The sequence below is a fragment of the Erinaceus europaeus genome, chromosome 9, assembly GCF_950295315.1.
Source record: "Erinaceus europaeus chromosome 9, mEriEur2.1, whole genome shotgun sequence".
NCBI classification, from domain to species: Eukaryota; Metazoa; Chordata; class Mammalia; order Eulipotyphla; family Erinaceidae; genus Erinaceus; species Erinaceus europaeus.
The window spans coordinates 120,700,515-120,770,753 of NC_080170.1; the positions used below are offsets into that span (position 1 = coordinate 120,700,515).

At 49.1% G+C, this 70,239-nt stretch overlaps 2 protein-coding genes and 1 long non-coding RNA gene across 3 annotated transcripts; 2 read left to right on the forward strand and 1 right to left on the reverse strand.

Moving 5' to 3' along the window:
* Nucleotides 1-4,558: 4,558 nt before the first annotated feature.
* On the forward strand, nt 4,559-60,233 carry MRPS6 (mitochondrial ribosomal protein S6). Its single transcript, XM_060198661.1, has 3 exons — nt 4,559-4,756; nt 49,892-50,031; nt 59,586-60,233. Exons 1-3 carry the CDS (start codon nt 4,712-4,714, stop codon nt 59,773-59,775), a joined length of 375 nt encoding a protein of 124 aa, XP_060054644.1. The 5' UTR covers nt 4,559-4,711; the 3' UTR covers nt 59,776-60,233.
* On the reverse strand, nt 12,542-19,938 carry LOC132540496 (uncharacterized). Its single transcript, XR_009551703.1, has 2 exons — nt 19,745-19,938; nt 12,542-12,841 (listed from the first exon to the last, which is right to left on the reverse strand). It is a non-coding gene; the product is annotated as an uncharacterized LOC132540496 (long non-coding RNA).
* Nucleotides 29,994-34,595, forward strand: SLC5A3 (solute carrier family 5 member 3). Its single transcript, XM_007519717.3, has one exon. It carries the CDS (start codon nt 31,074-31,076, stop codon nt 33,222-33,224), a length of 2,151 nt encoding a protein of 716 aa, XP_007519779.1. The 5' UTR covers nt 29,994-31,073; the 3' UTR covers nt 33,225-34,595.
* Nucleotides 60,234-70,239: the final 10,006 nt, after the last annotated feature.

A 70,239-nucleotide genomic window follows, 5' to 3' on the forward strand; every position in this document is an offset into this window, starting at 1 on the left:
GGTTAATGTGCTGCTTGGCTATGCGTCCAGTCTCCGGGGAAGGAAGCTTCCTTTCTCTTTCTCCACCTAAATAAATACAGGAACAAATACTTTGGGAATTGGTGGGTGGAAAGGGACGGGGGTGTTTAAGGGCTCTCCAAATGCTCATGGAGTGTTACATTCTGCAGCACCCACAACCCACCAGCTGAAAAACTAGCCCAAGTGTTTCCTACAGGCTTCCCGAGAAGCTCAGCGAGAGTTAAAGGCAAAGCGAAGGACCAAAAAAAAAAAAAAAAATCATAAAAATGGTGGGTGAGAATGTGTGGAGGGGTCTAGGAAATGCCATGGGTTCCTGAGCAAAACATTTAGACACAAAATACATTTGAAATGTTGTGGCTTGGGAGTGAGCCATCTACACTGGGGTGTCCACACAGAGAGGATGTTTTTAGGTCCAGGAACTGGGAGTGATGGGCTGTGGAAGGATCCCAGGTCTCTGTGGAGAGAGGGTATAGGGCAGATGCCTCTCCCCAACAGCAAAGGCTGGAAGGAGATTCACTTGAGGCAAATCACTGTTGTGAAAGAAGACTGACAATTTGAGAAGACCAAAAAGCAAAGAAAAGGGGGCCGGGCAGTGCTGCACCCGATTAAGCACACATGCTATGAAGCACAAGGACCCACATGAGGATCCTGGTTTGAGCCCCTGGCTCCCCACCTGCAGGGGTGTCACTTCACAAGTGGTGAAGCAGGTCTGCAGGTTGTCTCTCTTTCTTCTATTTCCTCCTCCTCTCTCAATTTTTTTGTCCTATTCAATAAAATGGGGGGGGGGGGGAAGGCCACGGGAGCAGTGGATTCCTAGTGCAGGCACCCAGCTTCAGCAATAACCCTGAAGGCACCAAAAACCAAACCAAACCAAACCAAACCAAACAAAAAGCTAAGGAAAAAGTTTTTCCCCAACTCAGACGAAGGAAGAAGGGTACAATGGGATGGTCTGGGTATCCAAAGAAAGACTGGGTTTGGGCGGCTGAGAGTGGCAAACTGTACGTAAAAGGGGGGGGCACAGTAGGGTTTCAACAGGAGCTTGCTGCCGGACTATTATCACTCAGTTTGCATTGGTTGGTAGTTTGTATTCACACCTGCCTGGTTTCTCTTTGGAAGGACATGGATTCTAAAGTTCAGGAAGTGGACTTGCCAATGCATAGATATCACAGACAAGGCTGTGTCCAAAACATCCAGATCTTTTTGTGGAGGAAGGGAAGAATTGACAAATTAAGTTCTCTGGACACAGTAACAAAGGTTCTTTATTCTTGCTTCACGTGTTAAATCCACTGGGTAATACCAGCTCCTTACTGTGTGTGATAGAAGCAGAGGCCTCACTGAGCATATGAGCTCAGTCTTTCTATTGCTTGGATCCAAATGACTTTAAAAAAAAAAAAATTTCTTATTAGTGATTTAATAATGACTGACAAGATTGTGGTATAAGAGGGGTACAATTTTCATACAATTCCCACCACCAGAGTTCCATATCCCCTCCCCTTCATTGAAGTTTCCCTATTCTTTATCCCCGTGGGAGTCAGGACCAAAGATCTTTATGGGGAGCAGAAGGTGGAAGGTTTGGCTTCTGTAATTGCTTCTCCACTGGACATGGGCATTGACAGGTCTATCCATTCCCCCAGCCTGTTTCTTTCTTTTTTTTATTATTATTATTTAAGAAATTTAAAAAAATATATTTATTTATTCACTTTTTGTTGCCCTTGTTGTTTTATTGTTGTAGTTATTATTGTTGTCGTTGTTGTTGGCTAGGACAGAGAGAAATGGAGAGAGGAGGGGAAGACAGAGAGGGGGAGAGAAAGACAGACACCTGCAGACCTGCTTCACCGCCTGTGAAGCGACTCCACTGCAGGTGGGGAGCCAGGGGCTTGAACTGGAATCCTTACGCCGGTCCTTGTGCTTTGTACCACCTGCGCTTAACCCGCTGTGCTACTGCCTGATCCCCCTCCACCGTCCGGCCAGCCTGTTTCTATCTTTCCCTAGTGGGGCAGGGTTCTGGGGAGAGGAGGTTCCAGGACACACTGGTGAGGGTGTCTGCCCAGGAAAGTCAGGTTGGTCTCATGGTAACAACTGCAACTTGGTGGCTAAAAACATTAAGACTTAAAGCAGAACAATTTGTTTAATGATCGGGGACCTAAAGGTAAAAGTGCAACAGATAAAACTTGGGGCCTTTATGCTGGAAGGAGCTAGGAAGTCTATTTGAGGGATATTCCAAGGGACCCATGACTTTACTGATTTTTGACTGAGCTCAACAGCTAATATGCAGATGGGCTAAAGGTATTGTCTGGGGAGATGGTGTCAGAGTTGGGAATAGGACCAGAAAGCTGGATCAGGGCAGAGAGAAGATTCTAAACATGGGAAAGAATATAAACACCATTAACTGTACATCTCATTGATCTGACTTAGAGCCCATGTCTATTCCTGTTTAGCACAGGAGCCTATGTAACCTCTGCATCCCTGATGGTCTGAACTTGCAGTCCACGGTCACAGCTGGGAACATTCTAAGCTGCACTCACTTCAGGACCCGGCAGGCAGAGTATTTTGACCCAGCCGCCCCCTGGAGAGTAGGGAAGTTTCTACCACTGTGGCTCTACATTGAGGGCAAGGTCCTGGAGAGGCCCACAAGAGGGTCCACTATGTTCTTCCTGATGGAGATGACCAGTGGAAAAGAGGGTTCTGTTACAGGCCTACGGCCAATCTGTCTGTGTGGGAACCCCAGGATTCCCTGACTAGAGCCCCAGATGATGGGGAGGCCAGTCTCTTGCCCTTACCTAGCTTTTGTAGTCTTCACTGTATCTGACACAGTTGGACTTAGAGTGGTTGAGTGAAGTGAAATACGGAATAAGTGAGGAGGGTATCTAGGTCTAAGTCGAAAATACCAAATGACTGTTTTGCCTGGTGCTGGCTACACACTCTTTGCCTATTATGCTGGCAGCGCTGTTGTGAGAATTTTACAGAACACATCTACAAAGCCTCAGCGTGGTGCCGGGTGAGCACACAGTATGCTCAGTAAACATGCCTACCATCATGAAAGCACTTAGCCTTTTCTTTGGCTACAGGATGAGAGACAGAGAGGGAAAGAGAGAGGACAGTCACCGATTACTCCACTACGTGAAGTATCCTCCTCTGTAAGTGTGGACAGGGGGCTTGAACCCAGGTCTTGGGGCTTGTGGACTCTACTGAGTGAGGCACTACCTAAACCCTCCATTGAAGCGCTTTTTTTTTTTTTTTAAGGTTTCAAAAATTATTATTATTTACCAAAGCACTGCTCAGCTTTAACTTATGGTGGTGTGGGGTGTGAGGTGGGATTGAACCTGGGTCTTTGGAGCCTCAGGCATGAGAATCTCTCTGCATAACCACTATACTATTTACACCCCCCCTCCTCCCCAACACTTTAAAAGTTGACAAACATCTCACTTACAGATGACTTTTCTGGGGCAGGCAGGAAGAGGAGTGGTGACAATGGTGGCCTCTAGGTATTCCAGCTGGAGAGAGAACTGAAGGCAAGGGCACAGCTAGGGGGTGGTAGCGGGAGAGGATAGCCCCAGACATGTGCTTGGCAAGGGTTCAGAGATGTGTTTTGGGGGCTCAGGGGTGTGCAGGAAGGCACAGTCCCTCTCCCTTCATGGTCAGGCTCCCAGAGGGTACTAAAATGCTCTGTAAGCACTCTGCTTGTCTTTGTTTTTTTAAATTTTAGTTTAATGAGGGAGATACAGAGAGACCAGAGTATGGGGGACTGAATCTGAGAGCTGGGAGCCTCCGGTATGAGAGTTTCTTTGCATAGGCATTATACTATCTTCCCAGCCCAGTTTCCAAATTCTTGCAACTGGGGGAAAAGGTTCAACAACAGGTAGAGCTCTGGAGGTCCCGAGTTCCAACCCAGACATTACAGTGCAGACTTGATGCTCTGCCTCTGTTAGCAAATGCACCTTTGGAGGAGCCGCAGGCAGAGGCCAAGGGCGGCAGCCTAGGACGGCCCGTCTCGGGCGACAGCACCCTGGGGTGGGCGGTGGGGGTGCTCAGATTTGCCCCGGGAAGCAAATGCCCTTGACATGCTGCTCAAGGTCACCGCCTAGACTCCACAGCCTGGAGCTGGAACTTTCTGGAACCTCGCAGTCCACCCACTGGGTGAAAACTGGGGGAGACCCCTCACCCCTACCCCCCAGCAGAGTGGTCGCCCCCAGTCCCGCCGCACCGGGGCGCACGCGCACTCAGGGGGGGTCGCCCAGGTGGAGACGGAAGCATGGAAAGTTCCAGCGGGCTGCAGAAGCGCAGGTAGCAGGAGCGCGACGGTGACGGCGACTCCGAGGGGCGTCCGAGAGTGGCTGGCCGCTCCCGGCCGAGACCCCCTCCAGGGCCCCCTCCCCGCGGCCATTGCGGGGGCCCGGGTCTCGGTGCCGGGGGGTCACGAGCAGCACAGTCAGCGATCGCCAGGAGGGGGCGTGGCCCACCACGAGGGGCGTGGCCACGCAAAGGGGGCGTGTCCACGCAAAGGGGCGTGGCGCGCTTGTGCGCAGCTGCGGACGGTTTTAAGCCCGGGCTGGAGCGGCCGGAGCGTGTGTCTGCGCCGGGAGCCTTCCGGTTCTGTTGCCGCCGGTCCCACGCCGCGCTCTCGCCGCGCCTGCCGCCCCCCGAGCCCCGAGCCCCGAGCCCCGAGCCCTGAGCCGCGCGTCCTCCGCCGGGCATGCCCCGCTACGAGCTGGCTTTGATCCTGAAAGCCATGCAGCGGGTGAGTGACCTTTCCCTCCGAGCCCGCCGGGTGCTAGGCCGCCGCCGCCCCAGCCTCCGCGCGCGGCCGGGAGGGAGTGGGAAGCCCGGGAGGATCCGGGGGCACCGGGGGGCCAGGCGGGGGGGCGCCGCGTGCGCTGGGGGCGGGGTGTGCGGGCTCGAGCGAGCGCGGCTGGAGGGTGTGCACAGCACGCGGCCGGAGGGCGGGCGGGCTGCCGGGCGGGCGGGCGGGGCCCCGGTTCCCCGGGAGGGACGAGCATGTGGACGGTTCAGCACCCCTGCCCTGCCCCTGTCCACCTGCTCCTGCTCCTGCTCCAGGACCCCTGCCCACCTGTTTCTGCTCCAGCACCTCTGCCCTGAGCCTGTCCACCGGCTCCAGCACCCCTGCCCTGCACCGTCGACCTGCTCCAGCACCCCTGCCCTGCACCGTCGACCTGCTCCAGCACCCCTGCCCTGCACCGTCCACCTCCTCCTGCTTCAGCACCCTTGCCCTGCTCCTGTCCACCTCCTTCTGCTCCAGCACCCCTGCCTTGCCCCTGTCCACCTGCTCCAGCACCCCTGCCCTGCACTGTCCACTTGCTCCTGCTCCAGCACCCCTGCCCTGCCCCTGTTCACCTCCTGCTACAGCACCCCTGTCCTGCACTGTCCACCTCCTGCTCCAGCACCCCTGCCCTGCCCCTGTTCACCTCCTGCTCCAGCACCCCTGCCCTGCCCCTGTTCACCTCCTGCTCCAGCACCCCTGCCCTGCCCCTGTTCACCTCCTGCTTCAGCACCCCTGCTCTGCTCCTGCCCACCTCCTGCTCCAGCACCCCTGCCCTGCCCCTGTTCACCTCCTGCTCCAGCACCCCTGCCCTGCCCCTGTTCACCTCCTGCTTCAGCACCCCTGCCCTGCTCCTGCCCACCTCATGCTCTAGCACCCCTGCCCTGCCCCTGTTCACTTCCTGCTCCAGCAACCCTGCCCTGCTCCTGCCCACCTGCTCCCGTCCCAACACCCCTGCCCTGCCCTGTCCACCTGCTCCTGTCCCAGCACCCCTGCCCTACTCCTGCCCACCTGCTCCCGTCCCAACACCCCTGCCCTGCACTGCCCACCTCCTCCCGTCCCAGCACCCCTGCCTTGCTCCTGACCACCTGCTCCCGTCCCAGCACCCCTACCCTATTCCAGCATCTCTGAACCTCTTTCTGTTCCTAGTCCGCCTCATCCTGCTCCTGGGCCCCTTCTGCTCCTGCACCCCTTCTTGCTCCTTCAGTTCCAGCACCCCTTCCTGGTCCCCTGCCTCTTGCTCCAGCACCTCCCACCCCACCTCCTCCAGTTGCAGCATCAATTGCTCCACCTCGGAACCTGCCCCATCCCTCTTCCCTCCATCACCTCTGGCTCCCGCTCCATCATCTGCTCAAGCTCCCTGCTCCACCACCATCTGCTCCCACTCTAGCCCATGGAGGGAGGGCCGGTGTGTGTGTGGGGGGAATAGGGAGAGAGGAAGAATTTCCATAAAACTTCTTGTCCAGCATGTGGGTGTAGTTCTCCAGATCACCCTCCAATCAGAGAGGAAGCCAAACCTCCCCAGGTCTATACCTCCTTTCTTCAGAGACCCAACTCCGCCTCCCAGGACACACCCCTAAAAACTCGCTCTCCCTCATCCAACCGGTAGCCTCTCTTGTGCCTCCTCCTGGAAGAAACTTTGCCCCCCCCCCCTCCCCGCTTCCTGGACTCCCAAGTGCTGCTGGAGGTCAGGGGGTTCAGGACCCGAGGAAGCGGAGCTTTGGGCATGTACAGCCCCAGAGGCCCCGGGTATGTGCTGGAATCGTGTTTTGGGGTTGATTTGGTAGTCTGTTTGAGTTGAAGCCTAGGGCCTTGGTGTCCAGGCTCTTCTGAACAACTGAGCAGCCCAGGAGCACTGGGATTATTCCATCCTTGCCAGACTGGAAGGTGACATCCCTGCCTCGTGACCCAGGGGCCATTGAGTCCCCAGGCTTGTTTTCCCTGAAGTCAGGAGATCACACTTCATTCTCAGTCTCTTGAGTAGTTCCAGCTACTAACTGCTTAGAGAGAATGAGGATAGTAAGATTTAAAAGCACAAAACAAAACAAACAAAAACTTCCTGCACTGTTGAAAAGGAAAACACTTGTCATTACACAATGATTCTTTAAGTCCTGTCTCTAATCTGTGCTGCTTTGGCGATAACCACAGGACCTGGAAGTGTGGTGGTGGGAATTCTTCAGGCTTTACTTTGGAAGCAGGTGACTGAGTCAGCTTCTGGGATGCTCCTTGTCTCTGGGGTAACTGCCGAGTTGGGTAGCATGTGGGTTAACATACCTGTTTACATTCCGATAGATTCATTTATATCCCCTAACAACCAGGATTTACCAGCTTTGGTTATAGTACATGCGCATATATATGTTTTTTGCCTTAGTTAACTCATGTAGTGCCATTTGCTTTTTTTAAACAAAAAGTTCAATGCCTTTCTTAAAATTTTGGCAGAAGGGTGGATAATTAATCAAAGTGAACTCCCTGGAGGAGGGGGACAACCCGGCTGGGGAAGGGAGGATGTAATAATAGCAAAGAGATCCTTGACCTACATGAAGTTTCCATCAGACAAGAGAGTCTTCTCTTTGTTGTTTAAAAAGTTTCCAGTAGTTTGTAAATGTGTGAGGAACCCTCCTTTTGAACTGTTTCACTCCTGTTCAAGTTGGTTTCTAAGTAGGATGGAGACTTGGGTTTCTTAGACTAAGAGAGCCTTCACACAGGGCAAAACCCCACTGTGAGCTGGAAGGCCTTCAAGCCGGCTCTGCAGGCCCCGGGTGCCCCTTGCTCTCCTCTCCGGCTCCAGAAGTTGGCGCTCTTGCAGGAAAGCCCGTTTCAGCTCCTCAACTCCAAGTTGTCCGCTAGTCATGTTGTTAGGTTGTTAGGTTCTGAACCAGTGTGGCTCCTTCTCTCCTACATCCCTTCGCTCGCTGTCATGGCTTGAGCTCTGCTGTGGCTTGTCTTCTAGCAGACACTGGAGGGGAGGGGATAGCTAGCTGTCCCAGCCTGTGTGTGGATGCCCAGAGATGCCAACCTTTCTCCTAAGTTTCTTTTTCTGGTGCCTCTGTGGAGCCAAAGCCCTCGCCCAGTCTCCCCGGAGGGACTTGGTTGCATTTCACACTCCCCCATGCCCAGCATCATTGCTTCAATTCTCCTGACCCCCGTCTCTGCAGGTAGGAGACCTATAGGGCACAGAGACTCTCAGGGTATCTGTGGACTGGGAGACACCCTAGAGACACCATTGGGAGACCCCACTGAAGGGCTGGAGGCTGCGTGCACAGGAGCTGTGGCTGAGCTAAACCATTCTGTGCTCGCCTGCTCTGAGAGGTTTTTGCTTCTGCTAGGTGCTCGTTTGCAAGTGGGAGTGGATTCTAATGGACCTCTGTTCCATTCCCCTACCCCACCCCACCCCACCCCACCCCACCCCACCCCACCCCACCCCACCCCACCCCTGTGCATTTTCTGCTGCGGATGCCTGTCCTCCCTAGAAGTGATCCACACACCCAGGCGTCCTTTAGCTTGAGTGTTGATGTGTACTTCCAGGAAGGCCGCCCTATTCCTGTTTCTCCCTTTTCATGGAGCATGGACACAAGGAGGCAGAAGCGGTCAGGTTCGGAAGTCTAACGGTGATGGATGTGGTGAGACCGGGTGCAGGCAACAGCCACCTGCTGAGGTGGTTGACCGGCTAGTCTGAGGCCGCTTGGCGAGGAAAAGCCAAAGCCGTCACGTCTTGTCTTGCTGTGGCTCTGTGAGCACCAGGAGGTTCACCCACCTCTGGAAAGCAGTGTCCACAGCCTCAGGAGAGGGCCCTGGCTGCGGGCTCCCTGCAGGAGGAGGAAGATCTCTTTTCAAGAAGCAAACCAGAGCCAAATGGCTTGTCCTCTTTGCGGAGGAGCTTACCCCGGGCAGAGGTGGGGGCAGGACTGGCAGCAACGGGCGAGTGAGAGCTTGACGCTGATTTTCGAGAGGCAGAGACTAGTGGCTGCTGTCCACTGACTGCGTCCTGAAAATTAGATCCTGAAGATGGGCACTTAATTTCAGCTTACCTGAAAACACTGAATTGACAGCGAATGAGGGGTAAGAATAAGGGAGTCCTGGAAAGTTCTGTGAGCCTGGCAGACACTCCTCCCTGGGGTGGGTTCAGGAAAAGTGATTTCAAGGTGGAGACTACAGAACATTTGTATTCTTCTCTGCCTTTGTGCAGAAAACAGCTTAATTGTCCTGTCTTAATATGTGCTGCTCAGAGAATAAACACAGTTGACATAGAGTTAAGAAAGACTTGGGGGAAGGGACTGTGTGTTTGTGTGTGTGTGTGTGTATTATATGTGTATATATAATATATAATATATATATATATATATATTTTTTTTTTTTTTTTAACTGCCACCGGGATATTTCTTGTGGCATGGTGTGGGTGCTGTGAGTCTTTGGCTCCTGGTGGGCACATTTTTTTCCTTTCTATTTTTTGATAGGATAGAGAGAGACTGGGGAAGAGGATGGGTGGATACAGAGGGAAAGAGAAAGACAGACACCTGCAGACTTACTGCTCATGAAGTGTTTCCCCTGCAGCTCGGGAGCAGGGACTCGAACCCAGGTCCTTGCACATGTGATATGTGCCCTTAGCTGGGTATGATACACATACATACATACATACGTACATACACACACATATATATATTTTTAATTTAATTTTTTAAAAATTTACTTCATTTGTTACTTTGGTCCCTGTAAACCCTGTGCGACTCCAGCTTCCAGAGTTACCTCCCTCAAGACATTTCCTCAGCTGACTTCAGGTGTGGCTCCACTGTCCGTGGCCCCCTGGGTGTGGACAAAGGCAGCTCTTCCTGTTCTGCAGTCTCAGTCCCTCAGAGTGTCCTCTCTTCGCCAGTTGAAATACTCACCGTTTCTGGCTTGCGTTCCTGCATTTCCTGTGCCTGGTGTTACTGACACACTGCTGCAGGGAGCTAGTTAATGTGTGTGGGCACGCTTCAGAGGGCACACAGGTAGAATTTCCCGAGGAACCGTGCAAGAATCTGGCGGAGATGCACTTTTAACCGGGAAACAGAGCCGGTGTTGCATACTTAGCAGGGCTTTCAGGTTACTCTTGGTTTCTCCTGGGTCCTGCGTGTGGGCGCTGTTGCCAGATTCCAGCACACTTCTCCAGACTCGAGTAAAGTGTGGTATGCAAGGCCACCTCTGATAGGACTTTTTAAAAAAAATATTTATTTATTCCCTTTTGTTGTTCTTGTTGTTATTGATGTCGTCGTTGGATAGGACAGAGAGAAATGGAGAGAGGAGGGGAAGACAGAGAAGGAGAGAAAGACAGACACCTGCAGACCTGCTTCACCGCCTGTGAAGCGACTCCCCTGCAGGTGGGGAGCCAGGGGCTCGAACCGGGATCCTTATGCCGGTCCTCGTGCTTTGTGCCACGTGCGCTTAACCCACTGCGCTACCGCCCCACTCCCGGACTTTTTTTTTAAAGCACTTCTCAGCCTCTTTCTCTGTTCTGTAAATCTAAAAGGCCGAGTTGCCACAGGCCCCTGTAAATACCGCTGTTCCTTTTGAACATTGTGTCTGGTGCCCACCCACCCCTGGCCACATTGTCCTGAGCTCTCCATGAAGATGGGCCTCGGGTCCATGTCGACCCACTCGGTCCGTTAGACCCGGACTGAGCACCTGCGCTGTGGGGCGTGTGGCTGAGAGAGTCTCTCCTTTGCAGTTCCTGGTGTCTTTCTGTGTCAGCACACAGGGCCGCCCGCCACACTGTCTACTGGGTAGTGTTTCTTCTTCCAGTTGCCAGATCGCAGACTCAATCTTGAGAGTCAAATCTGTTGCATTTCTGTCCTCTGCTGTCCTTCGGAGGCAAGGTAGGTGCCCACTTACCTGCCGTATGACTCCTTTCTTCCCTGAAGCAGTTCTGGTGGGGCTGGCACGCTGGCCTCTGGCGCCGGCTGGCCAGCCGCTCCTCGCTCCTGTACTTTGAAGGGTATCTGCCGCCTGGAAGCCAGGCCATTTTCGGAGACTCACTGTGTGCGGCAGGTCATTTTGTGTCAACAACGATTTCAGTACCATGTCAACTGCTTGATTACACACTCGGGAACTGTTATTCTCCCCACTGCAAAACCTAGTTGGAGTATTTGGAAAAACTTAATAGAGCAGAATCACTTAAAAAAAAAAAATGATGGTAGAATTAGTTATAGCTGCAGTAGCGACACTGGGAGGAAGACTCACAGTAGCCCTGGGGATTCTGGACATGTCAGCTGTGAGGACTTGGGAATTTCTCAGCATTCCGCCTGAATGAAAGGGAAGGTGGCAGTTCTGGATGTGTCATTTGTTTGTTTATTTATTTATTTTTACCAAAGCACTCCTAAGCTCTGGCTTACGGTGGGGCCAGGGATTGAACCTGGGACTTCAGAGCCTCAGGCATGAAGGTCTCTTTGTTATATAACCATTATACTATCTCCCCTACCCGGTAGATGGGTTTTAGATCAAGGAGAACAGACTTCTATTGGAACTTCTATACCCAAGTTAAAATGGGCAGGCCAGTGTGTATGTTTTCTTTTCTTTTTTTTTTTTTTTTCTACTTTAACTGCATTTTTGACATGCTTATTTTGGGTAGAAAGGCTTCTGCTATGGTCAGTGCTCTGGTCTTTGTCTTCTAAGTGCCCAGGAGACACAAGACCCCAAAGGAAGTCACTGGTTTGGTTGGAACTGGCACCAGGAGACCAAAAAGAACTTGAGAGAGGGAGAGGGAGAGGGAGAGGGAGAGGGAGAGGGAGAGGGAGAGGGAGAGGGAGAGGGAGATCAACCTGGTTTGGGTCCCTGGGACCTGCCTTCTAGAGCTTGTCACCACTTCAGACTCTTGACTCCTCACCCGGGAAAGAGGTGTGGTCCCGGCAGTTGGAGAGTCTTTGAAGATGGATCAAGCGGTGAGGCGGCCTTGGAGAAGGCGGTAGTACCCTAGAACACCCTAGAATGCTGTGGCGAAGGCAGCTTTGTGACCTCAGGCAAGTTAGAATGCTGCTGTCTAGCTTCCCAGTGTCTTTCCCCAGGAGACTCCAGAGGATCTGAAAAGAAACATTGATTTTACTTTATTTATTTTGCTAGGACAGAGAGAAGTTGAGAGGGAGGGAGAGACAGATACCTGCAGCCCTGCGTCACACTGTTCATGAAGCTTCCCTGCTGCCGGTGGAAGGGAGCCAGGGGACTGAACCTGGGTCCTTGCACAAGGCAGCATGTGCGTTCACATGTCACCATGTCGTGCACCTGGCCTCCCTACTCCAGAGGATTAATGTATTATATCCAGGTTACTTTATCAGAACCCAAGGCTGAGTGAAGCTTACAGTTCCTCCCCCATGAGTATTTGAATAAGTGAACCGTAACAGACATAACATAATACACCACGATAGTGTGTACAATGTGTATATGTTTATATTCTAAGTATTTGAGTTTGTGAGTGTGTGTCCACGAGGCACAGAACAGAATGGCTTACATGCTAATTAAGCAATGTTAAGCTTTTGCATCTTTGAGCAGTCGTGTGTGTGTGTGTGTGTGTCTCTGTCTGTCTGTCTGTCTGTCTGTCTGTACATCCCACTGGCTTAAACAAACCTTTTTGTCAGACAGACAGATGCCAATCATTTCTTCCACAGCTCTTGGCCTTGTCCAGACTCCTTGGTCCCAGGAACTCCTTATCAAGCATCTGAGTTCTTTGTCCACTTCCCCGAGAGCCCTTCTGCAACTAGTATTCAGTGAGACACAATGTCCTTTTTTTTTTTAATGTATTTATTTATTTTTCCTTTTGTTGCCTTTGTTGTTTATTATTGTTGTTATTGCTGTCATCGCTGTTGAGTAGGACAGAGAGACATGGAGAGAGGAGGGGGAGAGAAAGACAGACACCCGAAGACCTGCTTCACTGCTCATGAAGCGACTCTCTTGCAGGTGGGGAACCGGGGGCTCGAACCGGGATCCTTACGCCGGTCCTTGCGCCACGTGCGCTTAACCCGCTGCGTTACCGCCCGACTCCCTCCAATGTGCTTTTGAGGTGACGTGGAGACCAGGGGGAACCTGAAAGACGAGAATGACTTCTTCGGACAGGTTGTTGAGCAGAGCTGGGAGAGCCTGGTGTCCGCTCCTCAGTCATCACCTGAGTTCTCGCCTCCCTGTGACTGGGGTTTAAGGGCAGCACCTTCTCAGCAGGTCCCCGCTGGCTTTCTCTCACTACTTGGTATCTCGGCTGCTTTTCCTTTTCAGGTTTGATTCAGCAGTGTGTTAGGAAACTACATCTGTCCTCTCATTTTGTGATTTTTTTCTTTTTCTTTAGAGCGATTCCATTCCTATTGATACAGTTTTTATTTTTGTATAGCCCTTAGAGATAAAACCGTATTTGACATCATGCCACATGGCAGAATGTATGTATTTCATTAACATGCTGGATTGATTTCTGAGTAATTTCAGTGTAAACCAGGAGTCTCTGGTCCAACACATTGAAAAGAAGACCTTTTTACAAGGAGATGTGCATTTTTTATGTGTATTTAACTGCATGTTTTTTTTTTTAAACTCAATTCGATTTCAGACTTTATTTGGAACTCCTTTGTGTTCTGATTTTTTTTTTTTTTTGTATTTATTTCTTGGATAGAGAAAGCCAGAAATCAAGAGCAAAAGGGGGGATAGAGAGGGAGAGAGACAGAGAGACTCCTGCAGCCCTGCTTCACCGCTCATGAAGCTTCCTCCCTGCAGGTGGGGATTGGGGGCTCAAACCTGGGTCCTTGTGCATTGTAACATGTGCACCCAACCAGGTGTGCTACCACCTGGCTCCTTACTGATACTTACTTACTTACTTTCTCTCTCTCTCTTTTAGTTATAGTGTATATTAACACCATTCCCACCACCGAGGGTCTGTGTCTCTCCGAGCCCTTCCCTACCCCCCCTGTACTGAAGCTGAAAATCTACCTTCCTTTTCCCCTCAGAGTTTTTTTACTTTGGTGCAGTATTCCAAACTCAGTCAGTTTCTGCTTTGCGTTTCCTTTCTGTTCTTCTTTCTCAACTTCTGTTTATGAATGGGATCATGCCATGCTCGTCTTTCTCTTTCTGACTTAGCTCACTTAACGTAATTCCTTCTAGCTCCATCCAGGATAGGTCGGAGAAGGTGGGCTCATTATTCTTAATAGCTGAGTAGTATTCCAGTGTGTGTGTGTGTGTGTGTGTGTGTGTGTGTGTGTGTGTGAGTGTGTGTGTGTACACTTTAACTTAAGCTATATAATGGGAGGTTGAATGCTATAGAGTCTGGGCACCATGTGACCCAAGTTTGAAAACAGATGCAGGAAAGGAGCCAAGGACAACAGTGACGCTGGTCACTTAAAAATCCTTTTTCCTTCTGTCAGGGAATGACACTGGGGAGTGTAAATGTTCTCACAAGGAATAAAGGCTGTTTAACACTGTAGCCTCTGGAATACACAGGCTGTGACTTGTTTTCTTTTTCTTTTTTTTTTTTGCAAATGCTTGGAAACTTGGTAAGTACGACTGGCTATCTGGCTGACTTTAGCCTTCGACTGCTTTGCTGTCTTCATCCAACACTGAAAGGCATTGGTTGGGGCTGTGGGAGGATGAGAGAGAGAGAGAGAGATAGAGCTCGAGCTCGAGCTCGAGGGTGAGCAAGTGTGTGCTGGGGGGTGCAGTATCCTCCCGACCTCCTCCTCCAGTCTCTGATGGCCATGAGGCAGGGAGGGAGGAAGGTGGTGGTTGTATGGGCCTCCTCGCCCCTTCTTCCCCTTTCCATTCTCCTCCTGCCAACTGGAACTACAGATTTTTTCCCCCCCAGGAAATCTGACTTTTAGACGATTGGCAACTAACTCAGAAGATACTTAGGCATCAGGATTTTTTTTTTTGTCTTTAGTATTTTTTTTTTTCTTTATTGGGGAATTAATGTTTTACATTCAACAGTAAATACAGTAGTTTGTACATGGGTAACGTTTCCCAGTTTCCCATATAACGATACAACCCCCACTACGGGCATCAGAATTTATTATGTGCAGGTGATTTGATCACAGCCTTCTGAGACCAGGGCACGCCTGGAGTGTGGTGAGTGGACAGGAGCCGGGCAGCCTCACTCAGGCTTGTGAGGGAATGAGCCAGCAGGGCCAACCTCTGGCCCCCTGACACTGTGACCTTCAGTGTCCATAGATCCCACTGGCTTAGAACGAGCTCCCTGCCAGACACAGATCACATAAAACGCACCCAGTAAGATGCGTGTGTGGGTCAGATAGGGCTACCATCTTGTAACTCCCGATGTCAATAATTGGCTTTGGATTTGCTTAGTCTCCTTGAGACCTAAGCTTTAGGCCTTACAGCTGTCATGCAGTTCAAGCCTCTGTAAAGGACCATATGTTTAATTATTATTATTTATTGCCACCAGGGTTATTGTTGGGGCTTGGTGTTGGCATTATGAATCCCTCGCTCCTGGTGGCCATTTTTTCCATTTTTTTCTTTCCATTTTATTTGACAGGAGAGAGAGAAATTGAGAGGGGAGGGGATATAGGGAGGGTGAGAGAAAGACACCTGCAGACCTAACGGCTCAGGAAGCATCATGCTCCTCCCCCCGCTGCTGTGGATGGAGAGCTGGGGCTGGAACCCGCATCCTTGTGCGTGCTTATATGTGCACTTAACCGAGTGCACCACCGCCCAGCCCCCCCGTATGTTTGATTCTTAAAAGTAGTGACTAGTGTGGTGGGGGCTGGTCTCAAACCCGAGCCTCGCTCGTGAGAAAGCAAGTGCGCTACCCAGGTGAGCTATCTTGTTGGCCCAGAAGTAGATGTGGTTTTTTGCTTAAGGTTAATCTGTAAAACTTTCTCTAGCCCTAGGCTCCATGATCCCTGGAATACAAGGTAAGCATGGTGAAGGTGTTCCACACAGGGCTGACAACACTTGTCATTTTTTTTTTTTTGACTGGGATCCCTGCTCCCAGGGACCAGGAAGCCAGGTCACCAACCATGACTTTGCCCTTTTTGTCTCCCTCACTTCCTCACTCTGGCCGGGCTACACAGCAGCCAAGGGCAGATGCCAGAGAATTAGGCCCAGCTGCAAGGCTGGTGTGCTGGTGAAGGGAACCCCTGCCCAGGTGGGGTCCACTTCAGGAGAGTCAGTCTGGAGGAGAGCTTAAGAATGCAGTTGGGAAGGGACCGGGTGGAAGTGCACCTGGTTGGGCGCACATGTTACAGTGTGCAAGGACCCGGGTTCAAGCCCCTGGTCCCCACCTTCAGGGGCGACGAGTGGTGAAGTAGTGTTGCAGGTATCTCTCAGTCACCGCCCCCCATCTCAAATTCTGGCTGTCTCTAACCAGTAATAAAGATAATAATATTATAAAAAAATGCAGTTGGGGCTGCCCAGGATAGCTTGATGGTTAGTCAGAGAGGTGTATCATGCCTGAGGCTTAATTCCTCACACCGCCATAAGCCAGAGCTGAGCAGTGCTCTGGTATATTTAAAAAAAAAAAATGCAATTGTAAGGAACTGGGAGGCAGCACACCTACTGGAATACATGCATTGCCATTTCCAAGGACCCAGGTTCAAGCCCTGGTCCCCACCTGTAAGGGGGGAGTCGCTTCACAAGCGGTGCTGAGCTTGTCTCTATCTCTCCCTTCTCAATTCCTGTGCTTCTATCCAGTGGATATATATATCTGCAGTTTTAAGGAAAGTGTGACTCAGTAACATCTCTGCTTAATTAACCTGGCATCTGCACCTTCTGCCCCTGAACTCAGAGTTCCTTATTTTGCCTTTTGTTTTGGTCATTTCCAGGGCTTCGCTGCTCCAGGCTGATCTTTTCAGATAGAAAGACTGAGATAGAGATTGGCAGGAAGAAACACCACAGTACCAAAGCTTCCTTCCCTGCTGCAAGTAGGGGCTCATCTCGAACCCAGGGCAAAGCAAATGTACGTTTTCCAAGTGAACTGGCTCACAGTCTCTAGAGTTGAGGTTTTAATATTTTTCTCCCTGAGAGCCGTCTCGGGCTTCCATTTTGTCAGAAGAAACTCCAGGGCAGTCCCAGCTGTGTCCAGTGCGGTCAGACCTTAGCTGTGGGTGAACTTCAGGAGCTGGAAGGTCCTTGCTCTGGCCCTGCGTGCGGCCTGCTCCCCTTAGGAGGGTGGAGAATTGGTAAAGGCCTAACCATCGGTCCCATTTTTCACTTTGTGTTTAGATGTTCTCTGTGAAAGGATAAACCACCTCTCACTACTGCCTTTGTGTCAGTTTTTTAAAAAACCATTTAATGTTTTAAACTTTTTACTAGAAATTCAGTATTGATTTACAAAATCATAAGGTCTAACGGGTCTAATTCCACACTGTTCTCACCGCCAGGGTTCTGTGTCCCCATTCCCTCCTCTGGAAACTGTCGTTTTCCCAAAGCTACAAATACGGGTTTACTATTTCTACAACTATATTTATATATATTTACCCATTTTTTTTCCTACGGTCCTGCCTTCTCTCCCTTTCTAAGTCTCACTTACTACTTCTGAGTGTCCTTGAATCAGACGTAAGGAGAGTTTGATTGCCGAGGGATAGAGCTAATCAGTGACTAGGAACTATGCATGTCACGGGACTTGGATCTGTCCTTTAAAAAAAGTCTAGGGAAACTGTTCAGTAAATATGTAATCCAGTCCTGGCATGTTTTGATGATTTCTCCTTTGCCTTTTGTTTTGCGAGCAGACCATTATGTGTGAAGTGTGCTTCTGTGGAAACCTTTCCACCAGGCATGATCTTAAGTCCAGTCATCGCTGGTCTCAGGAAGACCATTCTCTGTGTAGTTATCTTACCAGATTAGGATGAAATCATTGGAAGCTACATGTAATTTCAAGCTTTCCTGACATCTAAGAAAACACTTCTCTGGATGTTTGATTTTAACCGACTAAAATACAAAAGAAAAATGCATTTGCACTGTATTTGTAACTACAACACAATGCTTGTCTTATGTTCATTTCTTAGGTTCAGTGTAGGAGATAATTTCTAGCAGTCCTTCCCAGTACTATCCTGTTCACAGCGCTATTTTTTTTTTTTTGTCTTCTTGAAAAGTCTTTATTCTTTAAACCTTGAAAATTGGAAGGTTTTAAAATTTTCCATCCCAAAGATTCTGCCAGAGGAAACATCTCAATTCCGTGACTTGCCACGGAGCTACTTGGGAGGATTAGAGTGTGATCTACCAGGAAGACGCTGGTATTTACATTTTCTGGCCTCAGTCACTGGGAAATGAGAATTTTTTTTTGGCAACTCTTCTTCTAGGAAGGCTTTTTTTTTTTTCTTTTCTTTTTTTCTTCTAGGAATATAAAATTGGAACAAAGCAGGATAAGGAAAAAAAAAAAGAGAGAAAAGGCAAACCACAAACTTGACCTGGTTGGATGCTCTGCTTAGGTCAACTTTATGGTTTAAAAATACCTTCAATTCATATCGGTTGGTGTAAGCGGTGACTGTGTGCATGCGCGCTGCTTTCGAGACAAGTGGGTGGATGGGTCCCTCCCTCCCTTGATTTCTCAGATAACCTGGGGAGTACGAGCTTCACAAGCAATGAGATGAGAAGCAGAAAGGGACCCAGTCACACCGTTTTCATGAAGTGACTGAACCAGGGTGCTAAAGCTTTAGTCTTCAGCCAGAAACAGTATCTCTGATGAATGCTTCAGTGCAACAAGGAAGCGTACGCTGTGGTGGTAGTATGGTTCAAGTCCCCTTAGGCTGAAGGAAACACTTAGCTAGCTGCCAGCAGTGTCGTGTGTTTGGGGCATCAGTGCTGCGGGAAGACAGTGTCTTCCCAGCCTGTGGGGTTGGTTTACTCTGGAGTAAGGGAATGCAGGCACTCTGAGGAGAAGTCAGAGTAAGCTACAGAATCATCAGTTGGGTTTCATATGATTTCTGGGTTGTATTATAATAGTTTCACACCCACCACCTAAGTCCCGGGTCACCGTGTTGATGCTACAGCTATTGTACAATGATAAGACTACACACACACTGAGAGTACGAGACAGCGCGTCTTCCCTCAGTTTCCACGTAGTACCTGTCACCCAGCTTCCAGTAACTGATAGTAACTAGTTTATCTCAGCTCTCCTCCCCACCCTGGTTTTTTTTTTTTTTTTTTTAAACACTGGAAGATCTTCTGCTTTAACTTTGTCTTAAAACTTTTAGAAGCAACAAAATGGTTCAGCCAACACCTGAGCATTTCATTTAGAATGGCCAACTGTATTTAAAACGCGTAAAGTACATGGAATACTGGTGCATGTAACGCATTCACATGCATTCGACCTGCTGTCTCTCTTAAAATTACGTTATATTCTCTAGTACTTTTTAAAAATATTTTATTTTAGTGACAGAGATACACAGAGAAAGACCGGAGCCCTGCGCAGCTCTGGCTGATGGTGGTGCTGGGGATTGAACTTGGGACACTGGAACTGCAGACATAAGTCTTTTGCAGAACCATTATGCTGTCTTCCCAGCCCCCACCACCAATTGTTAAAATAGGCCATTTTTTTTTCTTCCCTAGAAAATCTGCACCATTTGAAAGTTGCAGGCAACTCTTGCCAAACCTTTCTTAGAAATAAAGACCTTCCTGGGGGTCGGGCGGTGGTGCAGTGGGTTAAGCGCATGTGGCGCAAAGCGCAGGGACCGGCGTGAGGATCCCGGTTCGAGCCCCCGGCTCCCCACCTTCAGGGGAGTCACTTCACAGGCAGTGAAGCAGGTCTGCAGGTGTCTGTCTTTCTCTCCCCTTCTCTGTCTTCCCCTCCTCTCTCCATTTCTCTCTGTCCTATCCAACAACGAATTGCGTCAACAAGGGCAATAATAATAACCACAACGAGGCTACAACAAGGGCAACAAAAGAGAAAAAAAAATGGCCTGCAGGAGCGGTGGATTCCTGGTGCAGGCACTGAGCCCAGCAATAACCCTGGAGGAGGGAAAAAAAAAAAAAAGACCTTCCTAACCACAACATAAACACCACCTCCAGATGTTGTCATCGGTGCTGTTTGTGTCCACTTTTATCCTGTCATTTACTCCGGCAGTGTCCTTTCTTCTTCTTTTTTTAATCAAGAACCCTGCGTTTAGTTTTTGCCATGTCTGCCCTGCCCACCAGCTTTTGCCTTTGAAGATAGCATGCAGGACACCTTGATTTGCATTTTCGAGTCTGGCTGCTCTCCCCCCAGCGAGAGATAGGCTAAGCAGGGCTAGTGTGGACGGACGTCACTGTACCATGTCAAAATAATGCCTGTCATCTCACACCCTGTCACTTGGCCCCACTGCCGGCGACGTCGAGTGGTCATTGGGTTTAGATGGCAACCTGCCACATCACTCTCTCCAAATACTCGTTTTATTTATTTATTTTTTTTCCCTTTTGTAATCGGTTAAGCAGTTTGGGGAGTGGCGAACTTGGGATGGGATGGGATGGGATGTTCTTTTCTCCAGCATTCTTGGTATCTCTCGCTTTGAGTCAGCTCTGGCTTGAGCAACTAAAGAGCAAATGGAGATGCAGAATTTCAGCTGTCAGGATTTAGTGTGGTGGTTTTACCTAAACAGCCACGGTGCCTGTGTGGCACCTCACTGCAGCCCCTGAACACAGCCTTGCACCCGAGCTGCCATTCCCACAATTGTCTGGATTTGCTGATGGCCTTCGTGAATCTCTCTGAAGCCAAACAAGGGCCACAGTTGACATGAACTCCACGCCTCCTTCAGGCTCCCACACCCTCCCTCCCCTTCTGCATTTGTTTGACCACTTCCTGGTGTTTTATGTGCTCTTCTGTTCCGGGTATTTTTCTGAAAACCGCTGGCTAGGAATTTGATTAGATGCAGATTGTTTGTTTGATTTCGAAAGCCACCAGGAAGCACGTGTGTCTGCCTTCCAGAGATAAGAGCAGCTCTTGGTGGGCTCAAGTCTCACCCAGCTGTCCTGCAGCCCCTGACATCCCCTTCCCACCCGTGTGTTCTGACTACAGTCTCTGCCTGGGTCCACTATTCACTGACAGCCGGAGCAGGTCAGTTGCTAACCTCATTGTCCCCTTGTCACCCACAAGCTCGGTATTTCGACTTTCTAGATACCTTTCTAGGGAAGTGTAAAAGGCTACATTCTTCATTGCCACATGGAGCATCATTGGTCTTTTCTCCTGTGACCCTCTCCTAGGTCCTTCATCTCCTCACGCACGCCTTGAGGCTGGCTGATGGCCATACAGCTGTCCCTCGGGCTTTTTGCAGGGAGTCACAGGGGTTGTTGGCACATGAGGATCGGGTGATTGTCAGCGCTGCCCACTGACAGTGGTGGCTCAGGCTAGTTCTTCAGGAAATGGGCTCAGTGTCGTGGGGACATTGAGTGTAGCGGAGAGGGGAGACAACCTCTTCCCAAGCTGACACCCGGCAGACAGATACTCGGGACAGTAAGCCGAAGGGAGCTTGCTCAGAGGGAGCTGTCTGTCCTGACTTCTGAGCACAGCCATAGTACAGGGAACACCCCGGGGTGCAGATGTGGGTCACCGCAGGGGTAGAGTCTGGAAATGGAGTTCATAAGACAAAGGGCTGTGGGCCACACCTAGGGTGGGCAGGTAGGGTAAGGTGGCGGCTCCAGGCAGTTTCATTAACTGTCGCCTCTTGACCCAGTGGTGGTATTTATCTGCACTGAGGGCTGGGGGGAGGGAAAGGGATGGACAGATGGATAATACATTTCTTTTTAAAAAATATTTATTTATTCCCTTTTGTTGCCCTTTTTTATTGTTGTAGTTATTGTTGTTGATGTCGTCGTTGTCGGATAGGACAGAGAGAAATGGAGAGAGGAGGGGAAGACAGAGAGGGGAGAGAAAGACAGATACCTGCAGACCTGCTTCACCGCCTGTGAAGCGACTCCCCTGCAGGGGACAATATACTTCTTGGCTGACCTTTTTTTTTTTTCCCTTCAATTTTTTTTATTGGATAGAGACAGAAATCGAGAGGGAAAGGGGGATAGAGAAGGAGTGAGACAGAGACACTTGCAACCCTGCTTCACCACTTGTGAAGCTTTCCCCTTGCGGGTGGGGACCGGGGCCTTGAACCCGGGTCCTTATGCATGGTAACACATGCGCTCAACCAGGTGCACCACCACCCAGCCCTGCCTTGGCTGTTCTTTGATTCAGCTGCCTCTCACAGCTCAGAAACAGTCTTGGTGACTGTGTAGGTCATTGGGCAGTCTTAATTGGGTCATGACTAATTTGGTAGATCTGCTTAACCCATTTCAACATCAATAGTGGACAACCCGGTGACCTAGACAGGTCACATCTGAATACCACAGGCAAGGTTTCCCTCACTGGGCCTTACGTCCATCCTGAGTCTTCTAGCTCATTAGAAAGGTGGTCTGGGAGGTGGTACAGTGAATAAAGCACTGGATTCTAGGCGCGAGGTCCCAAGTTGGATCTCCGGCAGCACATGTACCCAAAATATATATATGTATATGTATATGTGTATATATATATATATATATATATATAGAGAGAGAGAGAGAGAGAGAGACAGACAGACAGACAGAAAATGGGAAAGAGGGAGAGAGAGAAAGGTTTGAGCACTGGAGGGAAAGAAAAGCAGATCAAGGGGAGTCGGTCTGTAGAGCAGCGGGTTAATCACGTGGACCAGCGTAAGGATCCCAGTGTGAGACCCCCCCTCCCCCCCCCCCCGGCTCCCCACCTGCAGGGGAGTCGCTTCCCAGGCGGTGAAGCAGGTCTGCAGGTGTCTGTCTTTCTCTCCCCGTCTCTGTCTTCCCCTCCTCTCTCCATTTCTCTCTGTCCTATTCGGCAACAACGACAGCAATAACAGCAATAAGAATGACCACAACAGTGATAACAACAAGGGCAGCAAAAAGGGGAAATATAAATATAAAAATATAAATTTAAAATATAAATATAAAAGCAGACTAAGGGGAAATGGAGATGATCAGCAAAGTTGCTTTCGAACAAAGACGTGGAGAGGAGAGTAAATCTTCGGAGAATCTTTTTGTACAGTCAGCCGTCTGCACAGGGGACAGACAGTGGGTGTTGAGGCCCAGAGGCCTATTGGGCTCTTTGTGCAACTCGTCGTGGGAACCAGTGCTCTGTAGCGGGCTAACTCCTGAACCCCAGACCAGCTTGGCGACTCACCAGGATACTCAAACTCAACTGGGCATGCTAGGTGGCCTGATTCCACTTCTACTTTTGAGGCAGTGCCCGGGGACCCCACTAATGGATGGTTTGCAGGGTGGGAGTACAGCTAGCTGCCCGTTCTGAGCTGTGCGGTAGGGAGGATGGTCTTAGTCCTTTGTGACACGAGGAAGATTGAGAGTAGACGGGGCTTGGGGGGGAAGCAGATGAATTCATGCACCCCCCGCCCCAGCACTTTTATAAGGACAGGGCCTCAACATCTGTTAGACATACAGTTGCTTCCTTTAACCTGAGGTCTTAGAGGTGTGGGGACTAGTGGGTGAAGGGAGACGGCTGGGCTTGGGTGGATTTGTGGCCCAGTATTGGTTCAAGTCCAGAGTTGTTTTGGAGACAGTATTTTTTATTTGCTGATGGAAGGGCTCAGTAACAGTCAGAAAAGACAGGAAAGAAGCAGAAACGCTTTGGCTGTAGGTGTCAAGAACCTGGCTAGGCCCTTGTCTTACAGGGGCTTAGCAAGGGTCCAGTGCACTGTGCGTTCTTGTAAAAGCTCATTCCCAGGCTGCCCTATGGCTTTGAATCTCATTTTCTCTACTTAGAGATGCCCTTCCCATTTGAGGAAGTACATGAGTATTTCCGCTGGAGTTTATTTTATGTGCTGTTGGCAGCCTGTTCTGTAGACATTTGCCCTTGACTTTTAAAAAATTAATTTATTTATTATTGGATAAAGACAGAGAAAAACTGAGAGGGGAGATAGAGATAGAGAGAGAGAGAGACAGAGACCTGTAGCCCTCCTTCACTAGTGAAACTTTCCCCCTGCAGGTGGGGACCAGGGTCCTTGTTCACTGCAGTGTGTGCACTTAACCAGGTGCATCACTGCCCAGCCCCTGCCATAGACCTTCCTGAGGTGTCCTTAGTTTGTTGTAAACACAAATCTTCAAACAAGGGTGATTTTGAACTACCTTGTTACTCCGTACTGCTTTGCTTTTCTTTTTAAATTTTATTTATTTACTTTTGAGAAAAATAGGAGGAGAGAGAGAGAGAAAGAGAGAGAGGGAGAGGGAGAGGGGGAGGGGGAGGGAGAGGGAGAGAGAGAGAGAGAGAGAGAGAGAGAGAACCAGACATCACTCTGGCACATGTGCTGCTGGGGATTAAACTCAGGACCTCATGCTTGAGAGTCTAGCACTTTATCCACTGCACCCTGCGCCACTTCTGGGACCTACTTTTCTTTCGGTTGCTGGAAAGCCTTGTCTTTGTCAGTGAAGCCAGCACTGCCTAGTGATGAAGGGTAGAAGCTCTTTGGGCAGATGGGAGTGTACATGCTGATGTAAACGCGCCTAATTTCTTCCTGGGGCCGCTATGCTGCCTCCCCAGTACCAGCTTTCCTGTGTATTCTCACCTTGTAACTTCTCAGTGCGTGCAGGTAACCCACCTACTGCCATTGGCACGGCACTTGCAAAGGCAGTATATATGCTAGCTCTTTATTTTTTGTCTTCACTGTATACACTTGTGCTAACAGGCAGTCTTGCAAGTCTCTTCTTCCTTTAGGAGATAAGGCCTGGAGGTCTAGCCATTACCCGACAGTGGTTTCATAGGTGCTACCAGTCTGTTATTTTACATTTTGCTTGTTCTTAAACACATAATTGGTAGACAGCATAATGGCTATGCAAAGAGACTCTGGTGTCTGAGGCTCCAAAGTGCCAGGTTCAGTTAATTCCCCCCGCACCACCATAAGCGAAAGCTGAGTAGTGCTCTGGTTTAAAACAGACAAGCAAAAAACACAGCTACTGGGATCAGCTTCATAGGTATGATCTAGAAGTGGAGACCAGTGGCAGGATCACAGCTGTCCCTGTCCCAAAAAAGTCTTTCCTTTTCCCTTTCCCTCCTCTCTCCCTCCCTTTCTTTCTTTTAATTTCATTTATTCATGAGAAATGATAGGAGAGAGAGAGAGAGAGAGAGAAAGAACCAGCCATCACTCTGGTACATGTGCTGCCAGGGATTGAACTCAGGACCTCACATTTGAAAGTCCAGTGCTTGACCCACTGTGCCACCTCCTGCACCACTGAGACTTACTTGAAGAACAAAACTCAGACTCCCATCACAAGCCAGCCTTCTGCCGTGGTGTCTTGTGCAGTGACAAGTCTGGCCCTTCTAGGGGTGAGGTTTCTGCTCTAAGAGCTGCCTTACTTGCAGGGGAAGCTATCCCTAACCCTTCCCAACCCCCAGATGTGAAACTGCTAAGAAAGACAAACAAACAAACAAAAAAGGCAAACCGATTTGGACAGACTGAGAGTCGCTGGAGGGCAGCTTTCACTCAGAGCACCGCCCACTCTGTATCCACCCTGAGGATGAGAGCTCCTCAGAATTTTTCTCAGTTCCGCTGGGGCTCAGCCAGGGTTCCACACTTCCCTTCTGTGTCGCAGGCATGATAGAAATGCATCGCCCTAGTTTTAAAGGCAAAGCTGTTAAAGGTGTCGTGTGGCTGGAGAGCACAATGGTTTCTTCAGCTCCCCTCCCACTTTTGTGTGGCCTGGCTTCCAGCTAGTCATAGTAGAAACTCTGTTTGCTTTTCAGCATCACTGAGAAACTGCTAACTTAACTGAACACTACCTTAAAAAAAATTATTTGTTATTATTTATACTAGAGCACCGATAAGCTCTGACTTACTGCGGTGTGGGGGATTGAACCTGTGACTTCAGAGCCTCAGGCATCAGAGTCAGTTTATATAACCATTCTACTATCTACCCCACCCTATTTACTGGTTTTTGAATAGAGACAGATTGAGAGGGAAGGGGGAAATAGAGGAGAGAGACACCAGTAGACCTGCTTCACTGCCCGTAAAGCTTTTCCCCTACGGGTGGGGACTGGGGGCTTGAGCCTGCGTCCTTGTGGGTAGGGATGTTCACTCCACCACCGCGCAGCCTCCAGATGCTCCGCTTTTTTAAAGCAGGCAGTGCTCAAGGAAGGACTTGAACACACAGTCTGGACTCTGCCCACTACTGTCGCTCTATTTCAGTGAACCTGAATCATGATTGCCAGAGTGGGGAAATAGACATGAAAGGACTAGAATAGTCGAACTTAGTGGAAACCACGTTGCTTGTATCCTCGTGGAACCAAGTGGTGCCAGGAGTCGGTGAGCTCGTCGAGTCTCGCACAGTACTTGTGAGGGAGCTGTGTACAGAGCACGCCGCTGGATTCAGCGCTCCTCTACAGCAGTGACACACAGCTCACTTGGTAACAACTCACTAAATGCCACTACTGGGGGACACACACAGGGGCCCCTCAACAGGCTGCTGTTGGCGGCCGTGGCAATCTCCGCTCACGACCTGGACCTCGGGCTCAGCTGTAGTGGTGGACACAGTGCTGCTTATCTGCCTGCAGACCACGTGGACCTAGCTCTGGCTTTCGCTCTGTTTTGCCCTTTCCAGCCTGCCACGACGCTGGCCACTGGTTGTTGTCTATTTACACGGGGAAAATCGCAGCCTGTCCAGAGTGGAAGGGTGTGAGGAGGCAGAAGAGCCAGAGACGCAACCTGGGAGTTGGTGTTGGTGGCCACCTGGCTTCCCTGGGGAAGAGAGCCTGGCCCAGCTGCGGGGGGCTCCTGCCACTCAGGTAGCTGGCCCGCAGAAATCAGGGTGCTGATAGGAACGGCTCTTCCTAGTGATCGAGGAGGGGGGGGAGTGTTTGACATCTTGTCTTTCTCTGAAGCCAGCTAGCAGGCACAGTTGCCTTTGCCAGCACCCACTTCACCCCCGCACCCCCACAAGAAAGCACTGGGGCTGTTCATCCCTTCTAACTAACTCCTGTAGCTACGGCCACTGAAGAGTGGCACCCGAACCTTGAGACCACAGGGACTGGCTTATCTAAGCTGCAGCCAGCGGCACCGTTATGGTTGGGATCTTGGGGGTGAGGTGAGGGTGGGGGTGGATGCCTGAGGAAGAGCTGATCTTGGAGCTGCTCAGAAGGTCCCATTGCCATCAAGAGCCTGCACCTTCCACTCAGGAGAGAGAAACAGGGTGGGGCTTGGGATCCGCCTGTCAACGCCCATGTCCAGCGGAAGCCAGAACTCCCACCTTCTGCACCCCAGAAAGAATTTTGGTTCAGACTCCCAGAGGGGGAGATATGCTAAGGGAAGATGACCAGAGGGCTCTGGATCCCAATTCCATTGGGACTCAGATAAGAGGGAAAAAAGAACATCTGGAAGAAATAATATGTGTGACTTAGAATGGAAAAGAAGGCAAAAAATATGGACACATATATAGATATAGAAATAACAGTCAACCCATTAGCTGTGACCTTGGGAGTACCACTATAGTTTCCAATAAAGGGGATGGGGACACAGAACTCAGGGTGGGAACGGTGTGGAATTTATTGACACTTGGTAATGTGTTAATTTTTAAAATCGATAATAAATCAGTTACTTAAAAAAAAAAAAAAAAAAGAGCCGGGTGGTGGTGCGCATGTTACAGTGCAGGGGGAAGCTTCACGAGTGGTGAAGCAGGGTTGCAGTTGTTTCTCTGTCCCTCCCTTCCTCTCAATTCTTGGCTATCTCTGTCCAGTAAACAAAGATAAAGAATATATAATAATAAAAAGAAAGAAGCCTGAGCCTTATGCTGAGCCACAAGAGCTACCCTTGAAGTATTGAATAGTCATCTGATCTGATCTCATCAAAATTTTCGTGTAGTCATCTGTTCTGATCTCATCAAAATTTTCGCGATGGGGCTGGGGAGACAGCGTAAGGCTTATGCAAAGGACTTTCATGGCCTCAGGCTCCAAGTTCCCAGGCTGAGTCCCCAGCATGTTTTTAACAGAAGGGAGGGAGAGAGGGTTCTAATCGGCATTCTTAGTATTGTTACCATAGTGCTCTATGCTTCAGAAAGGCATAAGGATGGCAATGGGCCATTTCTGTCTTGTGCAGCTTAGTGAGTTAGATCTGACAGTCATAACTTGCCTGGTAGGATGTTTATCCAAGTAACAAGTGTCTGTTGCTTAGTTTTCAGTACTGTGGTCTGCTGTGGATAGCTCAGGAGAGCTGGCTGTAGCTTCACAACTTTTTGCTGCAGTTTGCACCGGATTTTTTAAAAAATTTATTTTATTAAAGATTAAAAAAAAATATTCCCCTTTGTTGCTCTTGTTGTTTTATTGTTGTAGTTTTTATTGTTGTTATTAATGTCATTATTGGATAGGACAGAGAGAAATGGAGAGAGGAGGGGAAGACAGAGAGGGAGAGAGAAAGATAGACACCTGCAGACCTGCTTCACCGCCTGTGAAACGACTCCCCTGCAGGTGGGGAGCTGGGGCTTGAACCAGGATCCTTAAGCCGGTCCTTGCACTTTGTGCCGTGTGTGCTTAACCCGCTGTACTACCACCTGACTCCCTGCTATGGATTTTTAAAGGAAAATACCTCAACTTACCAAAAACATCTTTGCCAGGCAGAGAAGAACACTTCACTCTAGGGGCTGCCTTATCACAAAGAAGAAATGACTTTAAAAGTTAATGAGCGGCTGTAGCGCAGCGGGTTTAGCGCAGGTGACGCAAAGTGCAAGGACCGGCATAAGGATCCCGGTTCGAACCCCGGCTCCCCACCTGCAGGGGAGTCGCTTCACCGGCGGTGAAGCAGGTCTGCAGGTGTCTATCTTTCTCTCCTCCTCTCTGTCTTCCCCTCCTCTCTCCATTTCTCTCTGTCCTATCCAACAACAACAATAATAACTACAACAATAAAACAACAAGGGCAACAAAAGGGAATAAATACATAAAATAAATATTGTAAAAAAAAGTTAATGAGCGGAAGGCATTAGGTTGAATAAGAAAGTGTTTTTTCATACTAATCTGTCAACTGCAAGTATAATTAACTGTGAGGTTTCAATATTTGTCTCTTTTCCAGGAGGAAAACCATCAGATTCCTAAACTGGGTTTTAGACAAAATTAAATGTCTATGTTTTGCAACGATTTACTTGATCCAGGACTGAAAAATGCCTGAATTATTGAAGAGGATTTATCCTCTAGTGGTTGACAAATATCTCTTCAGTTGAGGTTTGGAAGATAGAATAGACTGAATTATTTTTCAGTCTTCCAGAAAGCTTTTCTTACTCCTCCTCCTCTCCTGGCTTTTTGTACTTGTCAACAGAGCACAAAAAAGAAAAGAGTATTCAAAAAATCAAACCTTGAGTCAGAATCTTTATCCTTTCAGGAGAGTCTCTTGGAAATATTAGCTGACAAAAAGGAAAGGGAAGAAAAAATTTTTTTTAACCTTTTTTAAAATTTTTATTAGTGATTTAATAATGATGAACAAGATTGTAAGATAACGGGTTTGTTTCTACACAGTTCCCACCACCACAGTTCTGTGTCCCATCCCCTCCATTGGAAGCTTCCGTACTCTTTATCCCTCTGGGAGTATGGAGCAAAGTTCTTTATGGGGTACAAAGGGTGGGAGGTCTGGCTTCTGAAATTATTTCTCTGCTGGACATGGACACTGGCAGGTGGATCCATACCCCCAGCCTATTTCAGCCTTTCCCTAGTGGGGTAGGGCTCTGGAGAAGAGAGGTTCTGGGACATATTGGTGAGGTCTTGTGCCTGGGGAGGTCAGGACGGTGTCATGATAGCATCTGCAACTTGGTAGCTGAAAGATGTAAGATACAAAGCCAATTCTTTAAGAAGTAGGAACCCAAAGGTAGGGCTGGAGCAGGTGAAATTAGGGGTCTTTGTGTGGGAAGAAGTAGGAACTCTATTTTAGGTCTGTTCCTAGGGGCCCATGACTTTAGTAATTTTTGCCTGAGCCTAATAGCTAACATACAGGTGGACTAAAAGTATTGTCTGGGAAGATGGTGTCAGAGTTAAGAATAGGACTAGAAGGGTGGGGGTATAGCATAATGGTTATGCAAAGAGACTTTCATGCCTGAGGCTCTCAAGTTCCGTGTTCGATTCCCCATACCGCTATAAGCCAGAGCTGAGCAGTGCTCTGGTTAAAAAAAAAAAATAGAATAGGGCTAGAAAGCTGGATAAAGGCAGAAAGTAGCTCCCTGATATGAGGAAATTATATAAATACCATTAACTGTTAACCCATACTTGTTTGTTTGTTTTTAACCTCCAGAGTCTTTAAGTAGCGGAAAGATTGAAATTGTAATTTTTTTTTTTTAGGTAGTATGACTTGAAATTGTGTGTGTGTGTGTGTGTGTGTGTGTGTGTCTGAATGCCTTGATTCCTTTTAGGCCAGAAGTCATGCTGTACTTCCTAGGTTATTCTTATTAGCACGGGAGGACATCTGGAGGTGGCACTCAGGAACATCTTACGATCATGGAATTGCCGAGAAAAACTGACTTCAGTTTTTGTTCAGTGTGAGAGTGAGGCTGGCCCCCTCCTTGCCTGACAGGTACCATCACCCACAGACTTTGAAGATTGATTGTGGTGTCCTTACCATGAGTAATTCGTGGACTTGCTACCTCCTCTTAAGATTGTGGCCGTTGCAGCCGGAGACGGCCACTGCTGGAACAAGAAAGGGCCGGCTCTTGGTAGAGGCAGGCAGTGTCTTTCTTTCTCTTATGAGGCCGTAGGATTTTCATTTTTAGTCTCAAATGATGGCTATTCCTGCTGACTTTGTCCTGACCAATGGAACTGAATCGTATTTGTAACCTCCCCGCCCCTTTAAAAAAAAATCATTTTTCTTTTCAGTAAAGAATGTCTTGTTTTTGCGTCGTTCTTTTATTTTACTTCTGGCTAGGCTGAACGTCTCCCCCGGCGCGGTGAGGCCCTCCTCTAATTCAATCTTTGTCTTTTGTCTTTGCTGCCTTGCAGGGTTGGTACAGTAGGCTTCACTAGACTTAGCTGCAACTCAGAATTTCTCCTCCAGCACCTGAGTAAAAGCTGATGGTCTTGTGGAGAGTGGATTAAAAGTACGAGCTAAGTTCTCGATCCCCAATTAAGAAGCGGAGGAAAAAAAAAAAATTTTAAACCAAAATAGACACACACCACCAAAAAAAAAAAAAGTCTCCTTCCAAGTTAATCACAGCCACCACCATCAAGACAGCAAACACAAAGGACAAAAAGACCTTGACCTGCCGCGTGTCTCTGTGTGTGGTCCCTCCCGTTGGCGTGCGCTTTGGCAGACTTGGCAGGGGTTGCTAGTGAGGAAGTGAGAGGAGAGGAAAGTAAGCAAGCTCCCTGGACACGCGGAGTCACCGAGTCGCCGCCATGAGGGCCGTCCTGGAGACGGCAGACGTCGCCATCGTGGCGCTGTATTTTGTCTTGGTCCTGTGTATTGGGTTCTTTGCCATGTGGAAGTCGAACAGAAGCACAGTGAGTGGCTACTTCCTGGCGGGGCGCTCCATGTCCTGGGTGGCGATCGGCGCCTCCCTGTTTGTGAGCAATATTGGGAGCGAGCACTTCATTGGGCTGGCGGGATCCGGAGCGGCCAGCGGCTTTGCGGTGGGCGCCTGGGAGTTCAATGCCCTGCTGCTCCTGCAACTGCTGGGCTGGGTCTTCATCCCCATCTACATCCGCTCGGGGGTGTACACCATGCCCGAATACCTGTCCAAGCGTTTCGGCGGCCACCGGATCCAGGTGTACTTCGCGGCCCTGTCCCTGCTGCTGTACATCTTCACCAAGCTGTCGGTGGACCTGTACTCGGGAGCCCTGTTCATCCAGGAGTCCCTGGGCTGGAACCTGTACGTGTCGGTCATCCTGCTCATCGGCATGACGGCCCTGCTGACCGTCACGGGGGGCCTGGTGGCGGTCATCTACACGGACACGCTGCAGGCGCTGCTCATGATCGCGGGCGCGCTCACGCTGATGGTCATCAGCATGCTGGAGGTGGGCGGGTTCGAGGAGGTGAAGCGGCGGTACATGCTGGCCACCCCCAACGTCACCGCCATCCTGCTGACGCACAACCTGTCCAACACCAACTCCTGCAACGTCCAGCCCAAGAAGGACGCCCTGAAGATGCTGCGGGGCCCCATGGACGAGGATGTGCCCTGGCCGGGCTTCCTGCTGGGCCAGACGCCAGCGTCTGTGTGGTACTGGTGCGCCGACCAGGTGATCGTGCAGAGGGTGCTGGCGGCCAAGAACATCGCCCACGCCAAGGGCTCCACCCTGATGGCCGGCTTCCTGAAGCTGCTGCCCATGTTCATCATCGTGGTCCCGGGCATGATCTCGCGGATCCTGTTCGCCGACGACCTGGCCTGCATCAACCCCGAGCACTGCCTGCAGGTGTGCGGGAGCCGGGCCGGCTGCTCCAACATCGCCTACCCGCGCCTGGTGATGCGGCTGGTGCCCGTGGGCCTGCGGGGCCTCATGATGGCCGTGATGATCGCCGCCCTCATGAGCGACCTGGACTCCATCTTCAACAGCGCCAGCACCATTTTCACCCTGGACGTGTACAAGCTGCTGCGCCAGAGCGCCAGCTCCCGCGAGCTCATGATTGTGGGCCGGCTCTTTGTGGCCGTCATGGTGGCCATCAGCATCGCCTGGGTGCCCATCATCGTGGAGATGCAGGGCGGCCAGATGTACCTGTACATCCAGGAGGTGGCGGACTACCTGACGCCTCCCGTGGCCGCCCTGTTCCTGCTGGCCATCTTCTGGAAGCGCTGCAACGAGCAGGGGGCCTTCTACGGCGGGATGGCGGGCTTCGTCCTGGGGGCGGCCCGCCTGACGCTGGCCTTCGCCTACCGGGCCCCCGAGTGCGACCAGCCCGACGACAGGCCTGGCTTCATCAAGGATGTGCACTACATGTACGTGGCCACCGCCCTGTTCTGGGTCACCGGCCTCATCACCGTGCTGGTCAGCCTGCTCACGCCGCCCCCCACCAAGGAGCAGGTGCGCACTACCACCTTCTGGTCCAGCAGGAGCCCGGCGGCCACCAAGGAGGAGCCGCACAAGATGCAGGAGAAGAGCATCCTGGGGGGCGGTGGTGGTGGCGGCAGGGAGGCCTCTGGCCACGCCACCCCCAACGGGAAGTCGGAGGACAGCCTGAAGGGCCTGCAGCCCGAGGACGTCAACCTCCTGGTGACCTGCAGGGAGGAGGGCACCCCCGTGGCATCTGTGGGGCACTCGGAGGCCGAGACGCCCGTGGACGCCTACTCCAACGGGCAGGCGGCCCTCATGGGCGAGAAGGAGCGCAAGAAGGAGCCCGAGGCCGGCGGCCGCTACTGGAAGTTCATCGACTGGTTCTGTGGCTTCAAGAGCAAGAGCCTGAGCAAGCGGAGCCTCCGGGACCTGATGGAGGAGGAGGAGGCCGTCTGCTTGCAGATGCTGGAGGAGCCCCCCCGGGTCAGACTGGTCCTCAACGTCGGGCTGTTTGCCGTGTGCTCGCTTGGGATCTTCATGTTTGTCTATTTCTCCTTATGAACTCTCTGGGCTTCTGATCAGACTCTGACCGCAGAAGATAGCGGTCTTTGGAAATCTAAAGACAAACACACACTTCTGTAACTGTCGCATCTCTCAGGCATTGTTTACGCTGTAGGTTTTAGCCAGAATCGTACCTAGCTGAAAAATCATCTACTTGCAAGACTTTTTTTTTTTTTTTTTTTTTTGAGTTTTCCAGAGGTGGCTGAAATGCCAGTTTCCACCCGATTGAAGCTAAACTGGTTTTGCTGACTAAGCTGTGCAAATGGGGTTTAATTTTTTTTTTTTTCTCCATACCAAAGTCAGGAGAGAGCAGTTATTGTCAGAACCCTTAGGGCAGAATGGATGTGCAGGAACGAGCCAGGTGCACTCGTCTTTTCTGCAGCCCGGATGAAGACTTGCTCGCTTCGAAGTCTCTTTTCTCCCTGTCTCTGTAATCCCTGCTACCGTTGGGAGGAGGTGGGGAGCGGAATCAATGAGTAGACATTGCAATACTTGAGAACTTTGGTATTGAAAAAGTCTCAATGTGCTGGTTTGGACTGTTTATTCGAGGACCAGGCTAATTTGTTAGTTTGCCAAGTTCATTTTGTTAGCACGATCCTGTGGATTCTGATTGCCAAAAAAAAGGAAGAGGAAGGTTTTCTTTCTTTTTTCTTTTTCTTTTACTACCAGTATATGGAATGTTTGGGAACGGTTTGGTCAGTCCTTTTTTTTTCTTTTTTTTTCCCCCCTCTTTTCTGCCTGTGGCTTAAGTGAGCCACATACCTGCTCTGTCTTCATAAAGTGGTTATGCCCTGAAGGCATTGTTGGCAGATTCTGGGTGGTGGAGGGTGTGGGAATATGAAGTGAACATTGCTGATGATCAGTGTGGTTTTTTTTAAACCAAATCAAGGTTGTTCAGATCGTTTGGGATTAGTCCCCTCCCCCCCATTAATCACCTTAGACTAAGCAAGCGCTTATTTCTCCTGCACTAGCTCCTCTTGTCATGGGTCACATTCCTTACTAGCGAGGGACCCTCCCCAGATGGACCCACTTGGAAGAAGAAGATCTGTCCGGGAAACGGAAGAAAGTTGGACCCTCCCTGCCTTGGCGTTGGGTCTCCTTAGATAAATGCGTTGCCTTTGGGCTCTCAGAGGGAAAAGTCTCCCAGTTCCAAAACTCTGTGTCCTTGTAAGTCTTTTCCTGGTTTACTGTCCCTCCTCCCCTCTCCAAACTTGACATGTATGTGCAGCCTGTACATTCTTGCCAAGAAACGCTGCCGTAAACTTAGAGCTGTCAAGTAGGAGAACACGCCGGCTCGCGTGCTTTGCCACGGGTAGATGGTCAGCCTGCACTGTCTGCTGTAGCATCAGAGAGCAGGTTCAAGGAAAGCCAGCAGCGTGCATCCTGGAGGGTGTGTTACGAGGACCTGTGTGGTCACACCACCCTCTGTCTCTCCAGATAGGACTTGGTGCCTGGGACCTGTGTTTTGTTTTGTCTTTGCAAATTGACTCCCTTCTGTGAGAATAGGGTCCAAAAGAGAGTCCGAGGAAAGCCGCCCATTATGTATTCTCATGTCAGCATCTGCTCAGCACCTTCCTCCATGACGGTGACTTGGTGAAAGAGACAAAGTGTGCACCTGCTTTCTTTTCGGAAATCTCTGATGCTGCTGTTCCCTCTTTTTCTCCTTCTCCTTCTCCTTCTCCTTCTCCTTCTCCTTCTCCTTCTCCTCCTCCTCCTCCTCCTCCTCCTCCTCCTCCTCCTCCTTTTTACAGTGCATGGTTTTGTTTAAGGTCGTGTTCTTTTAGGGAACATCTTTGACATTTTTTAGACACTTTTGTAGATTTTAAACCAAAACTCAGTCCCAGTGACTTTTACATCTTTTTGTACTCTTAAAAACTTGTCTTCTCACAATGGGCTGGATTCATCCAAAGTTGACTTTGGAACCTATCAGGTAACATAGGTGTCTTCCCACACCCAGGATGTCTTCCCACACCCAGGGTGTCTTCCCACACCCAGGAAGCTTTTTCTGATGGGCTGAGTTTGCTGGTGGAAAAAAAAAAATAATAATAACTCATGCATGGACAGTGCGATTGCTGAGAGCTTAGAGTGCCTTGTAGAATTTTTCCTTCAGTTTCTTAAGGTTTATAACCTGGGGTGCAGTGGGGGTGGGGGCTGTCAAATAATTGAAGGGGCTGCTGTGCATGGAGGCTGAGACTGAAATTTCTAAGGTTTCTCAAAGTCCGAGAAGAAAAGCAAACCAGCTGTCTCCTGGATTCCTGGCTGGCTCTTAAAGGGACTACCCTCTTCCTTTGTGGCAACTTCTTGGCATCTCGGGGAATGGTCGGCTCTTTCTTGTTTGTTTTTTTTTTTTTTTCTCCTTTCCAAATTGACATTAAGTTTTAGGAGATGAGATTTAATTAATTTATTATTTTTTTTGGGGGGGAGACTCTTGAACCCACTGCTCTGCACTTCTGTGGTAAGGACTGGCATGTCATCTAGACCATTTCTCCCTTTGATAGCCTGCGTGAGTGAGTGGTGTTAGTCTCTTCTGCTCCTCTCCCCTTTTAGTAACGAGTCCCAATAGCTTGAGGTGGTGGGGCCCCCGGCCTCCTCTGCTGTTGTCTTAGTGTGATCCACGAAATTCACGCTTTCCTTGTCTGTCTGTCTGTCTGTCTGTCTGTCTGTCTGTGTATATAGCAGTAGGCCAAGTTAAGAGAACTAAAAGTCTGAATAATGACTGTCCACACATCCATTGGGATTGTTTACTGTTGCCAGTCTAAACACCACTTGATTTAGACTGAAGTCCCTGAAGCTTGCCTTTCTTTTCCAGTAATAGATGCAATGTACTTGAATGAGTGTGAGAGTTACTGATGGCAGCCTCATTTCCAGGGACCCTTCTCCCACCATTCTGCCGGCCGGAATGACGCATGGTCTGCCTTCAGCCTGCAGAATGCCCTCCCTTCACACGTAGTAGGTCCTAGATGATGACCCTCATGTTGATCTCTGGTCGTGAGTGTGTGTCTTCCTTTGGACTCGAACGGAAGAGTCTGAGTGACCCTGGCTAAAGCCATCAGCCAAGAGTCAAAACGAAGTGAGGACACTGGCTCTGCAGTGGTGGTGAAGAAGCTGGCCTTGTCGTCTGCTGGGACACCCCCAGCTCTTAGATATTTGTCCTCTCGGGCCTCGAGACTTGATGAGAACAAATCATTTCTCAGGTCTGCAGACCCGTCTTAGCTCTTTTGTGGGACCTCTGGGTTTCCCTGCTAATCTTAAGAATGGTTTGTCCCACCACCCACCCCAAGATAGTAAGCATTTGAAATAGTCAAGAAGCCGGTCTCTTGGAGAGGTGAGTGTCCTTTGGCCTCCAGTCAGAGATCTCATCACCCAAGCTTCCTGCTCACTTGGCTCAAAGGGTCCATTGTCTCTGTGCGCCAAGGGACTGAGCAAGGCCACAACCCTAGAGAGGACACCTCCAGTAATGAGCAGGGCTTCTGTCTGTCCTGGGAAGAGCAGACTTTAAGCAGTGTGTGTGTGTGTGGGGGGCCCTCTAGGGGTGGTGGATTCTCTCTCTCTGTCCCCCACTATCTACCTCCAGGGCCTCGGGGCCAGGATCTTTCCTTTTTTCTTTAATGCTGCCTGCGGCTCTCTTGCCCACCCCCAATCCTGCTCTCACCTGGCTGTGTTAGAGTCCCTGAGGTTTCTACAGGGCAGGGTTCTGCTTAACGGTTCTGTGTCCTTTCATCTGAGGTGTGATGGACTGGACAGGACCACAGGGTCACCTGGTAGCTGGCCACTTACCAGCCTCCACCTTGGACTGAGAGACAGATGGAGACCATCTCTGTGAAATGATGTGACAGCAGGGACTGGCCTGGCACGAGTTGTTCCCCCACCCCCAGAAGTCAGAGAAACTGTTAATACTGACAAGTGCCTGAGAGATAGAGATTTCACAAGCTGGTAAAAGGTAAACACGAGCTCAGCATCTGAAGGACCCAGGCTCAAGGACTTCACAGCACCGAGGCTGGAGGCATCTGTGCACGATTGACCGGCGGCTGCTTTATGTTCCTCCTCTGCTGACCAGTGCAGCCGTGACTGAGCTCCGAACCCTGGTTTGGTTGTCAGAGCTCACGAACACCTTTGGGATTATGACGATTGATTTCTGATAAGTGGTCCTTTTGTAGAAAAAAAAAAAAAAAAGGTCAAAGCTAGGCTTCAGGACTCAAACGCTTTTCTCGCCATCCAGAAAGGCCAAAGCGCATAAAGCCATTCACTACAGCACTGAGGGAATCGGCCTGTCTGTGGGTCTGCCCGCCGTCCAGAGAGACCCACCACCTCTTCACCCCTTCACAGTCAGTTCCGATCTTGAGCTTGTGTCAGCTGAGCTCCCTTTCAGGCCCGTCCCCCACCTCGGCGCGTGTCTCTGCCCCAGCCTGGGAAGATGTGACTCCACCTGACCGGTTCACTGAGTAGAGCTGCGTTTTATCTGCACAGCCTTTCTGGTAACTCAGAATGCTGGAACTCTCCGGAATGATCGTTGCCAGACCTTGTGTTGTGCACTAAAGGCAACCCCCCACCCCCTTCAGTATTCCCTCAAGTTCTTTTTCAAAAACCAGAGCAGCAGCTGAAGTGATGGAGTCACAGTGCAAAGGGCAATGGTGTCTGTGCTGCTGTCCCCCCAATTCCTTTTTATATTTGGCAGGAATCATAGGTTTTAAAAAAAAAAAAAGGGAGGCAGTAGCGCATTGGGTTAAGCACAGGTGGCACAAAGTGGAAGGATCCCAGTTCCAGCCCCCGGCTCCCCACCTGCAGGGGAGTTGCTTCACAGGCAGTGAAGCAGGTCTGCAGGTGTCTGTCTTTCTCTCTCCCTCTCTGTCTTCCCCTCCTCTCTCCATTTCTCTCTGTCCTATCCAACAACGACAACATCAATAGCAACAATAATAACCACAACAATAAAGCAACAAGGGCAACAAAAGGGGATAAATAAATAATTATAAAAAAATTAAAAAAAAATCGGAGCCATTGGCATATAGGAAAAGTTTGCTGGACTACTTTGGTCTGAGGTTGCGTCACCCAAGAATCAGTTCATCCTGATAGCCACTGCCACTGCCTGGACAGATTGGCTGACCGAAGTTGGGACCATAAGCTGAGTGCGCTCCACTCGGCCCTCACTGGTACGCACACATGAGAACTGAGCAGGGGTTCAGGAGAACCCAGCTCTGTGCCCACACCCGTATCACTCAGTTGGCTGCAGCTGTGTTTCTCAGATTTTCTCTTCTCAGTGCTGGGATTAGGGCTTAAAAAAAAAAAAAAAATATATATATATATATATATGTATGTATGTATGTATATTGCCACCAGGGTTATTGTTGGGGCTTGGTGCCAGCACTATGAATCCACCGCTCCCGATGGCCTTTTTTTTTTCTTTCTAATTTTTACTAGGTAGGACAGAGAAATTGAGAGGATGGGGAGATAGAGGGAGAGAGAGAGAGAGAGAGACATCTGCAGACTTGCTTCGCAATTTGTGAAGAAGACTCCCCTCCCCTTGCAGGGGAAGGAGAGTGGAGCCTGGAACCTGGGTCCTTCCGCTTTGTGATACTTAACTTGGTGCACCACCTCCCGAGACCGGATAAGGCTTTTTACTACCTATTCACCTTTGAGGGACTGTTCTGAGAGTTGGTGTCCATTCATATCTCAGTTTCCATAGAAAACCCATCCATCCATCCATCCCTTCCTCCCTCCATTCCTTCCTTCCTTCTGCACTGTTCAGCTCTGGCTGACTGATGGTGCTGCAGAGGATTGAACTTGGGACCTGAGAGCCTCAGGCAAGAGAGTCTGTTTGCAGAACCATTATGCTATCTCCCTTGCCCCATCACAAATCTTTCTTCAAGGACAGGGTTGAGTTGTTGGTTTTTTTTTTGGGGGGTGGGGAGGGAGGAGAGTGGATGGACAAAGCTGACAGTCTTGAACCATCGGCATGCAGCCTTACTCGGACCAAAGTCCCATCTTACCTGTGGCCCTACTCATGGCATATGCGCTTTATTTCTTCGGGAAGTCGTCTTGAAGTGGCATAACCCGACTTGCTTGGGTGGTCTGGTTGCCATGGACTCAGCGCGGGAAGAGAGAAGGATGTGAGACTTAAGGAAGCAAGCAAGTCAAGACAAAAGCCCAGTGCTCTTGGATGGGTTCTTTGATGGCTCCTGCTCTTGCTCCGGCTCCGCCTCAGAAGAGTGCTGTAGTGTCATCACTGCCCTCACACCCTCAGTGAGAACCAAGCTGGAGTCCCGCAGAAAGGAGGAAGAGGCAGGTGGCAGATGCCGGTGTCTGTCCAGGTGAATTCTTGTTCCCTAGTCGTGTCGAGGAAAGGAATATCTGGATGCTTTTTCAGTCCGTTCAGTGTGGCCTGGACTCACTATTAAGTAGAGTGCTCCTTAGTAGCTTGCTATTTTTATTTTATTTTATTTTTATTATTATTATTTTTGCTACCATCATCAGACGCTGAAGTGAAAGTCACCGCTGTGCCCAGTGGGCAAAGCACGCTCTACACAGAGCCAGCTTCGGAAGTGTCCGTCCTTTGATTAGTGCCTTCTGGTTGCCAGTACCTTTCTTAATAGAAAACTCTCTCTCTCTCTCTCTCTCTCTCTCTCTCGTGACAGTTCCTCTTTTTAAATCTTCTGACAAACTCATAAAGGAAGTAAGCAGCCGCGCTCACACCGACAGACTTTACACCCAGCCTTTAGTCAAGGAAGCCAAGTAATAATTCTTGCTGCGGCTCAGCTGATACTTACTCATCTACACACATTCTTCTTTTGATCCTAAATTTGTAAGATCACCTTGCTCAACGTGGATTCTGGGCATCAGTGGTTTAACGGCCGGCCGCGGGTTCCCAGTGTTGGCTGGAGACCACGTGTGTGACCATCCCTCTTGTGTTCTGTGGTAGGGGAAGAAGCTGAAGCCCACATTCGCATGTCTGCACACGTCACGGCTTGGGGGAAGCACGAGACTGAGTGACCCTAGCGCCCTCAGATACCCTTCGCAAAGCCCCAGCAGGACTGAGTCTGGATGAGGCTCCGTGGACAGAGTAGGAACCCAGGTCATGGGACACAGGCTCTAGAACTGCTGGAATTCCTCATCCCCGACCCCCAGTGTCTTACATTTTTTCAGATTTCTTTGCCTCCCACCAATAGAACTCCCACCCCAACCTGGGGAAGTCTCAACAGGACCAGCACAGCCCTCTTCATTTTATATGCTAGACTGGGCTCCTTTTTTTTTTTTTGTCTTCAGGACCTAAGCCTGCACGATTTCACTGCTCCTGATTTTTTTTTTTTCTCTCTATTTTCAATTTTAGTGAGAGGTGGGGGGCGGGGAGACTTCACAGCGCCATCCAGACGCTCATGCAATACCCAGAATACCCATGGTGGCACTCACAGTGCTTCCGCATGGCACCTGGGGCTCAGCAAAGTGTGCACTCTCCCAGGCGAGCCCTCTCCCACCCCTGTGTGTGTGTGTGTGTGTTTTAGTTTTTATTTATTTATTTATTTTCCCTTTTTGTTGCCCTTGTTTTTCATTGTTGTTGCAGTTACTATTGTTGTTGTTATTGATGTCGTCGTTGTTAGATAGGACAGAGAAATGGAGAGAGGTGAGGAGGAAAGAGAGGAGGAGAGAAAGACAAGACACCTGCAGACCTGCTTCACCGCCTGTGAAGCGACTCTCCTGCAGGTGGGGAGCCGGGGGCTCGAACTGGGATCCTTACGCCGGTCCCTGCGCTTTGCGCCACGTGCACTTAACCCACTGTGCCACCGCCCGACTCCCCCTGTGGTGTTTTTAACAGAGCAGAGTTTGAGCCTCAAACTCGACTCTGAAACACCTAGCAAATGAACTGCTTTGCTCCTCTTCGCAAGGGCTGTAAGAACTTCGAGGATTTTCTCATTGGTACCCGTCCCAGTCATTATCTGCTTTCAGACGAGGCCAGGTGGGAATCTGAATGTGTGCGCAACAAAAGAAAAGAACGTGTTTTTCTCCCATTGCCCTTCTCCGACACCCTCATTTTTCTTCATTAGACTAAGCCCCGTTTGTCAAAAACGAACAATCCCGTCTTTGTCTTAGATCTTGCCCACACATCAAAAGACACAACTCTCAAGAGCGGTGGTGAGCGAAGTCCTCCCTCCTCCACCTGTATGTTTCTTCCTGGGGAAAGACTGGGTCAGCTCTAATAATATGTGGACTGAAAAACGAGAGCTGGTTAGATTTACATGACATGATTGGTAGAGCTAACATAGGCCCTTTGGGGGTGAGAGATACTCTCCAGTTCAGCCCTGTTGAGAAATCATAACCAAGGGTGTCTCTGCAAGCAAGGCTCTTGTGTTGTGGAGAGAGGAGGATGAAGAGGTCGGACTGCTAGTGACGGGGAGGCAAGGAGAGGCGAAAGTGTCGTTGGCTAGCAGTAGATGATAAAGCCAGGCAGTTTCAACTTGGTAGTCCTAGATAGTCTGTGTTTCCCTAGCTTTTTAAAATGTTTCGCAAATTACAATCCCTTGTAAGAGATAGGAATGCTTTTGAAGATGCTTTGGCAGAATGTCTTTTGTCATTCCACGGAAAACCGCTTTAATTAGCCTGGGAGAAGTCCTGGCAGTGTAAATACTGTATAGTGAGAATCTTCTCATTTCACTGTGAGATCTCCTTTGACTTTTGAGTGGCAAACAGATCAACTTGAGTCTTTTGCTCTCGGCCTTTTCCTGTGCAAAAGCTTTATTTTATTTTATTTTATTTCATTTTATTTTATTATTTTATATCTTTCTTCAGTGATGACATGTCACACTAGTGTCCGATGATGGTATGGAACCTGTCGCTCTCGCGTCCCCAGCCCCACAGTGCTTCCGTTTACAGATCGCCAGCAGAGTGCAGAAGAACTTGAGTGGGGACCTGAGCGTTCTCCGCTTGGGCACCCACCCCTCTTTCTCTCTTGCCAGACGTAGGCTGGCGACGGCGTTAAGATCTGCGTTCCGCTTCCCAACTTTTTGTTCTGCTTTTCTTGTTGTAATTGTTTGTTTGTTTGTTTGTTTTTTGAAAAAAAGTGGATTACAAAGATAGTTGCTGTGCAAAAGTTAGTAGTCTTCTTCAAGAAGAGAACCAATTCCTTTTCTAAGACTCTGTGACAATGGCTCTATCTTCTTTCTTTTTTAAGCCAAATGCTAGCAGAGTGCTGCTGCTTTTAGCTAGGAATTTTGATATGTAAGTATTAGGCATTTCTAAAACACGTCTACATGGAAGTCTGCTTGTTTTTTATTTTTCGCCCCTAGTGTCCTGCTTTGTTCTGAGTCTCTGTGACAGAAGTCTGTGTTTTGTGAACACATGCCCTTTGTCAGGTTCTGTATTGTAGACAGATGTGACTGTGATTACTGTTGAGTTACTGGTGAGGTTTTCTTTTTTTTTTGTTTGTTTTGTTAATTGTTAACTGATTTCTTGAGTATCTTGACTGTCCAGAGCTTTCCTTTCTCCTCCTCCTTCTCCTCCTCTTCTTCTTCCCCCTCTTTCTCTTCCTCCCCCTTCTCCTCTCCCTCCTCCATATTTGAGTAATTGGGTTCATTTCACTGTACAACGTTCTAGTTACAAGCAGAAAGTAATATTTGCTAAGAAAAATGAAACAGGTCACTTCCAGATTGAAAGGAACATAATTGAGATTGTAGTTCTCTGACCTATAACCACACAGGAGAAATTTCTAACTTCACTATTCTAACCTTCTGTACACAGTCTGATTTTTAAAATCGTAGATGGATTATCTTGGCTTTTTTTAAATTTTTTAAATTTTTTATTTTGAAGTGTTGGGGGGGAGAAAAACCGGGTCTGCTTCAAGAGCTGTCAGTTTCCATTACCGACTCTGTACAATACACTGCTAAATGTGTACTGTGTGTCACTTGGCCAGATGCTGCATTTGCCTTCAGAAGTATTTGGAAACTTAAGACGACCTACATTTCTTGCAAAGTATATACTTTCCTGTGGTATTTCTGTCTTGTAACTGAAGTACAGTAATTATTTTATGGAACTGTTAGCTCTTCTGTACCGACTTTGAATAAAATGAAACATTTACACTCGTGCGGCTGCGTATTTTCAGTCTGAACACGCCCTACCCTCAAACATATACATCAACTCTGGCAGATGGTGGTGCCAGGGCTTGAACCTGCGACTGCTGGGACCTCAAAGCATGTGAGATCTAATCCGGAGACCCCCTTGAGCCTGGGAGATTTTTTTTGCCTCCAGGGTTAATGCTGGGGCTTGTTATTAGCACTACAAATCCACTGCTCCTTCTGGTTTGTTTATTTATTTATTTATTTATTTATTTATTTATTTACTTCTCATTTTTATTGGATAGGACAGAGAGAAACTGAGAGAGGAGGGGAAAAAGAGAAAGACACCTGCAGACCTGCTTCACTGTGAAGCTTTGCCCCTGCAGGTGGCCTGGGAGATTTTTAAGTTTCCTTCCTTCCTTCCTTCCTTCCTTCCTTCCTTCCTTCCTTCCTTCCTTCCGGCCTGGGAGATTTTTAAGTTTTGTTTCGTTTCCTTCCTTCCTTTTCTCTCTCTCTTTTTTTTTTTTTTTTTCCCTCCAGAGTTATTGCTGGACTCGGTGCCTGCACCATGAATCCACCGCTCCTGGAGGCCATTTTCCCCCCTTTGTTGCCCTTGTTGTAGCCTCGTTGTGGTTATTATTATTATTGCCATTGTTGATATTGTTCGTTGTTAGAACAGAGAGAAATGGAGAGAGGAGGGGAAGACAGAGAGGAGGAGAGAAAGACAGACACCTGCAGACCTGCTTCACCGCCTGTGAAACGACTCCCCTGCAGGTGGGGAGCCGGGGGCTCGAACCGGGATCCTTATGCCGGTCCCTGCGCTTTGCACCACATGCGCTTAACCCACTGCGCCACCGCCCGACACCCTCTCTCTTTCTTTTTTTACCTTTTACAGACAGAGGGAGAGATGCCACAGCACAGAAACTTCAGTGTGGCAGGGTCTGGATTTGAACCTGGGTCACTGAGCTAGCTCGCCAGCCCAGAAGTATTTTCAATTATTTATTAATTTAATGTGATAGGACAGAGATCAAGAGGGAAAGAGAAGGTAGAGAGGGAGAGACACAGAGACGCCTGCAGACCTGCTTCACCACTCCTGAAGTTTCCCCCTGCAGGTGGGGCCGGGGGTGGGGGACTTGAACCCAGGTCCTTGCACACATGTGCTCTCAATCAGATATGCCACCACCCGGTCCAGGAATATTTTTTCTTTTCTTTTTTTCAACTGTTTGATAGAGACAGAAATTGAGAGAGAGGAGGCCGAGAGACAGACAGAGACACCTGCAGCCCTGCTTCACTGCTCATGAAGCTTCCCCCCTCTGTAGGTGGGGAGCCAGGGGCTTGAACCTGGGTCTTTGTGCATGGTGGGATGTGCACTAAACCAGGCATGCCACCACCCAGCCCCTCCTGGAGTACCTTCTTTTTTGCGGGTTTAAAACAATCAATTTATCACATGGCGGTTCAACAGAATGGGCCGATATATTTTAGGTGCACAGAATAAACGGTTAGAATAAGCAGTTAGGTGAGAGTATGCCAGGCCCCTGAGTCCATGAGTTAGTTACCAAAAGTTCAGCTCCGTATGTTCAGATTCTCTGGTCAGAAGCAGCATAGCGGGTCCTGGAAAGCCAAGAAAGCAGAAGAAGGAGCCAGGGAAAAGGGCACTGGGAGTATTTTCTTAAGGAGAGTCATTAAAAAAAAAACACACACAAAAAAAAAAGACAAAAAAACCTCCATTTTATTCTCAAACTCTGGAAAGTAACAGCAAAGCAGTGTTTTCATCACAATGCTGATGTTAATTCAGTTGTGCCGTCCCAGTAATGTACCTTCATAACAACTTGCTTATATTTTTTTCAAGTTCAGAGCCTGTGGCATATAGCTTTTCTCTGGAAATTTCCCGCCAACTTGTGTCTGTCTTAGTGCTGACACTTGTGTCACTTCGGAGCCGTTTTACAAATACCCCTCTCCCTTGTGGCTTCCCCTGTAGCCTTGGGTTGGATGGTGGTGACTTGGGCAGAAATGCAGCGCAAGCACTGATGTGTCGCGAAGCCTCTCGGGAAGGGTGTCGGGGAGCTTACAAGGTGGTGATGGTACCCCCAAGGGTATTGGCCTGAAGATTTAAGGGGGCCCACCCAGTCTCTCTCTTTTGATAATTAGCCGGTCGGGGAGTAATTAGAAGCAGCATAAATAACCCATGCTCCTTCCTCATCCAACTAGGGACCCTCCTCTTAGTGCCCATGAACAGTTTTGGGCCTGAGTGAGTCACGATGATGATGGTGACAAGCTTCCCCTGGTGCTTCTCAAGCACACCCATGGGGTACCAGGGCTTGAATCTGTGTGTCACACAGAGACCGAGGCTCCTGCCCTGTACCGTGAGATGATCTTTCTGACCCTAAGATACACCAGCAGCAGCATCAAAGCTGCTCTCAGCCCAGCCTTGAATTGATTCATGAGCTTGTGAAACAGAAGTGTGTGTGTGTTTATTTAAATTTTTTTCTTTATTGGTGTTAATGGTTTACAGTTGACAGTAAAATACAGTAGCTGGTCTGTGTGTAACATTTCTCAGTTTTCCACATAACAGTTCAACCCCTCTAGGTCCTCCTCCACAATCAGGTTCCAGGACCTGAACACCCCCCACCCCCGCCCCAGAGTCTCTTACTTTAGTGCAGTACACCAAACCCAGTCCAAGTTCTGCTTCGTGTTTTCTTATTTTTCAACTTCTATTATTACTATTGTTAGTGATTCCATAATCATCAACAAGATTGTACCTACCCCATAAGAGGGGTACAGTTTTCATATAATTCCTGCCACCAGCGTGCCATATCCCATCCCATCCCCTCCATTGGAAGCTTCCCTATTCTTTATCCCCCTGGGAGCATGGACCAAAGATCCCTAGGAGGTGCAGAAGGTGGAAGGTCTGGCTTCAAAACAGAATTTTTGTCACCCTCCTTGGCCACTGCCATGAGGATCCTGTCTCTCATACTCACTCTCTCTCTCTCTCTCTCTCTCTCTCTCTCACACACACACACACACACCTGTCTCTCAGTGATGGCTATCTGACTCCCATCCTCCCTATCACTTTCCTGAGCTTTGGCATTTCATTTACTCGCTGCCATGGTAACCAGGACTCATGCCAGTCTTCCCGTCTTCTCTTCTTTTTATCTGTAAGTGCACACACGGGGATGGGGAGGGCAGAGACAGCAAGCTTCCCACCAGCTCATGTGGGCGCTGGCTCTCCCCAACAGGCAAGCGCAAGGCCTTGATTTTAGTAATAATTCCAGCTGCCAGGGCAGCGTCCACCGTGAGCAGTCACTTCTCTCAGTGAGGGGTGTCCTGTCTCCCTTCCCAGAGAGGCAGAGCTCTGTTTTTCCCTCCCAGAAAAGTTGAAGCTTTCATGGCGCTTACATCAGAGGTGGAGAAAATCCTCTCTAACCAGGCAGTTCAGCCCGAATCCTTTGTCCCTCCTTGAAACAATGGATGCAAAGCTAGCTGGCTTCCTTCTAGAAAATGCTTTTCTAGAAAGCTGGGAAACTCTAAATATATGCTGGTGTCCAAGATTTTTGAGTGCCCAAACCAGCTGATTCAGATTAGCCGAGGGCAAGGAGATGCAGGTGCCTCAGTTTGAAAGCACTTGTGTGTGTGTGTGTGTCCCTTCCCCCCGCCATGATTCTGGGGTTGATGGAGAAGCAGTGCCATGACCTACTCATGTCACCGAGGGGAGGCTTGGTTCAGGGCAGATGAGCCCCACACGTGTGCTCAAACTACACGTGGAAGTCTTTGACCCGAGACCCCTGAGAACAGTGGATAGGCTGCCGGCAAGACCTGCGTGGCGTGTGGGCAACACGGCCATCTGCCAGTTCACCTGTGTCGCCTTAGCTCTGAAGGAATATGCACAGCTGGGTCTGAGTCACTGTGACCAGGACTTCCTCCTTCTGTGTGTTATTTGGCTCTTCAGGTCTCTCTCTCTAGGCCACTAATTTATCTGTTTACTTATTTATTTATTATATTGCCACCTGAGCCACTAAGCCATCCCTGAGGCGTGGTGCCAGTGTGGCGAATCCACAGCTCCGGCAGACATTTTCACACACACACACCCCCCTTTATCAGATAGGACAGAGAAGCTGAGAGAGGCAGGGGAGGTAGAGGGAGACACACACAGAGAGAGAAAGAGACAGAGACACCTGCAGCCCTGCTTCATCACTCATGAAGCTTCCCCCCTGCAGGTGGGGAGCAGGGGCTTGAACCCGGGTCCTTGTGTGCTGTAACTTGCATATGCGAGCTCTAGCAGGTACGCTGCCAGCTACTCATTCATGTATTTATTTTAAAGACTTGTCTAATGAAAGAATGAAGCCAGAGCACTGCTCGGCTCTGGGGTACGGCAGTACCTTGGGACTGAACCTGAGAGTTCGTGTGTACAAACCCTGTTTCCTCTCCACCTGAAAATTCTTCCTTTTTGTTCTTTTTTTATTGTTGGAGTCATTATTGCTGTCATTGTAGTTGGATAGCACAGAGAGAAATGAAAAGAGGAGGGGAAGACAGAGGGGGAGAGAAAGACAGACACCTGCAGACCTGCTTCACCGCCCGTGAAGCGACTCCCCTGAGGTGGGGAGCCGGGGACTCAAACTGGGATCCTTCCTTCATGCCACGTGCGCTTAACCCGCTGCACTACCGCCCGACTTCCCTTCTTTTTTTTTTTAAATGATTTTTTTTCTTTTTCTTTCTTCCTTTTAATCTTTTATTTATTATTGGATAGAGACAGAAGGGGGCTGGGGGCTCCAACCTGGGTCGTTGCACGTCGTAACATGCGCTCAGCCAGGTGTGCCACCACCCAGCCCGTGAAACCCTTTAAACTGAATCTGTCCAAAGTGATTCTGTCTCCCTGGCTCCTGCTCAGTCTTTCAGTGGCCTCCACCCACCACAGCAGCGTCTGAAGACAAACACCCTCACTCTGTCGTAGTGCTTTTTTAACACCGCGTGGTGACGCTGCACTTTGTACCTTGTACACTTTTTTTAAAGTTTTTTTTAAATATTTTATTTATTTATTTATTTATTCCCTTTTGTTGCCCTTCTTTTATTGTTGTAGTTATTATTGTTCTTGTCACTGATGTTGTCATTGTTGGATAGGACAGAGAGAAATGGAGAGAGGAGGAGAAGACAGAGAGGGGGAGAGAAAGACACCTGCAGACCTGCTTCACTGCCTGTGAAGCGACTCCCCTGCAGGTGGGGAGCCGGGCGCTCGAACCGGGACCCTTAGGCCGGTCCTTGTGCTTTGCGCCACGTGCGCTTAACCCGCTGCGCTACCGCCAACTCCCGCCTTGTACACTTTTATTCATGTTGGCTTCTTTCCTTTCACCTACCCGTTCTGCCCCCGGGTTTGTCAGACCTGCTGAGTCTCTGCTCAGCCCTCACTTAGTCAGGAATGGTCTATGAAACACGAAACAGAGAGGTGGGAAACTGAAGTTCGCAAGACAGTGTTTCCTGTCTCTGACTTCTAAAATTACTTTCCTGTCTCTTCCCCACAAACTGTAGGCTGCTAGTTTATGGGGGCATCATGCCCAAGCATGTATTTACGTGCCCTTACTTCTTATAGTGTTCTAAGACTTGTTTCCACTTAGGATCACTGGTATTTTTAAAATAACTTCGGTGCCTGGTCATTCTGCATGTTTAATTGCCTAGAGAACTGCAAACCCCCCCCCCCCCTTTTTCAAGTTATCACTGGGACTCAGTGCCAGCCTGACTCCACTGTTCCCAGAGAGGAGAGCCACCGGAAACAGTATTCTACTGCTCATGAAGCTTATCTCCTGCTGGTGGGGACTGGGGACTTGAACCTGGGTCCTCAAGCATAGTGACCTGTGTGCTTTACAGAATGTACCACCAACCAGCACCCCCACACACACACACACACCCCACTGCGGTTACTTCTCGACTCTTCCATTTTCTCTGCTCGACTCTTGCTGTCAACTTGCTGACAGTTCCTCTTTCCTGAAACACTTCAGTCAGACCTGTGTCCCCTCCAGCCCCGGTGCTTTTTCTCTCCCCCGCCATCACGCTTCTGCCCCACGTGGAGACCTCTGTCCCTTGGTTTCCGTCCTGTCTCACCGAGTGACCAGAGAGGTGCCACACTGTCCCTCCCCCGTCCGCAGAGGCCGCCTCTTATCCCTAGTGTCTGTGATGAGGCAGACTTGGTGTCTGTTGCTGGCAGGTTCCCACATCAAGTCCTGTCAGCACCCCCAAATGTTTGTGCTCCCCAAGGCTCCCCAGCTGATAGCCTCCTCTCCTCCCCCACTCTTCCTTGGAGCTCTCACCCCCCCACCCCCACACACACACCTTCCAGGTAGATAACCATTAGGCAAACCTTGGCTGAGCTGGGCCAACCACCGCACCTGCCAGGTGGAATTTGAACCCTGGGTCCTGGGATGTCGGGGGGACATCTCACCCGGCCAGTGCTCCCCAAAAGCGCTCGGTCCTTTCTCTGCTGCCTCTTTCTCCTCCTGAAATTTCTTTGCAGCCAGAGACGCGGCCGAGCTTTTCTCCCAAGGATTTCTTCCCTGACCAGCCTTCCATCATTTCTCATTCTCGCTTTTGACTCCGATGTCTGTCTTTCTCTCTCTCTCTCTCTCTCTCTTCCCCTTCTGACAGCCAGAGACAGCCACTGCTCTGAAACGCTTGCTGGAGGCGCTGATGGACAAGGGAGCCATCGTGAGGAGTCTGGAGAGCCTGGGCCAGCGCACCCTCCCATATACCATGGCAGCCCATGGCCAGCGCCACCGCCAAGGGGGGTGAGTGACTCTGCGAATCATGTGACAGCATTTGCAGCAAGCTCAGGAGAGAGCCCACCAGGGGTACTGGGGCCTCACTGTCAGCAGTGGGGTCCAGCTGCGTGCCCGGGCACTGGGGAGCAGGCCAGAGGCACACAGCTTGTGCCAGGAGCAGCAGGTGTGATGGAGAGAAGCTCCTTAGCATATCCTGGCATTTCCTTGCCATGACCCTTGGGCATCTCCGAAACAGGGCATCACCTAAGGACTCAGCCCATCCTTCCAGAATCTGAAACGTGGGAGGGCCAGGCGGTGGTGCCCCTGGCTCAGCGCACACACTGCCCACGCACAAGGACCCAGGTTCAAGCTCCCACTCCCCCACAGGTGTCTAACCCTGCCCCCGCCCCCCCGACCCCCTACCCTGATCAATTTCTCTCTATCTTATCTAGTAAAATAGAAGAAAAGAAATAAATGGCTCCGTCTGTTAGCCACCCATCTTTGGGTTGCAGAAAGGCTGCAGGACCACAGGCTCAGCCGCCCACCCCGGAGAGGAGCTGTGTGGCTAGTCCCTGGTGCTGGGGATGCTGGGGATGCTGCCTCCTGTCACCTGGAGCTCTGGGCTGGGCCAGGCCCACCCTTTGGGCCTCATCCTCTCCTGACAGTAGCTTCACCTTCCTGCTGCCTCTGAGGAGAGGCCTGAGCCGTTGCTAGGCAACGAGGAGTGCACAGGGGCCATTCCTCTCCTTACAGTCATAGCAACGGAGAGGGCCAGGTGTGTGTGTGTGTGTGTGTGTGTGTGTGTGCGCGCGCGCGCGCGCGCGCGCCCATCCCAAGTTAAGCACAAAGGGGTTGGAATGGGCTTTAAAATCCTCATTTGCACTTCCTTCCCCCCCCCTTTTTGTTTTGCTGAGTGTCTGGGCCTAGTGAACGCCCCACTCCACTGCTCCCGGACTTTCTCTCTGTTCTTACTGTGTCTTTACTGCTCTACTATCAGTGGGAACCCCCCCCTCCCAAACCCGCTGCCGAACCAGAACCACTCCCCCTCATGCTGTCCATGGTTCTCCCAGTGTGGCGCAGGGACTCGAACATGGGTCTTTGAGCGTGGCAAGGCATGTACACTACTGGCTGAGCTATCTGCCCGGCCCTTCCCCATCTGCCACCGAAGAGCAGCGAGTGATGCTGGCCCACAAGGAGGAGGCCTCCTGTTCACGGACAAGCAGAATGGCAGAAAGGAACCGGCACAGGGGAAGCAGTGGAATTTTCCTGCCGCTCCCCTGGTGTGTCTTGCCGCAGGAGGGCTGGCGTCCTCCAGAGCTCTTCCTCCTGCCAGCACTCAGTTCAGGCCAGTGGCCATGTGTGTGTGTGTGTGTGTGTGTGTGTGTGTGTGTGTGTCTGTCTGTCTGTCTGTCTGTGTGTCATGTGTCATGCGTCTCTGTGTGTGTGTCGTGTGTGTCTCTGTGTGGCATGTGGCATGCATGTGTCGTGTGTGTTGTGTGTGTGTGTCTGTGTGTGTGTGTCTTGTAGCACAGGGCCCCCAAGAGCCGTCCGGGTGCTGCAGGTGGCCGAGTGGCCTTTCAGGCATGTGAGGCCCAAGAGATGAGAAGGGAGGGTCTCCCCCCGGGGGTGGGGGCAGAGGGTGCCTAGGTGTGAAGGTGACTGAGCTCTCTGCCACAGAGAAGCCCCAGGCAGCAGATCTGGCCACTGTACTTGCCTGCCTGGGGACCCAGCTGCTGCTTGGAGAACAGGGCTTCCTCCCTCGCTCCCTCCCTCTCTTCCCCTGCACAGCCCCCTCCCCCTGGCAGCCTGTGAGCAAACACTGCAGTGGAAATTTCCACCCCTGTGCCAGGGGGAGGGGGAGGCTGCGCCTGCTGCAGCTGAACTGAGCGAGGCCTAGACAAAGCACGTAACTCACACACGCTCCTGCCTTCCAGGGGGCTTGGAAACCCCAGGCAGGCGGGGACAGCCCAGCCGTGCAGGAGAGCCACATGTACCCAGTCTCCACGCAGGAGCCTGCCAGCCTGCCAGCCCGCTCCCTCCTGCCTCCTGCGTGGTGGCGCCAGACCCCGGTGCCAGTCACAGTCTGTACCAGGAAAGCCGGCCATCTCCCGGGGAGGGGGTGCCCACCGCCCTGTGGGGTCCCAGGCTTGGTGATGGCAGAGGATTCGAGCTGGGAGAGTGGCTCTAGTCCCAGGGAGGCTGGTGCAGTGGATAGGACACCTGATTAGCGGGCCTGAGGGTTGCACTGACCACAGTGACCTTCTGCTTCTTCCATTTATATATATACTTTTTTCTCCCCCAAGTATGTATGCATATTTTCATATGTGTGTATACATATATGTGTGTGCATATATATACACATATTAATTTATATATGTATTATATTTTATTTTTATTTATAGTATATTTATATTAATTATGTATATAATTTTTTTTTTTACTGCCAAGGTTATTGATGGGGCTTGGTGCTGGCATGATGAATCCATTTTTTTTTCCTTAATTTTTTTTCCCCTGATTTACTTGGTAGGATAGAGAGAAATTGAAAGGGGAGGGGGAGATGGGAGATAGAGAGGGAGAGAGACCCCTGAAGACCTGCTTCACTGCTGATGAAGCTTCTCCCCTGCAGGTAGGGAGTGGGGGCTCGAACCCACATCCTTGAGCATGGTAAACGTCTGTGTTTTAACTGGATGCACCATTGCCCAGGAACTGTATTTTGATTTTTCAAGGATGTTAAGTGATCACCTTGAAGGTTATGCAGACAGGTTGTTGATCTGGCCCCAGAGGGTGGGATCAAGGTGTGTGTGTGTGTGTGTGTGTGTGTGTGTGTGTGTGTGTGTGTGTGTGTGTGTGTGTGTGTGTGTTAGGGGAGTGACCTTACAAGCTGGGTTGAAATTCACTCCAGAGGTTAAACACGCTGGAAGCTGAAGGGCTCCGTCAAGGACTCAGCCTGCCGCCTTCACTGTCTTGAAGCAAATGGTTAAGACTGGGCTGGGGGTTTTTAGTCCAGGAGGAAGGTTGAGGAGCCCTGATCAAAGAAGCAGAAAGATTGGGACAGTGCCTAACCCTGTCTCTCTGATTGCCCCAGACCCAGCTGCTGCCCCCACCCCCACCCCCAACCTGGAGAAAAAGACTGACACTCCTTGATTGATTTTGCTCGCAGAGTACAGGTCCAGACAGTTTGCAATGAGGCAGACTTAACTTCAGGTCAGGACGGGGGTGGAGTGGGGTGGGGGACGGGCGGACAGCTTGACTCTCTGGGGCTCTGGAGAGCCGGCTCTTATTTGATCTCATGGCAGGTAGCTCTGTGTCCCTTCAAGTTTTTTTTTTTTTAAGGTTTGTTTTGAGGAACCTGGCAGTGGTGCACCTGGTTGAGCACACCTCTTGCCCTGTTCAAGGACCTAGGTTTAAATCCCTGGTCCCCACCTGCAGGGGAGAAGCTTCATGAGTGGTGAGGCAGGGCTGCAGGTGCCCTCTTTTCCTTCCCCTCTCCCTTGCCCCCTCCCCCTCCTCCTTCCCCTCTCCTCCCCCTTCCCTCTTCCCCTTCCCCTCTCTCTCCCATCTCAATTTCTCTCTGTTTCTTAAGGAAAGGAAAAAAAAAATTAACTACAAAGATCCAGAACATCACTCTGGCATATGCAGCACTGGGGTTTGAACTCGGGACCTGAGGTCCAAAAGTCCACTGCTGTATCCCCGGTGCCACTTGGCAGAGTCGGAGTCCTGAGAAGCAACACGTGCATCTTGTTTATTGTGCATCATTTCTTCTTTCTCTCAGCCTTAGCCATCCTCACCCACTCCCTTGGCCGCTGCTCACAAGGGGAGTGTTTTCCTAGAGAAAAGAGCACTGCTGGGGGAGGCTGGTTTCTTCTGCCTCCGAGGTGAAATGACGCCCCCTCCCCGGTGACCGTAAACAGCGACAGGCGCAGGGCTGCTCCCTGGGTGCCACGAGGCAGCACACCATCAAATCTCAGCGGTAGAGGCCGGATTTTTCGAGATGCCTGGGATTGAACTCAAAACCTCATGCTTGAGAACCCAGTGCTCTGCCCATGGCACTGCCTTCCTGTCCAGGCCTCACTGTCTCCATTGTGAGGTGCCAGTGTGAGTCTCCACTGGGCTCTCTCCCCGTCTGCAGAAGGTCTGCTCCCATGAGCAGGTAGTCACGGCCTCACCAGCCTTGCTGGGTGTGGGGGCTTGGCCACGTAGTGGAGCTCAGGCATCCAGACCAGGGGGGCTTCCCTGTGGCCAGGAGGGGAAATGGGGGACCGGAAGGGCTCACTTTCCTTCCTCCCAGCCTGGTGGCCGCATCCCCTTTCTCTGCTTTGGGGCCTGTGGAAATTTCCACCGTGTTCCGAGGCGCCCAGGAGCAGGAGCAGACTCTGCCCACGTGAGCCCCAGGCGCAGATCATCAGGGAGATAAGGCTGTACCACTGTCACATTGAGGGCTACGGGCACAGGGACGCTGGCACGGCACAGAGAACAGTGCTTGCTTGGGTTTGATTGCCTGAGCAGAGTGGGGGGACGATGTAGGGGAGGGGGAGGCCAGGTAAATAAGCCTCAGGGTTGGCTGCCAAGCCTTTTGCTGTCTCTGTACTCTCAGGAAACACTAGAAATCCTGGGCAATAGGTAGCAGGTGGCACAGGGGACCAAGCAGGGGGAGGACCCACCTCCCTCCTTGTGACCCTCAGCAGCTGTTTTCTCAGCAGCGCCATGAGGAGCTCAGATCCTCCCCAGTGCCGGCACCCCATGGCTCTCGAACCCATGGACCCCAGAGCTCTCCGTGCCTGCCTGCATCCTCTGGAGTCAGATCTGTTGTGAGCGTCCTGACTGGGACGCTTAGCAGTTGTATGACCCAGTGCTCCTGGCCGCTCAGTCTCCTCTAAACCCTGTCAGATCATAGGAGTCAAGTGGGCAGGGCCTTGGGGATCTGGGGGCTGAAGGGAGACTCTCCCCACACCCAGAACCACTTACATGTCTGCAGCCCCTTCCTCTACCCTCCAGCCCCTTCGTCTTCCTCAGAAGCTGCGTAAAAGATAGAGCTACTCTTCCCCAGTAAGAGTTCTGTGTAAGACATTTCTGCGTATTGTACAAAAAAGGTTCCAGATCTGGTCTGTAGGTTTGTGGGTGTCCTATACACACTTCTCCAGAAAGGTGTCCTGCAGCTCGGTGAAAGTCCCGGGACTGTCTGGTGTGAGCACTGGGTGTGGCGCACTGCATGAGAAGACCACAGGAGAACTGACTGAACCTGTAAACACACTTTCTTTTTGGGAGCATGCTTAGACCCCAAGGCTGGCCCACAGAAATGCAGTCAAGTGCAGCGGAACATGGAGGGAAACGATGCTCACTGAACTCCAGAGTGGTGTTTGAAGAACTGAAGGCTGGCTGTCAATGACCTCTTTTAGGCCTAGCCTAAAAGAGCTGGAGATAGCCTGTGGGCTAGATTCTAGAGAGAGGGACATGGGGCACTTGTAGGACCAAAGTGGGACTGGCTGGTGGTTGGCTGCGGTGATTGGGTGTTGTGGTTGGCTGTGGTGGTTGGCTGTGGTGGTTGGCTGTGGAGATTGGATGTGGTGGTTGGCTGTGGAGATTGGATGTGGTGGTTGGCTGTGGTGATTGGATGTAGTGGCTGGATATGGTGGTTGACTTTCTGACTGGTTATAGTGGTTGTGGTGAGTGGATTTGGTAATGGACTATAGCGACTGTATTTGGTTGAATATGTGGTAATTGGATTAGGTGATTGACTGTAGTGACTGGATTTGTTGGTGGATTATGATGACTGTATCTGCTGGTTGTGGTGACTGGATTTGGTAGTTGACCGTGTTACCCAGCACCCAGAGCCCGTCAGTTGATTGCCCAGCACTTCTCCCCATAGAACGCTCTGTAAGCCGTGCTGTCTGTCTGCTCACTCTCCCTGGCTAGCAACTCTGGGCTCCACAGGTAGTGAAGCAAAGGAGGGAGATTGGAGAAGCTAGACAAAAGGCGATGGATGAGAATGACACTCCGTGAGTTTGTAGAAAAACCGCTGGCTGTCGAGTTAAGTGTGGTAGGAATGTTGCTGATGCAGGGTGAGGGCACAGCTTGTGGGTGGTAGTTTGGAAGGACAGTTCGATGAATACCGAATGAAGGGAAAGATGGATAGATGGGTGGGAAAAAAGTGCTGAGGCTGTGTTTAGTCAGAGCTCCCTGCCCGGGCCATGAGGCAGCCAACATTATTTGAAGCTGAGGGAGTGGACAAGGGGGTAGAGGTTGGCAAGGGGGGGGTGATTTATGGTACATTATACTTACGTGTTAGATTCTCTTCCGGAGCCTTGCTCCAGGTGAGTGGTCGATAAGTAAACATTGGAACAAGTGAGAGGTTCTTCAGTTGGATGACTTGCAGCCCACTGCCTGCTGTGTGGAGCAGAAGTAAACAAGGGGAAGGAAACCCTGGAAAGTTTTGTCAGTTTGGGGTGAGCAGCTTTCAGAGCAAGCCGGAGTAGGAATCTTACTCATGAGCAGGCCATGGGGGAGTTTTATTTTTAATTTCTCGAGAATCTCAAGAGAGTCTTTGATTAGTAACTTGTCCTTCATCACCACAGCCGTCTAACAAGGTGTTCACTTAAATGCCATTTTAAAACCAGCTACTTTGTTTTGGGGAGATAATGAAATGGTACCCCTTGACGAAAGCAGTTTTGTGAGACATTTCCTCAACAGAAATCAGCTTAAGATCAATTAAAAATATTTTTATTTAATTTTTTTGTTATCTTTATTTATTGGATAGAGATAGCCAGAAATTGAGAGTAGAGGGAGAGAGAGAGAGAGAGAGAGAGAGAGAGGGAGAGACAGACACCTGCAGCCCTGCCTCACCACTTGCAAAGCTTTCCCACTGCAGGTGGGGACCGGGGCCTTGAACCTGGGTCCTTGCGCACTGTAACATGTGTGCCTAACCAGGTATGCCACCACCCGGCCCCTAAAAATATATCTTCAGGGAGTCGGGCGGCAGTGCAGTAGGTTAAGTGCATGTGGCACAAAGTGCAAGGACCGGCGTAAGGATCCCGGTTCAAGCCCCTGGCTCCCCACCTGCAGGGGAGTCGCTTCACAGACAGTGAAGCAGGTCTGTAGGTGTCTATCTTTCTCTCCCCCTCTTTGTCTTCCCCTCCTCCCACCAGTTCTCTCTGTCCTGTCTAACAGCGATGACATCAATAATAATAATAATAACTACAACAACAAGAAATAACAGGCAACAAAAGGGAAAATAAATAAATATAAAAAAATATATCTTTATTGGGATGGAATTGACACAACAAACCACATATTTAAAGATTTGGCATCTGTATATGCCTGTATATGTATATTACTGATTACCCTGGAAGTTTCTACCTCTTGCGATTTATTTTTGTTTTTATATTTAACCTTTACTTTTTATTTTTTTTATTTACTTAGCTATTTTTAAATTTTTACCAAAGCACTGCTCGGCTCTGGTTTATGGTGGTACTGGGGATTGAACCCAGGATTTTGAAGTCTCAGGCACAAGTCTCTTTTTTTTTAAAAATTTTTTTTTTTATATTTATTTTATTTATTTTTTCTCTTTTGTTGCCCTTGTTGTTTTATTGTTGTAGTTATTGTTGTTGTTGTCGTTGTTGGATAGGACAGAGAGAAATGGAGAGAGGAGGGGAAGACAGAGAGGGGGAGAGAAAGACAGACACCTGCAGACCTGCTTCACCGCCTGTGAAGCGACTCCCCTGCAGGTGGGGAGCCGGGGTTCGAACCGGGATCCTTATGCCGGTCCTTGTGCTTTGCGCCACCTGCGCTTAACCCGCTGCGCTACAGCCCGACTCCCGGCACAAGTCTCTTTGCACAACCATTGTGCTATCTCTCCCTATCTGATTTTCTTTTTGACTCTGCCTACTTCCTGTCTTTAACAAGCATTTAACGTGCTGTGCTACTGCCCGATTCCCTAAAGATACGTTTTTACGCGCTGGGTGGTGGCTGGCGCACCTGGTTGAGCGCACATGTTACGGTGCGCAAGGTCCCAGGTTCAAACCCTCAGTCCCCACCTGCAGTGGGAAAGCTTTGCGAGTGGTGAAGCTGGGCTGCAGGTAGAACTAGACAATATGCATTTTTCTTCTCTTCCTCCTCCTCCTCTTTGTTTCCCCAACTTATTTCACTCACTAGAACGGTTATGAAGGTCCTAATACCATGCACCAGTAGCCTTCCTGTAGTGTATTCTTTTAGTCCGAGCAGTAAGCCTTTGTGTGAATGTACTTTTGCATCTGAGTTTAGCTGTTGGTGGCTATCTGTGTTACTTTCAGTTTGGGGGTTACGGCAGGTAAAGCCACTGTGAACATGTGAGTGCAGATGGCAGTGTGAACACATAGTGTGGATCTCCTTGGCAGATGCCTTGCACAGTGACTCGGTCAGAATGACAGGTGACTGACTGCTGAAGAAAAAAAAGCCAGACTATTTTCTGAAGCGGTTGTACCCACTTACATTCCCGCTAGCAGTGCATGGGAGTGGAATCCCTCCACATTCTCCCCAATACTCGTTCTGCCTTTCTCTTCCTTTTGTTACTTTTTACTCGCTATGTGTAGAATCTGTCTTCTGGTACTTTTAGAGTTGGTGAGTCTTTGTGATGAAGCAGTGGTTAGATACTGGTTTTGGGGGGTTTCTGGCAGATTGTTCCTTCTGTTGTCTACTTAGGGGGTGTAACTGTAGCCACTTGACAGTAGGTAATATGGATAGATAGTGCTCACGCCAGAGTGTCAGTCTGGGATTTGTGGTACAGGAGATCCAATTCAGGACCCTAACATTTGCAAATCCTGTTCTATATACCCTTGAGCCAATTCCAGACCTTTTTTTTGATGAGTGTTTTTGCCTGATACGTTTATCTGTCCTTTCACTTCGGAATGACTTTCCCACTAGGCTTGGCTTAAGAGTAATTGGCCACTTAGGTAGTTAGTTTTGTTTTGAGTCTTGAATCTTTTCCTTATGGAAATAAACACCATCTTTTTTTTTGGGGGGGAGGGTAAACTTCCTTTCATGTAGAGTTTGTTTTCATTAAAAAAATTAAAAAAAAAACTTTAATTTGATAGAGACAGAAAGAGAGAGAGAGAGAGAGACCCTTGCAGTACCTGCTTCACTGCGCGTTGAGCTGCCCCTATAGAGTGAGGACCAGAGGGCTTGACCCCAGGCGGCTTCTTGCACGTGGCAAGGTGTGCACATGAAGTCGCTTGTGAAATCCTTTGGGAAATTACAAGACTAGATGTTAAAAACAACAACCACCACCACAACAACCACAACTCACCCGCTGGTGCTTTGAGTTCAGCCTGGAGGAACAGCAGCTTCCTGCTCACGTCTGCCATTTCTTTGGCCACCCCAGCAGTGCTTCCCCACTGTCTGCCTGTCACCTCACAGTGCTTGTGGCTCTCACATGTCTGGGCTCAGCTTTCCACAGGTATGTGATGGCTGGAGAGAGGATGGCCTTCCACCATACCTCCCGGTCGCTCGCGGCTTAGTTTGAAGAAGAGTCAGATGCACCCCTGGACCCAGAGAGCAGAACCATTGTATTTCAGAGCACAGGTGCTCACATGGCTCTTGTGTATTCACAGGTACTTCCTGGTGGATTTCTACGCGCCCACAGCCACCCTTAAAAACATCACGGATCACTTGTCTCGGGACACCGATGTGATCAGACCGACTATCGTGAAACACCCTCTGACCCAGGAAGTGAAAGAGTGTGAAGGGATTGTCCCCACCCCACTGGAAGACAAACTATACTTCCCGAAGAAGAAGAAGTAGATCTTAGTCCGCCTTCTGTTGGCTTCACTCACACACAAGCGTCCAAAATTCATAAATTTACAAACTTGATCTTTATGTGAGAATGTGAGAGTGTGTTTACAGGTGCCATTCAGTTTCCCTAGGGTTTTTTTTTTTTTTTCCAGTTCCTGATGCCCTTGCTGGGGGCAGCAGCTCACTCAGAGCCAGGCTGTCATCTATGTCCCTGCCACAGCATCCTTGATCTCCTGTCACTACTGTCTTTTTTTGTTTGTTTGTTTGCTTGCTTGTTTGTCAGCGGGTGCCCTGTGCCCTGGAACAGCTCAAACACCATAGCGAAGAAGGACTCAGACAGATCAGCTTTGACTTTGGAGTGAGACACTCAGAGTTGATGAGAGTTAATAGATAAACTTGAAGGGACAAGACCCTGGGGTTCTCTAAGTCACCTTGGACCGAAGCAATAAACATGGCCTTGAAACACACCCAAAGGTGTCCTTTGTCACGCCAAGGCCCTAGCATGTGGTGGGGGTGGGGGCTCCCCTCCCTGTGGGCTCCACCCCCCCCAGCGGCAGTCTGCTCAGTTATCCAGGGGGGAGGGGGGCTGGGGTTCTCAGCACAAATGCAGACTCAGGGTGTGGGGGAGGATGTGTGTATGCGCAGGGTGTCTGCCCTTAGGTTGCTGGGTTCTGGCAGATCGTGGTACTGCACACTGGTCCCTGAAACTCTGATACAGAAAGGGAGAAACACACCTGGGGCTGGGTGGTGGCGCACCTGGTTGAGCGCACGTGTTACATAATACACAAGGACCCAGCTCCAAGCCCACAATTCCCATCTGCAAGGGGAAAGCTTTGTGAGTGATGAAGCAGGGCTGCAGGTGTCTCTCTGTCTCTTCTCCTTATCTCCCCCTTCTGTCTCAATTTCTGTCTCTTTCCAATAAATAAATCAAGATTATAATTAAAAAAATAAAACTAAATAAAAAGAAAGACCCTTTTCGCCATTGTGAAGCTTTTCCCCTGAAGGTGGGGAGCGAAGCTTGAACCCAGGTCCTTGTACACGATAATATTTGCCTTTAACCAGGTGACCCAGCTCCTGGCTCCGTGCAGGTGGGTCCTCACACATGGTAATATGTGTAGTGTTTAGGATAGAAAGGGAAGTCGAGACACTACAGCCCCTCTCTGCTACTTGTGAAGCCTCCTTCCCTGCTTCCTGCCCCTCAGTGCTCCCATGTGGTGGCTAGGGACTCAAACCCATCTCCTAGAAGAGACTAACATGCACCAGATCAACCACCTCCCAGACTCCCGCCCCCTTTCTGCTTAGTCTTATGGACCCAAACACCATAAAACCACAGCTTCAAATTACCCCAGGGACAAGAAGCTAAAAAAAGAAAAGTCTGCAGGGACTAGAGGGCCAGTTAGCACTGCAGACTGGAAACAAGAGGGGTGAAGTGGAGATTATCTGGGAAAACAGCTACTTCCTATTCCTTGAGGAATTGCCTGAAAACACCAGCTGGCAGCCCTGGGACTCTGCCCCCAGTGGGCTCCCTCCCGTGCCTCCCCTCAGGTGCTTTCACGTTCCTTCTAGTTGGTTCCATGAGTGCTACTGCCAAAACCTGTGAGCTGCCATGCACTCCTTTGTAAAAAGAAGATTTTTAGTTGTGTTTATTTAATTTGATAGGACAGAGAGAAACTGAAAGGGAAGAGAGACACCTGCAGATCTGTTTTACCGTTTGCGAAGCTTCCTTCTTGCAGGCGGGGGCCAGGGGCTTGCTGTGTACTTGTGCATAGTAACGTGCAGTTAACCAGGTGCCACCGCCTGGCCCCCCAACACTTTTTAATTTTTTTTATTCTTTTAAAAAAATTTTATTTATAAAAAGGAAATACTGGCAAAACCCATAGGATAAGAGGGGTACAACTCCACACAATTCCTACCACCAGACCTCCATATCCCATCCCCTCCCCTGATAGCTTTCCTATTCTTTATCCCTCTGGGAGTATGGACCCAAGGTCATTGTGGGATGCAGAAGGTGGAAGGTCTGGCTTCTGGAATTGCTTCCCCGCTGAACATGGGCGTTGGCAGGTGGATCCATACTCCCAGCCTGCCTCTCTCTAGTGGGGCGGGGCTCTGGGGAATCGGGGCTCCAGGACACATTGGTGGGGGTCGTCTGTCCCCAACACATTTTTTTAAAGAATTGTTTTGGTTTTTTTTTTTTTTTTGGTCCTTTTTTTCTCACCACTCCTGTCTCCAAAGATCTGTATCCCCATCCCCCCCAGAACCCCTATAATTCTCCCACAGCCTTAGATATGCATTGACTTTTTTTTTTTCACATTTGTAATTCAGTTCTCTATATTCCACATATGAGTGAAAGCATTCTGTAGTTGTCCTTCACCTCTTTACTTCCTTCACTGAGCCTCATCTTCTCCAGTTCCATCCACTTTACCCCAAAGAACACAATTTTATCTTTTTCATCACTGAGCAATACTGCACTGAGTATATATATCCCATAACATTTTTGTTCAGTCATCTGACAAAGGGCATTTGGGTTGTTTCCGGGTTTTTGGTATTGTGAATCAAGCCGCTGTGAACATGGAGGTGCATATACCCCTTCGAATCAATGTGGTTATATCTTCTGGGTAAATGCCAGTAGTGGGATTGCTGGGTTATAAGGCATTTCCATTTGTCCAGGGGAGTTGGGATGGAATCGGCATCATCTGCAACTTGGTGCCTGAAAGGAAGTCGGATGTAAATCAGGACAAAATGTTTAAGAAACAGGAACCAGAAAGTAGGAATATTCAGCAGGTGAGAAGAGGGATCTGAGAATGCATGGAAGGTAGGAAGTCTGTTTGGGTATGTTCCTAGAGCCCGGGCCCCATTTACCTGAACAACGAAAGGTGAGCAGTGAATCAAGACAGGCCAGGCCAGGTGAGCAAATAGCTGAGCAGGTGAGGCCGGTGGGGGCAGGTGTGGGTGCTGCTGCCCCTCGCTGAACTGAGGCAGGAGAGGGGACATGACAAAAGATACAGGGTCCCCTTCCGGGTGACTGGAGAACCTCCCCCCTCCATATGTCCCCTACCCCAGGTAGCCTGAAAGGGCAGGAACCAGCCACAGAAGCAGGAGAGCCAGGCCTCAAGGGGGCCCTTCAGCTCCAGAGCCTCCCGGCTGTTTCCTGACTCCTTGTGACCCACAGTCAGGATGGAGTGCCCTGAAGGCCGGTGTGTGTGCACGGCAGGGTGTTTCCTCTTCCTATAGAGACAGGGCCTCCATTGTACACGCTCAATTTGCTGCTCCCAGACCTCTTTATATCCAGGGAGAAACAGGCTGTACCAGAGCTTCCCTTGGCTCCATGGTCCTCCCGTGTGGTGTTAGGGCTTCAACTCTGGGTCAGACACATGCTGAGGCCCACGCCCTGCCTGCTGAGTTGTCTCTGTCCGTGTGTGTGTGTGTGTGTGTGTGTGTGTGTGTGTGTGTGTGTGTGTGTGTATAATGATTATTTAGAGGCTAGGTGGTGGCTCACCCTATAGAGTTGTCTCCGTGTGTGTGTATGTGTGTGTGTGTGTGTGTAATAATTATTTAGAGGCTGGGTGGTGGCTCACCCTGTAGAGTATACTCATTACCATGAGTGAGGACCCAAGTTCAAGCCCCCGGTCCCCACCTGTAGGGGGGAAGCTTCACTAGCAGCAGAGTAGTGTGTGTTGTTTTCGACGGGGTATGTTGTTTTCTCCGGGCTGGCTTCACAGGCAGGTAACAGATGACCAGGGACTCATGGCTGGGTTGTACGCAGTATCTCTTTATTCATGCAGGACGCAGCACAATCTAAGACGAGCTAAGCTAAGCTAAACTCAAGTTAAAGTACCCTAAAACTCACAATGTTGTCTTTATATATACTTGCCAAGTAGGGTGGAAACAGGATGTGACATAAAGAGGGTGGAGAGAAAGTGACTGGTGAAAATCAGAATGTGACAAGGAGGGGGTGGAGCAGGCGAGAATCCTATCACTGAACCACCAATGCCCTGGAGGGAGGTACTTGTTAACAGTGGTTATGTAAATAGAATGAAGTGGTTATGTAAATAGAATAGTGTTAAGCAGGGGGGATTTAAATCAAATGAAACAGAAGGAGTCTCATGCATACCAACAATTCCCCCTTTCTTTTTAACTAATGGCCATTGTGGGGTGAACAGAAACCTATATCGTACAGGTGTTTTCAAAAGAACTGGCATAAGACATGAAAAACAAAATAGGCGAGCAGCAATAACCAGTGTGATGCCAAGGGGAATATTTCTTGCCTCAAAGGGCAAGGCCTAGCAGGCGAAAGGGCATTTCTTGCCTCTGGGAACGCTTCATGCCTCTGGGGGCATCTCTTGCCTCAAAGGGCGTTTCATGCCTCTGTGGGAATAACGTAATAAGGAGGGGGAGTTTTCTGCCTCTGGGGCAGAGCCTGCAGGCGAGGGAACATGGTCTATAAAGTCTCAAGGCAATTGGCTGAAGTTAGTCTTTGAGAAACACAGCAGCGTGTACCGGTAAGTCCAATGGAGGTGTCAGTCCAAAGTAGCTGACCACAGAAGAAAATGCCAGAGGATGAAACGCTGCACGTCTGTCTCAATGGGGAATGTCGGCCACCAGAATTCTGCTTTTCTGTAGAGTGAGCTTTGGAGTCTGTGAATCTGTTTCTTCAGGTCATGCCAGGTCTCATCATTGGTTTCCGGGGGTGTGTTGTAGTCATTTTATCTTGTGGGCGATGTCAGAGAACAGGGGTCCAAATGGATTTCCATTTGAGCAGATGATTTTTCATGTGAAGACTTTGACAGCTGAAATTCACTTACTTGTCAAACAAAACTTGTAGCAGATTAGAAGTTTACTATAAGGAGAAATCTCCATGCATCTCCCAAGCTCTATGATCCCGGTCATAAGAAACCAAAGTTCCTGGTCAGGGAACCGAAATGTGGCCCAGAGTAAAATGTTCCAGAGACAGACTAACTGTCTCATGATGAAACAGTAGAGGCTTTGGCAAACCTCTTCATAAGTAGAAAGGCAACCTATGGTGGATGGGTAGCCAAGTTTACTTATCTGGACGATGGGTGGGTAGGGTCCCGTGTTGATGCCGGTCCATGTTTCAGGGCTTATTTCAGTCCCTGTTCAGGCGCCATATGTTGTTTTGCCAGGCTATGTTGTTTTCGACGGGTTATGTTGTTTTCGCCGGGCTGGCTTCACGGGCGGGTAACAGATGACCAGGGACTCATGGCTGGGTTGTACGCAGTATCTCTTTATTCATGCAGGATGCAGCACAATCTAAGATGAGCTAAGCTAAACTCAAGTTAAAGTACCCTAAAACTCACAATGTTGTCTTTATATATACTTGCCAAGTAGGGTGGAAACAGGATGTGACATAGAGAGGGTGGAGAGAAAGTGACTGGTGAAAATCAGAATGTGACAAAGAGGGGGTAGAGCAGGCGAAAATCCTATCACTGAACCACCAATGCCCTGGAGGGAGGTACTTGTTAACAGTGGTTATGTAAATAGAATGAAGTGGTTATGTAAATAGAATAGTGTTAAACAGGGGGGAATTTAAACCAAATGAAACAAAAAGAGTCTCATGCATACCAACAAATGTGCAGGTGTCTCCTCTCTCCCTTCCTCTCTTTATCTCTCACCGTTTAACATAAAAACAAAAAATGGCGACCAGGAGCAGTGGAAGCACACAGGCACGGAATCCCAGGGGGAACCCAGGTGGCAAAGATCAGTAAATGAGAAATATATATTTATGGAGAGAACCAGAGCACCACTCCAGTGTGTGCACTGCACTGCCGGGGATCAAACTCAGGACCTCCTGCCCGCAAGTCCTGTGTTCTGCAGCTGAGCTACCTGCTTTGTATTTTCTGCACAGGGTGGGCTCATGGAGATGGGGACGAGGTGGAGGCTGGGGGCCTGAGTAGCCGGTCTCTCGGCTGTCTGTGGGAAGTTATCTCTCAGAGACATTTCTGAGTGCAGAGGGAGTGCCAGAACCCCAAGGCAGTTCAGCCTCAGGGCCCCTTGGGGGTAGTGAGGGTGTGGGCTGCATTTCCAAACATCTAGTTGCATCTGGAAGGGTACCTTGCCCCTCCCAGCAGCCCAGGGGCCTCAGCACAGCACAAAAGCCCAGTCTTGACATTACCATTCACTCCTTCCTGAGTCCATGAGGCGAGTTCTGCACCCGTCTTACAGGTGGACACCAAGCTCAGAGAGAAGCAGTAGCTCAGGCGCCAAGGCTCCAAATTGAAGAGCCGGGCTTGGTGACTCGAGTCCATGCTGAGCCACTGCACGCTTCTGGAGGTGACTGCTACCTGCCCTCATAGCTAGGGCATGCTCGCGGAACGGTGGAAGACTCTGGCTTTAAGCTCCCCAATCCTAGAGTAAGAGCCCAGGCTTCCCGACTGCTAGATTGATTTTTTAAATTTATTTATTGGCTGGACAGCCAGAAATTGAAAGGGATGGGGGGGTAGTGAGAGAGAGAGAGACAGAGAGACATCTGCAGCACTGCTTCACCACTTGCAAAGCTTTTCCCCTGCAGGTGGGGACCAGGGGCTTGAACCTGTGTCCTCGTGGATTGTAACGTGCGCTCAACCATATGCGCCACCGCCCAGCCCCTATCGATTTCTTTTTTATTATTATTTCTTTATTGAGGAACTAATGTTTTACATTCGACAGTAAATACAATAATTTGTACATGCATATTTCCCGGTTTTCCATATAAACAGTATAATCCCCACTAGGTCCTCTGTTACTCTTTTTTGGATCTGTATTCTCCCCCCTCCCACATAGTCTTTTACTTTAGTGCAATATTCCAACTCCACTTCAGGTTCTACTTGTGTTTTCTCTTCTGATTTTGTTTTTCAACTTCTGCCTGAGAGTCAGTTCATCCCATATTCATCCTTCTGTTTTTGACTTATTTCACTTAACATGATTTTTTCAAGGTCCATACAAGATCGGCTGAAAACGGTGAAATCGCTATTTTTAATAGCTGAGTAGTATTCCATTGTGTATATAGACCACAACTTGCTCAGCCACTCATCTGTTGTGGGACACCTGGGTTGCTTCCAGGTTTTGGCTATTACAAATTGTGCTGCTAAGAACATATGTCTACACAGATGTTTTTGGATGGATGTGTTGGGTTCCGTAGGATCTATTCCCAGGAGAGGAATTGCAGGATCATAGGGTAGGTCCATTTCTAGCCTTTTGAGAGTTCTCCAGAATGTTCTCCACAGAGGTTGGACCAATTTACATTCCCACCAGCAGTGCAGGAGGGTTCCTTTGAGCCCACAACCTTTCCAGCATTTGCTGCTGCTACCTTTTCTGATGTATGACATTCTCACAGGAGTGAAGTGGTATCTTATTGTTGTCTTTGTTTGCATTTCTCTGACAATCAAAGACTTGGAGCATTTTTTTCATGTGTTTCTCAGCCTTTTGGATCTCTTCTGTGGTGAATATTCTGTCCATTACCTCTCCCCATTTTTGGATGGGGTTATTTGTTTTCTTGTTATTGAGTTTGGCAAGCTCTTTATATATTTTGGTTATTAGCCTCTTGTCTTATGTATGGCATGTAAAGATCTTCTCCTATTCTGTGAAGGGTCTCTTGGTTTGGGTAGTGGTTTCTTTTGTTGTGCGGAAGCATTTTAATTTGATGTAGTCCCATAGGTTTATGCTTGCCTTAGTCTTCTTTGTAATTGGATTTGTTTCATTGAAGATGTTTTTAAAATGTATGCGGAAGAGAGTTCTGCCAATATTTTCCTCTAAGTATCTGATAGTTTCTGATCTAACATCCAAGTCCTTGATCTACTTGGAATTTACTTTTGTATTTGGTGAAATATAGTGGTTCGGTTTCATTCTTCTGCATGTTTCAACCCATTTTTTCTAATACCATTTGTTGAAGAGACTGTACTTTACCCATTTAATAGTCTGGGCACCTTTGTCAAAGATTAGATGTCCATAGGTGTGGGGGCTCACTTCTGGGCTCTCAGTTGTATTCCACTGGTCAGTGTGTCTATTCATGTTCCAGTACCAAGCAGTTTTGATGACGACAGCTCTATAATACAATTTGAGATCTGTAATACAATTGGAGTGTGATGCCTCCAGTTCTGTTCTTTCTTCTCAAGATTGTTTTGGCAATTTTAGGTCTTTTCTGCTTCCAGATAAACATTTGTAGCATTTGTTCTATTCTCCTAAAAAATGTGCTTGGGATCTTGATGGGGATATCATTAAATTTGTAGATGGCTCTGGGTAATATATTCATTTTGATGATGTTAATTCTTCCAACCCATGAACATGGAATATCTTTCCACTTCTTTGTATCTTTTTCAATTTCCTTGAGTAGTGACTCATAATTTTCAATATATAAGTCTTTCACTTCTTTGGTTAGGTTTATTCCTAGATATTTTATTGTTGTTATAGTAAAAGGAATTGATTTCTGGATTCTTCCAACTTTGTGTTTGCATAGAGGAATGTCACTGACTTTTGTATGTTAATTGTGTAGCCTGACACCTTATTGTATTTCCTGATGATTTCCAAAAGCTTCTTGCTGGTTTTTCTATGTATACTGTCATGTCATCTGCAAATAGGAGGAGTTTGACTTCGTCTCTTCCGATCAGTATCCCTTTAATTCCTTGCTCCTGCCTGATTGCTATGGCAAGAACTTCCAACACTATGTTGAATAGTAATGGTGATAGTGGGCAGCCCTGTCTAGTACCTGATCTGAGGGGAAATGCTTCTAGTTTTTCACCATTGAGTATGATGTTGGATGTAGGTTTGCTATATATAGACTCCACTATCTTGAGGAATTTTCCATCTATTCCCATTTTTTGTTAGTGTTTTGATTGTAAAGGGATGCTGGATTTTGTCAAAAGCTTTCTCTGCATCTATTGATATGACCAGGTGGTTTTTGGTCTTCCTTTTATTGATGTGGTGGATCACGTTGATTTATGTATATTAAACCAACCTTGCATCCCTGGGATAAACCCCACTTGGCCATGATGAACAATCTTTTGAATATACTGCTGTATCTTCTTGGCTAGAATTTTGTTCAATATTTTAGCGTTCATCAGAGATATTGGTCTATGTTCATCAGAGATATTGGTCTGTAGTTTTCTTTTTTGGTTGTGTCCCTGTCTGCTTTTGGTATCCAAGTGATGTTGGCTGCATAGAAGCTGGAAGGGAGTATTCCAGTGTGTTCAACCTTCTGGAAGACTTTTAAAAGTAGAGATATTAACTCTTCCTTGAAGGTTTTGTAGAATTCATTTCTAAAACTATCTGGTTCAGGACTTCTATTATTGGGAAGGTTTTTGATAACTGTTTCAACTTCATTAGCTGTGATGGGCCTGTTCATGTTATCTAGTTCCTCTTTATGTAATTTTGGAAGTTCGTAGGTATCTAGGAAATTATCTATTTCTTCCAGGATCTCTAGCTTGGTGGCATATAATTGTTCATAGAAGCCTCGCATGATATGTTGAATTTCTGCCGTGTCTGTTGTGATATCTCCTCTTTCATTTATGATATGATCTATTTGGGTCTTCTTCCTTCTTTGTTTTGTGAGTCTGGCTAAAAGTTTGTCGATTTTGTTCACTCTTTTGAAGAACTAACATTTACTTTCATTAATCTTTTGTATGGTTTTTTTATTTTCAATGTCTTGGTGTCTTTAAGTCTGTTCAGCTAGTTGTGTTCTTAGCTCAGCTATTTCAGATTTCAGCTCTCTAATAACCTTGAGATAATTAGTGTTTTCTTCCAGAGTCTCATTTATTGTTTCTGCATTTCTAATGACAATTCTTTCAAACTCTTTACCCCATCCTGTGGTTATTTCCTTAACTAGTGTTTGGATGTTGACCTCACTATCTTATGCTTCAGCCTTTGGTGGGCTTTTAGCTGCATTCTTGTTCTGGTTCATTTATTCAACATTTCTTCTTGTTAGTTTAACCATTCTATATGTTATATTCTATATTCTGTTATGAGGTCCCTCTCTCAGTACTTTTCAAATTACTGAGCACTCTTGCCTGGATTGACTTGTGTCTAAGTAAGGTAATTAAAGAGTTCACAGTTGTGGAAATTAACAGTTGTTTCAATATTATTTTAATCCCTCAGTTGAAGCAAAGTGCCTTTTAAAGCCTCTTTTGTTCTTTTTTCTTCCCTGTAGATTATGGGAGCCTGAGGGCTCTTAAACTATAAGTAGGCTTCTTAGCTTAATCCCTCACTCCTGACCAAGAGATAAAGCAGGGTGGGGGAGAGATAATACAGTGGTTATGCAAAGAGACTCTCACACCCGAAGGATGCAAAGCTTAGGGCTCAATTCAGCTTTTCTGCCAAGCTGAGCAGCACTGCTGGGCCCTGTGAGTTCTCAACAAGTCCTGTTTATAGCTTGTAGGTTCTGAGGCAACTATTCACTATGTTCTCATTAGGAGAACAATATGGAAAGACTCCCACCACACAGCCCCACTGCTAGGCCACCATCTTCTCCTGAGTTTTCTGGTCAGT

Bases quoted from the DNA above. Each gene is read 5' to 3' on its own strand.
- SLC5A3 (XM_007519717.3), top strand. From the start codon at position 31,074: ATGAGGGCCGTCCTGGAGACGGCAGACGTCGCCATCGTGGCGCTGTAT.
- MRPS6 (XM_060198661.1), top strand. From the start codon at position 4,712: ATGCCCCGCTACGAGCTGGCTTTGATCCTGAAAGCCATGCAGCGG. The intron at 4,757-49,891 runs GTGAGTGACCTT...CCCTTCTGACAG, and splicing joins TCCTGAAAGCCATGCAGCGG to CCAGAGACAGCCACTGCTCT. The intron at 50,032-59,585 runs GTGAGTGACTCT...GTGTATTCACAG, and splicing joins CAGCGCCACCGCCAAGGGGG to GTACTTCCTGGTGGATTTCT.